Source organism: Hordeum vulgare, chromosome 4H (genome assembly GCF_904849725.1).
Source record: "Hordeum vulgare subsp. vulgare chromosome 4H, MorexV3_pseudomolecules_assembly, whole genome shotgun sequence".
Taxonomy (NCBI): Eukaryota; Viridiplantae; Streptophyta; class Magnoliopsida; order Poales; family Poaceae; genus Hordeum; species Hordeum vulgare.
Window position 1 is genome coordinate 524,941,058 of NC_058521.1, and position 72,089 is coordinate 525,013,146.

Below are 72,089 nucleotides of genomic sequence, written 5' to 3' on the forward strand. Positions count from 1 at the left end.
GAATATGTCATCTAGCTCATTCCTTTCCTGCATATGCATATCATTCTCGTGGTCCTCCATAAATTGCTGCAAAGGATCGTTAGGAGGAATAGCAATAGAAGGAATCTCTTCAATAATTTTATCATTACTAGGCAAATCAATACCATGAGTTTGCTTCAAGAATTTAGAAAAGTTAAATTCATATGGCTCACCATTAAATTCAACATATACTTTTCCTTTCCTGCAATCTATAAAAGCTCCAGAAGTTTTGAGAAAAGGCCTACCAAAGATAATAGGGCAAAAACTATCTTGCACTGAACCAAGTACTAGAAAGTCGGTAGGATATTTTACCTTTCCACATAGAACTTCAACATCTCGCACAATTCCAATAGGAGAGATAGTTTATTTGTTTGCAAGATGAATAGTAACATCAACGTCTTCAATTTCACATGGTAGAATCTCATTCATGATCTCTTGATAAAGTGAAAAAGGAATAGCACTAGCACTGGATTCCAAATCACATAGCCCATAATAATTATGATCTCCTATTTTAACAGATACAACTGGAGTACCTAAAACTGGGCCTTTATTCTTGGCTGTAATAAGGTTGGTAGAAACAGCACAAAAAATTATATTAGAATCCTCAATATTACTAGTAACAAGATCCTTGACTAATGCAACTTGAGGATCGACCTTAATCAGGTCCTCATGCTCATCACTCGTTCTTTCACTTTTATTCAGTATGCATATGACAAAAGAATGCTCCCTCATCCTGGTGGGAAAAGGGGGCTTTTCATATAAAACTGCAGGAAAGATAGGGTCAACAACATTGATATCAACAGGTAAATTCTTAAAAGGTTTATGGTGTTGATCCTTCCTCTTCTTAGAGGAGTCAATATGAGAGGCAAAGTCTTTGCAAAAATCAATTAGAAGCTGGGAATCAAGACCAATCTTAGCACAAAAGGTATTGAAGTAATCCGTTTCCACATAGCTCTCAATGTAATCATGCTCATAATTTATAACGGGTTCAATACCTTTATCAATCTCCCAGTCTTCACTGTTCTTCTGGATCCTTTCAATAATATCCCACTTAGCTTCCGTGCTTTTGTTGGAGAATGCCCCACTAGAGGAGGCATCAAGCATCTCTTTATCTTGATGAGAAAGCCTTGCATAAAAATTTGTAAGAATATTTTCCTTAGAGAGCTCATGACTGGGACATTTGAGCATTAGGGACTTCAATCTCCCCCAAGCTTGAGCTATGCTTTCTCCGTCACGAGACCAAAAGTTATAAATATAGTTCCTGTCTCGATGTATTTCATGAAGAGGATAAACTTCATTTTGTAGATGATTTTGGAGTATGTTGTTTGTATTTCATGAAGAGGATAAACTTCATTTTGTAGATGATTTTGGAGTTGCTTCCATTAACGCGGCCGCCCGTGGAGAGCTCCGTTTCGCCGACGAATAGCGCCCATCAGGGGTTTGGAGCTCGGCGCCCAAAATGTGTTTGACAAAACGCTTGCAAGGTATATATTGCTAAACTTCATTTTTTAGATGATTTTGGATTATGTTGTTTGTAGTGTTAAATTTTAGTTTGAATTCGAATTTGTAGATGAGTTCGTCCCACGATTCTTTCGATGAAGAATTTGATCTTGAATAGGAGGAGTACCTTGCAATGATCCTACCTATGCACATCAACAAAAAGCCGAAGCATGGTGGTTCGGTGTTTGGTCGTCAGAAATTGTGGAGGGAAAGGATCGGTGCCCACAACAAATTGATGAGGAACTATTTTGCAGAGATACCCACATACCCCGAGTCCTAATTTCAGCACTTTTTTAGGATGAGCATCGAGTTGTTCAAACACATTGCAGAGAGACTGGCGAGCCATGATCAGTTTTTTAGCAAAGGAGGAATGCCGCCGGAGAACTCGGGCATAACACCTTTCAAAAGGTGACTATCGCTTTGCGTATGTTGGCATATGGTATTCCGGCGGATCTAGTTGATGATCACTTGGCCATGGGTGAGCCAAGCCATCATGTGTGTCAAGCGCTTCGTGGTTGGACTCGTGCAAGTGTTTGGTCCTAAATATTTGAGAGCTCCCAATGTTGAAGACGCCACAAGGCTTTTGGAGATGAATAAAGCTTGCGGGTTCCCAAATATGCTTGGCTCAATAGATTGTATGCATTGGAGTTGTAAGAATTGTCCTAAGGTATGGCATGGACAATTCCATGACGAGAAAAAAGGTTCCACTATAATCCTTGAAGCAGTGGCCGATCACGAGACTTGGATTTGGCATGCTTTTTTCGGAATGCCAGGATGTTTGAACGACATCGATGTTGTTCAAGGGTCACCACTCATGAATAGTATTGCAAATGGCGAACTGCCACCGGTGCAGTTTGTAGCAAATGGTCATACATACAATTATGGCTACTATCTTGCGGATGAAATCTACCCAAGGTGGCAAACATTTGTGAAGCCGTTGAAAAAAACGCAAGGTAAGAAAAATCTTGATTTCCACAATGCTTAGGCGGCGGCAAGAAAAGATGTGAAGAGAGCTTTTGGGATCTTGCAAGCCCAATTTGCTATTGTGAGAGGACCGACTAGATTTTGGGATCAAAATATCTTTTGGTACATCATGAATGCTTGTGTGATCATGCATAACATGATCATCGAGAATGAGCGTGGGCAAGATTTGGACTATTCTCAGTATGAGTTGTTGGGATGTCCCGTGCGAGTGCGGAGGAGGGTCAAGAGGGTGTCCCGCTTTGTTGCCTCCTATCATGCCATTCGACGTGCCAAAACGCATGATGAACTTCGAAAGGATCTAGTTAAGGAGTGGTGGGCATGAAATGGGCAACAAAATGCATGATGTTGTATGTTTGTTGTGGTAAACATTTGTTGTATTGGTCATATACTATTGTTATATTGAAATTTAATTATTTGTTTGAGTTGTAATAATAATTGAACTATTTTTGACGAATTATTTTATGTTTGATTGATCTTATTTATTTCATATTGAATGCAAAATGTTGTTTCTGTTGGACACGTGCGCTCTATTTTGCCGCGTCTGCTCAAGTGGCGCTCTCGTATGCTAAAAATTTCCAACGCTTCGTGAAGCAACTGTGTAGTTCGACGCGCAAAAGGGCTATTTCGGTGTTGTAAAAAAAACTACGGGCCACGCGCGTAGCGCATCTGATGCTCAAGGTGACCCGTGCTCGCCACTACTATTCGTCATTGCCATGGACGTCCTATGTGTGATCATCGAGATGGCTACGCGTGAAGGGGTCCTATCCTCCTTTTTGGGTATCAGCGCGACGCAAAGACTGTCCATATATGCAGACGACATGGCCCTATTCATTCGGCCGACGATGACAGACCTGGAATGTATAAGGAACATGCTCAACACCTTTGGAAGAGCCTCGGGTCTGAGAATCAAGTAAAGGAAAACATCAGCCATTATTATCAGATGAGAGCAAGAGGGCATGGACCAAGTAACGAGCTCCCTAGATTGCCAATCGGGAAGTTTTCCTTGCAAGTATATAGGGTTGTCGCTTGCAATTAACCAGCTCACAAGATCGGACTGGCAACCACTCTTGGATCAAGTAAAAACTTTATTCCGGCGTGGTAACGTTGTCGTATTCAAAGACCGGGGAGACTCATGCTAGTTAAGAGTGTCATTGTTGCGAGACGAGTCCACCACTTGCTAGTATTGGAAGCCCCGATGTGGGTGTTTGAAGAGATAAACTCCTGGATGAGATCATTCTTCCTGGCAGGAAAGGAAAGGACCCATGGTGGTCAATGCTTGGTGGCATGAAAAACTATCTGCAAGCCAACAAAGTTCGGAGGACTTGGAGTGAAAAGCCTGCAACTACAAAGCCTTGCCCTACAGGTCAGATGGGAGTGTCTGAGGCGAACTGATACGGATCGACCATGTCATGGATTGGCAACTGCAATCGATGAGGTGGCCCAAGCGGTGTTCGACAACACAGTCAAAATCACAGCGGGAAGAGCAGACATGGTATTGTTCTGGAAGGACTGGTGGTTGCATGGATTCGTCGCGACTGGCATTGTGCCTCTCATCGCTGCGACTGTTGATACGCCAACAAGAAATAGAAGAACGGTGCAGCAAGCTATGCTAGACGATTGCTGGACCCTGGACATAAGCAGAGAGATATCATTCATGGCCCATACGCAGCTCATCATCCACCTCAGACATGCCATCATCATCATACCGCGTGACGCCAATGCCGAGGATGAATTCACCTGGCCTTGTGATGCATCTGGAAACTATTCGGCCAAATCCACCTATGACTAACTCAATCAAGGGCTCGTGAGATCCAACACGGCGAGTTGCATCTCGCGAAGTTGGGCGACGCTAAAATGCAAGATCTTTGTCTGGCTAGCAGTCCAACACCGAATATGGACGTCGGACCGTAGAGCTAGACATGGACTACAAGAAGCACCTTCGGCCTGTTACACGTGCTTGCAGGAGGAGGACAACGTGGACCACATCTTGGCTCAATGCGTCTACGCCAGAGAGACTTGGCACCTAGGCTTCGAGGCACTGCAGATTAATGAAGCGATCCCAAATACCACACAGAGCTTTAAGGAGTGGTGGCTAAAGACCAGACGCACCTTTCGGCAACCATACAAGCAAGGCTTCGACACAACGGTGATAATCACTACATGAATGCTTTGGAAGCAAAGAAACCCGAGGGTCTTCAACCGCAAAGAACAAGTCTGAATTCCTTCTAGCCTAGTGCATCAAATCCTCGAGGAGCTCAAGACTTGAAAGCTAGCAAGAGTGGGAGCCATAGGTGTGAGTAGATTTATAAGAGAGTAGCTTAAGTGTGTAACAAGAGTTGGTGACACTATTGCAGCATCTCGGTCGGTGACTTGCAATTATTGTTCTATCTTCTTCTATAAAAATATGGGGCGTGCTACGCATAAGCCGACGGATTTTTAAAAAATATCCGCCAGCTCGCGAGCCGTCAGATCAGTTGCATCGAGCGATAGAACAACTTCTTCACTTTTGCAACTTAGGCGCAGTTACAGTTTTTCTGCAACTACGGTTTTATTGCAGATTTTTTTGCAACAAAGATCTAATTGTAATTTCTTTTTGCAACTGAAGTTTCGTTGTAGATTTTCTTTTTTGTAATTGAGATTATGCTGCAGAAGTGTCGCGTTGTTATACTATCTAATTTTAAGGATTCAGATCCTGCAACAGAGCTATTGTTGCGATGAGAAATTACAACAACATGCTAGTTGCAAAAACTTCTGATGGTAATCATGAGGCACGTGGCGTATAAACAAGAGGGCGGATGCGAGCGTGCGATCCACCGGATGATTTATAACGTTTTTCTAAAAAATATGGTACCAGTTGGCGTATTTTTTTTATAAAAAAATTGGGCCTGTCCATTTTACGCTCGCGTCAGGCGTCTACTAGGAGGTCTCGCTCGTCCGCTTCCAGTGTACCGGATTCCGGTGTGTCCTTCTGCGCCGGAGAAACCTCCGTCGCGCAAACCCGATGGCCCCGCGCTTAACCCTCCTCCGCCGCCTCTCCACCCACGGCGACCCCAACCTCGCCGCCCTCCTCGCCGTCCTCCGCTCGCCGGAAGCCTCGTCCACGCCGCTCCCGCACGCCCTCTCCCGCGCCTTCCCGTCCCCGTCGGACGCGTTCCCCCTCCACACGCTCCCCGACCTCCTCCCGCGCCTCCCCTCCCCGCTCCTCTCCCTCCGGTTCCTCCTCTGGCGCCTGCCCCCCTCCCCGCCGCTCCCCTCCCCGCACACCCTCTCCTCGCTCGCCGCCTCGCTCCCGGACCTCCCCTCCGCCGTGCCCCTCCTCCTCTCCTCCTCCCCGCGCCCGCTGCCCCTCCCGCACTACGCCCTCCTCCTCGGCATCTCCGCTCATGCCGGCCTTTTCCCGGTCTCCCTCGCCGTCCTCCGCCACATGCGGTCCTCCGGCCTCGCGCCCGACGTGGCCTGCTTCCACTCCGCCCTCCGCGCCGCGCGCTGGCATGCCGATGTCTCCGCCGTTCTGGACATCATGTCCAGGTCCGGCGTCGACCCGACCGTCCCCCTGATCGTGACCGCGGTGCATAGGCTGGCATACAGGGGCGACTTCGAAGGCGCCCGCTGCCTGATCGACAAAATGCCTGAGTTTGGATGCGCGGCCAGTGTGGTCGTTTACACCGCGATGCTCGATGGGATGCTCGCTTTTGGTCAGGTGGATGCCGCAGTGGGGCTGCTGGAGGAGATGGAGGGTGGCAGGCTCGGTGCCGGGTGTGTGCCCAACGTGGTGTCCTACACATGTTTGGCGAAATGCCTGTGCCGAAAAGGGAGAATGGTGGAAGCTCTGAGCGTGCTGGACAGGATGGTGGCTAGAGGGGTGATGCCGAATCGTGTTTTTGTGCGGACGCTGATCGATGGGTTTTGCGCGGCCAGGGGGGCTGGCTTGCTTTCCAAGGCGTATGATGTGGTGGAGCGTTTGGTCGTTGACGGGACTTTGTCAAGCGGGCAGTGCTATAATGTTCTTCTGGTAGGCTTGTCTGTGGCTGGGATGACAGCGGAAGCTGAAGGCCTCGCGCAGAGGATGATGAAGACAGGGGTGCAGCTGAGCCCGCTCGCGGGAAGTGCAATGGCGAGGGAGCTGTGTCAGAGGAAAATGTGGTTGCATGCTTGCTGTTGGTTGAGACTGATGGATGAGAATGGGGTGCTCTGTGATTCTGATGTCTATGCTGGCGTGTTGCTGGGGCTGTGTCAAGAGGGGCATGTCCTTGAGGCCTCAGCGTTGGTGAGGAAGGTCATGGATAGGGGAATACGCATTGACGCTTCTTGCGCTGATTGTTTGGTGCAGTTACTGAAGCAACATGGTGACGAGGAGCTAGCATCACATGTGTTAGGATTGAGGAGATCCCCTGAAGTGATGTTGCTTTGAGCACTGTGTGGTTCTGTGCTCAATTCTTGTAGAAGATGGTTTGAAGAACAAGAACAGCGCAGAGAAAAAGCTACCATTCATTGGACGACCTGTTATTTTAACATTCTTGTGAGTAGATTGCACGATCTGCTATTGTCGCGGAAGAGAGACCCCCGTGTTTGTTAAAGCTATCACAATAACTCTAGATATCTGCAGAGAGGGAAGCAAATTATAGCAATTTGAATACCTGCATCAATTTTATGCACATGTGCAATTCAATAGTGCGTTATCTGTATATGATATTGTTTGTGCATATCCATGCAAATGCAACCTTCTCTATAAACTTGCTTTTTTTCCAAGGGAAATATACACCCGCTATTTGCATCGAGACATAGAGAACTTCTGAGAATACTGTCACTGCTGTGTTCACACCTGAAGATTTTGGTATACATTTATGCAATTAGGTTATTAAATGATAAATCATTGTATTATCTCTTATTCCAAAATTTCCCTGAAAATCCAATTCCATTTTTTTCATTCAATGGGGTTAGATGATCTAGTTCTTAAGATTATTACTTTACTCAAATGAAAAATTCCATAACAAATCTCTTGATTCGGAATTAGGGACTCATGTATCATCTGATGAATCCACTTTTTTTTTACACTTGTGTATCTCACTCTATCTTGGTTTTAAGTACTCCCTCCGTCCCAAAATAAGTGTCTTAAGCTTAGTACAACTTTGTACTAGAGCTAGAATAAAGTTGAGACAGTTATTTTGGGACAGAGGGAGTATTATCTAAAATAACTGATGAATTATGAATTTTCCATAACGTAGGTAAATGCTTTACCAACATATGTAGTGTAGTAAAAAAATTGGAATTTAACTCTTACATGCTTACTTTAACTAGTTATTCCGGTTTTCTACTGGATGCTTTAACTATAACCCCAACTCTATTTTTGGCTTGAACAAGATACGTCTTATTCGAATTGACACTATTCCCCAAAAGGCTTTCTTTTTGGAGGCAAGACTTCTACTCAGATAAGAGCTCATATACAAGCAACTGCAAAAGGATTATTGTCTTAACATTATTTTTTACTTTGTTAGCATGAGCATGCGACGAAGCTACAGATGGAGGCAATTTTATGAGGATTGGACTAATGGACACGCTTCTTGCCGCATAGATGCTTAAAAGGGACTCTAAGAATATGAAGTTACCGGGCGTTGTGTGCATCGCCCTGGCAACCTGCATCGAAGAGAACCAAGCATATATTGGTATGATTTCCCTTGTATAACATGTACATTATGTTCTAGTATAATTGGTACATGATATACTCTCTCCGTCTCATAATGTAAGAAATTTTTGACACTACATTATGGGATGGAGGGAGTATTTTCTAATTGGCAGCTTCAGTTGAGTACTACTGCAAGTTGTTGATGCCTGGTGGTCAGATCGCCTCGTACGGAGGTACCCTGTTGAATGATGCACTGTTGGTTGAAATAATTGTTCCAATTCTAGTAATTTCATCGTTTATTCATCGGATGGTTATAGCACAATGCTGTTATATCCTATCTAAACTCTTCTATGATGCATATGTTTTTCTATTTTCTGATCACATTGCAGTATGACTTAATTGGACATTTGATATATCCTAGCAGGCGCCGTTGGCCAGGCAATGAGATGCCTTGAATCTCCTGTGAACTGTCCTTGTTTAATCATGTGGGAGAAGTATATTTTTCGTCCCTCAACTCTTTCAAAAGTTTACAAATGATCCCTAAAGTCCAAGACCAGCAAACTGTAATCCCTCAACTTTCAAAACCGGATAAGCTTTGTCCCTGGTGCCGCTTCGGGTGGTTTCTTTGCTGACCGGGAGTGGTTTAGGGTTTAGGGTTTAGTGTCTAGAGACGGGTCTTGCCATTTGGTAATAGAGGTAATGTTAACCTCCTCGATCAAAGATTTGCATTTGTCTTATCTCTGGTTCAGAATATTGATGAGGCATACTGATCCCAACAAGGACGGGGAACAATCAACTGTTGCTCTTCCGTAACACATAAGGTTGAAGAACAACGACCTGCCTGCTTGCTGATGCTTAGATATGTTCCTTATTCTTTTGCGCGGCTGTGATCTCTTTCTCACTCCCTGATATTATGAATTTGACTATTTGTAATATATGTTCTGTTCATGCAGAGTCTCCGGTAGCTGGTGAACTTTGCTTCACAGGAATCTTCAACAGTTCAGCTGATTCCCGGTAATACAGCATAGCAGTCGTTTAGTATATCTTTTGTATGCACCATTCATTTGCACGGCGGTGTAGACATACTACTACAAAGAGGCAACGAATCAGGTTCCACGAAATTTTGGCACTGCACTGTCGACTTCAGGGACAACTGCCAGTAGGCTGTCTTTGTATCTTGGTTTGCTATCGAGGAACAATTAATGTTAGATGTCGCTGTATTGCTCTGGTTATATTTCTTCAGCCAATGGCCTTGTTGATAATTAGTGTCCGACTGGTATTTGTTACGACGACAAAAGATCCTCACATCAAATGAGTCTCAGTGTCTAGCTGTTGCCCCCATTATTGAGGATTGGGCACAAAAATAAAATGTTGAGGTTAACCGAAAATCCCGAAGAGCATCAATGCTTATTGTTCAACAACAATCGTTGCATATACCCTCCAGTTTGTAATATTATTTGTCTACATTACTTAGGGTCTATTAAAATTTCACGTTTCTCTAGCTTTTGGATCAACGCCCACCTATTCCCATTTTCCACCTCACTTAAAGTTTAAACGCATGTGGACCATATATAAGTTTCAGTAAGGTTTTAGTGACTAAAATTGCACATCTTGAAACGACTTGGTCCTAGGAGGAACTAGGAGCGCTGTTCGTCCATGCTTGAATTTCATGTTTGCTAGTAATATATACAACACTTCTTCTTCGGTACAACCCCCCTAAACATAAGGACGGCTGAGATTAAATGATACCCTTTCGTAACAAATGGCAGGATGGTCTTTTCCCCGTCCTGACGTACGTGCGTCAGCCCGACGGGCGTCAGCTGACGAACCGGCGACGTACCGGAGCCTCGGAATACGCGTCGTACCCGCGTCCACCCGTTGCGACGTGGCGTCTTCACGTCGGTCTGACCGCGGTTAATCCGTCGGTTCCCGAGATCGCGCCATTAATCCCGCGCTGCGTCGTCAGTTCGCGTCGGTTCCCGACGCCGTCGCCATTAATCCCGCGCTGCGTCGCCAGTTCGCGCCGGTTCCCGAAGCCGCGGCCATTAACCACAGCGTCAGCGCCCCGTCGCCAGCTCGTCTCGTCGGTTCGCGAAGACGCCATTAATCGCCGCGTCAGCGCCCCGTCGTCCGATGTCGTCGTTAGCCCGTTGGTTCGCCGGCTCCTGAGGCGATGCCATTAATGGCGGCCCCGTCGTCACGGCCCAGTCGCGTCGGTTTCTGACGTCGTCGCCGCTGGCCCGCTGGTTCGATGGCTCCCGAGGCGACGCGCATTCACTCCGGGGGAGTTACGCCGGCCAGCTGCCCCGTCGCCTCCCCTCCCGTCGCTGCGCTATATATACCCGTCGTCCCGCGGCTCGTCGGCACACCCATCGCTCCCCTGCTCTCCTTCTCTCCCCCGCTCTTCGTCGTCCCGCCATTGGTCCTGACGTTCTCTTCCTCCCTCCCCCGTTCTCCGTCGTCCCGACGATGGATCACGCCGGCGGCAGCAGCTCCGGCGGCGGCGGCGGCGCGTCGGAGAGCAACTGGCCCAAGAGCCTCGACAAGCCACTGACGCAGGAGCTTTACGGCTTCGGCCTCCTCGTCCCGCCGGGGTGCCGCCTTGCAAAACCGTGGAGGATTTGCAAGGACGGCTATCCGACGCTGGACAACTCCGCGACGCCGGAGCAACTCCGGGTCCATCCCGGCGGCCGTTACAACACCCGCGGCCGGCACGACTTTTGGGACGGAAAGAACTACAACGACGTCATCAGGCGTTACCGGCAGGCGGCAGGCGACGCCGGCGGCATCCCGCGTCGCCGTTGGGCGGCGATCCCCCACCCACCTCCGACGGCCCCGGTGGTGGCCCCGGCTGTCCCGGCGGAGTACGAAGTGTCGCCGGAACAGTTCGTCCTCCGCGAGGACGGCGACCCCGACGACTCGCCGGGGCTACTCGTCGCCATGCGGGCGTCTCAGGCGACGGCGGCAGCGGCCGCGGCAGCGAGGGAAGAGGCGGAGATCGCGGCGGCGATCCAGGCGACGGCGGCAGCGGCGACAGTGGGGGCAAACCCGTCACCCGTCGGCGATGATGACAACATCGACTCGGACGCCCTCGCCAACAGCTCCGACGACGACGGGGACGGCGACGACGCGGTGAACGGGCCCGTCGTCGTCTACCTGGACTCTGATTAGATTAGGATTTATTAGAATTTAGTAATGTTTAATTAAATTTTATTTTTAGTTTTTTAATTATGTTCGAATGTAATCGGGAACTATGAAATTTTATCTAAGTTTATTATGAACCTAAATTCAGTGTTTGCATTGTTATTATTATTATTATTTATTTGAAATATTTAAATTGTTTACATTAGTTAACTAAATATTTAAATTTTATCTAATATATAAATTTTACAAAAATGAAAAAAAAACTAAAAATAAATAACTTATAATTTTTCTTAAACGATATAAACATTCATGAAATTATATTAAATCTTTTTTCTTAAATAATATATAAATAACTTATAATTTTTCTTAAACGATATAAAACGTAAAATATTTGCCCAACTTTTGCCGGCACCGGAGAATGGACATGTAATGATTCCACGCAAAATGTCGACGAAATCGGAGACCAAACGCACATTGCGTCACGGCCGGCATCTGTTTTTGCCGGTTTTTGAATGAAAATTCATAAAAAAAGCAAGGATTATCAGGAAATTCTAAAATTTGACGTGCCGCCTTGTGAAGTTCATCGTGAAGCGTGAAAAAAAATGAAAATTTTACATGAAGGAGAGTTGCAAGATGGCGTTGTAGCACCCCTTCCGTTCATACCGACATCCATGGGTTGCACATGAAGTATATGGATGCATTCATGAAATTCACCCAACTTTTGTCGGCACCTGAGAATGCAAATGCAATGATGCCACGCAAAATTTTGACGAAATCGGAGACCAAACGCACGTTGCGTCACGTCCGGTATCTGTTTTTGGCGGTTTTTGAATGAAAATTAATAAAAAAAAGCACGGATGTCAGAAAATTCTAAAATTTGACGTGCCGGCTTGTGAAGTTCATCGTGAAGCGTGGAAAAAAATGAAAAAAATTCATGAAGCGGAGTTGCAAGATGGCGTTGTAGCACCCCTTCCGTCCATACCAACACCCATCGGTTGCACATGAAGTACATGGATGCATTCATGAAATTCACCCAACTTTTGCCGGCACCTGAGAATGCACATGCAATGATGCCACGCAAAATTTCGACGAAATCAGAGACCAAACGCACGTTGCGTCACGTCCGACATATGTTTTTGCCGGTTTTTGAATGGAAATTCATAAAAAAGGACGGATTGGTGGAAAATTCTAAAATTTGACGTGCCGCCTTGTGAAGTTCATCGTGAGGCGTGGAAAAAAATGAAAAAAAATTCATGAAGGGGAGTTGCAAGATGGCGTTGTAGCACCCCTTCCGTCCATACCGACACCCATGAGTTGCACATGAAGTACATGGATGCATTTATGAAATTCACTCAACTTTTGCCGGCACCTGAGAATGCACATGCAATGATGCCACACAAAATTTCGACGAAATCGGAGACCAAACACACGTTGCGTCACGTCCGGCATCTGTTTTTGCCGGTTTTTGAATGTAAATTCATAAAAAAGGACGGATTGGTGGAAAAATCTAAAATTTGATGTGCCGCCTTGTGAAGTTCATCGTGAGGCGTGGAAAAAAATGAAAAAAAATTCATGAAGGGGAGTTGCAAGATGGCGTTGTAGCACCCCTTCCGTCCATACCGACACCCATGGGTTGCACATGAAGCACATGGATGCATTCATGAAATTCACCCAACTTTTGCCGGCACCTGAGAATGCACATGCAATGATGTCACGCAAAATTTCGACGAAATCGGAGACCAAACGCACGTTGTGTCATGTCCGGCATCTGTTTTTGCCGGTTTTTGAATGGAAATTCATAAAAAAGCACGGATTGTCAGAAAATTCTAAAATTTGACGTGCCGCCTTGTGAAGTTCATCGTGCAGCATGGAAAAAAAATGAAAAAAAATTTCATGAAGGGGAGTTGCAAGATGGCGTTGTATCACCTCTTCCGTCCATACCGACACTCATGTGTTGCACATGAAGTACATGGATGCATTCATGAAATTCACCCAACTTTTGCCGGCACCTGAGAATGCACATGCAATGATGCCACGCAAAATTTCGACGAAATCGGAGACCAAACGCACGTTGCGTCACGTCCAGCATCTGTTTTTGCCGGTTTTGAATGGAAATTCATAAAATAAGGACGGATTGGTGGAAAATTCTAAAATTTGACGTGCCGCCTTGTGAAGTTCATCGTGAAGCGTGGAGAAAAATGAAAAAAATTCATGAAGGAGACTTGCAAATTCATATGGAAAGATTTCATGTAGGAGACTTGCAAATATTCATATGGAAAAAAAATGAAAAAATACACCCGACGTCGTCATATTGTTTTCCCACGACGGCGGGATTAGCGACGTTGCATAACCTAGCCACATCGACGTCGTCATATTGTTTTCCCACGACGGCGGGATTAGCGACGTTACATACCCTAGCCACATTGACGTCGTCATATTGTTTTCTCATCAAATGCTTTTGGTCTTCCATTTTTGGTCACCTCAGGAGCATTCTTACCCTGACCTCTAATATTCTGTTTAGGTGCCCCTTTGGTGGACACCTTCACTGGATCACGAATAAGAATATGATTCTGCTTAGGCTGAAATTTATCATTACTCACAAAGCTTTGTTGACTGAGTTCTTCATTATTCAAGATGTCCTTATTCGCTATAATTTCTTTCATTGCTGCCAGCATCTGGTCGAATAAGAATGGGTTATGACATGCGATATGAGCATCTTTTGCAGATACACTGGTCAACGTACTATATCTAGCTCTGGCCTCCTTACCCGTCCAACCCCATGAAAACAGATCGCTGGTGCGCTTCACGGGCAATCCAGATCTTGCTTTCTTCGTGAACCGTCGCAGGATACAACACTTAGGTATTGCAGGTAAGTTGAGTGCATTCAAAACATGAAGAATATGCTTGCAAGGAAGGCCTTTGCGAGTCATACTTCGACAACTGCACTTTATAGTTTCTGCAGAGTTACCTGATGCGTAGTCCACATTAAACTTATGATCCTTGTTATTTTTCCAAGCAACCACGAATCTGTGACTGTCTGCTCCTCTTAATCTATCAATTACCTCAAGCTGATGTACCTTTTTTAAATCTTCCTGCAAGATGTAAATGTTTGCCTTCGTGAATGTTTTGGCAGCAAACACCTCAATGGTCTTACACTCAGTCACTGCTACTGGTAGAGTCTGTGAGGCCACGCAATCGTCATGCGATTCATTCTCGCGCAGGCGCATGATGCAATTCTCATAGTGTACAATCATATCAACAATTGTCATACCGTAGTCCAGATGTAGGTGCACGCATGAGTTCAGGCTCTCGCTCCTGTGATTACTACGCATACCAAGAAATAACCCACCAGACAAATATGATGCAGCTCAAAGCTTCTTCTTCCTGTACATCCTATGGAGCCATCTTTTTGTTTTCTCCGTCTACCATTTCTGAACAAACGTGGCCCATCTCTCCTCGAAAACTGCATGTGTGGTGGCGTAGTACAAGAGTGACCTGAATTCCTTCAATGACTTGTGATGGAGGTGTTTCTGCATGTTTTTTTCAATATGCCATGAACATAGACGATGCCACACGTCAGGAAGCACCTTCCTGATAGCCCTTATCATCGCTGCATCTCCATCAGTAATTACAGACTGGGGCTTCTTCTGGCAGTGAGCTTTCAAAAACGTCTCTACCAGCCAAACATACATACCTTCAGTCTCATCTGAAACAATGGCGCATGCAAAAATCGTAGTGCAACGGTGATTGTTGAGACCAACAAAAGGGATAAATGGCATTCCATACCTATCCATCTTGTACGTACTGTCGAACACAGTGACATCACCATAGTCAAGATAATCCCGACGTGATTGCGAATCACACCAGAACAGGTTGTTCAGCCTACCTTCAGCGTCAACGGTATGCTCAAAGAAGAAATTCGGATCCCTGTCCTTTCTAGCCAACATGATTCCTATAGCAGTGTCAGCATCACCTTGGACAAGCAGTTTCATCTTCTCCCTGTAGCACATATTATACAATTTCCTCCTTCCAAACCCTGTCTTAGCGTACGAACCGTACCTGCTGATAAAGTTATCAAAAATGATATGCTTTCTTATCCCAGCTCCTGCCATAGCTAAAATCTCTGCTTTCTGGAAATCTTTGATTACATTGTGAGACCGGAGGAAAGGGACTTCGTCCGGTTTTGCAAGAACATGGTTGTGATCATCGAAGAAACCGCTAACATACCAAAGTCCACTCTTTATATCAAGCTTCACTTTTAAATGGGCTTCACAGAAACATCGACTCTCCGGTCTCAGTCTACGGGTCCGGCCTTCCATGGTTAAAAAATTTGCCTGTCGTTTTCCTGCGCTGGAACAGAGATACCTCCTCATGCGTAAAACTTTTTGGGAACCTTTTCCAAATCTTTTCAAGTCCCTCCTGATACTGAATCCACGATCTTTGGCGTACTGGTTATAGAACATGTATGCCTCTCCTTCTGACCTGAATGTCTTGGCCATGACTTCCCAATGCCTATCCAATGTCTCTTACTGATATTCATCATAGCCGATGTCAAGGTCAAAATCAAGATCGCCAAACATGCTCATCGTTCCCATTAGAACCATCAACACCCCCCTGCAAAATAAGACATGTCACCATGTTCGTCAGTCTTTTGATATGTTTTCAGTTTTCATGAGTAATTTGAACATGTAATTTAACTTACTTCGCTCATGTTTCCTTCATTAGATGCATTGTCATCATCCTCATCATCCTCATCATTATCATCATCCTCATCATTATCATCATCCTCATTATTGTCATCATCCTCATCATTGTCATCATGTAAGGTTCTCGTCTCAGCGTCACCATCGGTATTTCTCTGTGCAGATTCAAAAGTGTAAGTGGTAATACAATTTGTATGTTAGTAATAATACAACAACATATTTAAAACATACATGGGTTCCACTTTCAGCATAAGATTGATCATCGCTGTCATAATCGTCATTGTCATCATTAGCATGCACCTATTTAAATTCAATAGCAATTGTAAGTGTTAATGTAATAACTTATATTTTTATTATTTATAGTCAACGTACACAGCACTTATATTACCACTATATGATTCATCCTGACTCATATAGTTGTGTCCGAATGATTTATTTGCATTCAATGACGAAGATTCATCCTCACTACTAGAGTCATTGCCAGCATATCTGGTGTTGTCTTGATCTATTAATAAACCTTTCAATAGGTATTGTATCAATGTACAATGAAATCATGAAAAATTGTATGGATTAAATGAAAAAACTTACTGTCCGTCGTCGAAGGGTTGATCGACATCGTTCGACGTCGGTGCCACGTCGGTCACTGCAACCGCCGGCGTCGAAGCGGAGGGAGAGGGTCACGTCGCCGATGGAGACGTGTGCGGCGGCGGAGACGAGACGGTGGGGGTGTCCTGTCGGCGGTGGAGGCGACGTCTGCTGGACTTGCGGCGTCGACGGAGACGTGCGGGGGGGGGGGGGGGGAGCCACGTCGACGTCGGGGACGACGGTGGAGACGTCGCGGCGGCGGAGTCGGTCGTGATGAAGCTAGGTTTTTTTTTCAACCAAACCGCCGACGCGTGGGTGACGTGGCGTATGTACGATGGGCGGGCGGGCGTACGACGGGCAGGCGGACGGGACGACAGATACGGTACAGAACATGCAATGACCATATTGCCTTTATACGTTTAGTGGGGGTTGCACGGAAGAAGACCTCTGTATACAAAACCGAGGCTGCTGAAAATTAGCAGAATTGCCATGTTCTACTCCTCTCCGAACTGAGCTCCACGATGCATCCCTATCCCAGTGGGGCAACTGAAAGGCCGAAGCCATCAGCGTCACATGCTTTCAAGCTCTAGCGGTGGGCCTGACTGGCTGCAATTGGCTGACGCCGCAACCACTTGGGTGGGATTGTGGAAGGCCCTGCACTGCACACTATAAGTGAGCACAGGAAAAGAATGTGCGCCATTTGGAACATCCAACTGTATATGCGTTCGTGCATGTGCCTCAGGCGTTAGCAAATCCATACACTGTGCTGGCATACATCTCCCCTTTTTCCCAGTTGTTCTTGGCGCTTGCCCTCGTTTTCATTCGGTGAGCCGTCTCGTCTTCATGAGCTGTTAGATCCTGTGTAAACTCTTCTTATGCATATGTTTTTCTGTTTCCTAGATCTCATTGCAGTTGACTTAAATTGGGAATTTGATAGATCCTACCAGGTGCTGATGGCCAGGCAATGGGATGCCTTGAATCTCCTGTGAACTGTTCTTGTTTAATCATGCAATGAATCCCCATACAAACACGTGATAAACTGAGCTCATAGACAGTTACGTATTTCACTGGAGCCTTGTAACTGCATATGAGTAGTAAAAAAAACTTGCGATTTATCAACTACTCCCTCCGTTCCTAAATATAAGTCTTTCTAGAGGTTTCACTAGTGGACTACATACGGATGTATATAGACATACTTTAGAGTGTAGATTCACTCATTTTGCTCCGTATGTAGACCTCTAGTAAAATCTCTTAAAAGACTTATATTTAGGAACGGAGGGAGTAATATTAAGAAATTTTGATGGCCTAATCATTTTAGAAATTGACTTCCATGAATCCTGATTGATTTATCTGTGACCTGGTGAATATCACCAACCGTTCAAGCAGAGCAGTTAGCATCTTCGATTTATTTTTGGATACTTTATTTGTAAAGTAGTAAATTAAGCATTGTAAGAGTAGTGCTAGTCTTCGGGCAGTCTATAACAACTGGTGATTATTTTCCACTTGCATGGACCGTATAGACTGGTGTTAAGGTTTTTGAGCCTGAATTCAATCGGATCTTTCTTTATTCTTGCTTAGTCCCAAACACTTATTGAAATCATGTTCACTATGTGGTACTCTGTCTTATTCAGTATCAGTCCAGCTCTTCTGAATGCGAGCTAATGTTTATTGCAGGTAGTTCACTCACTTGCATTACACTGCAGTACTTTTGAAACGGAATTGCACTGCAGTATCACTGTTGGAAATTCTAAGTTTGTTCTCTTTTATGTTAACATTTGTTCCCCGTTTCTGTGCAGGACAATATACTCTTATAGTCTTATGCTGTCTCCTTCAGCGTCCTGTAAATACCATTCATTCAAAGTAGAAATCATTACTTCAAACTGGAGCAACTTGCTCCGAGCAAGGTTGTTGCTACGGACTGGCTGTTTCGTGCGGTTCTCAGCGCAGCCTTGCTCTCACTTCTGGATTATAAACACCTCCGCCTCCTTGCCTCAACTGTGATGGCAGCCCCTGCTTGCCTTTCTGAAGACGGCCTTGCCATTTGGTAATGAACACTTGTCTTATCTCTGGTTCAGAACATTGATAATGCATATTGATCCTAACAAGCACAGGGAACAACGATCTGCCTGCATGCAAGATCTGTTCCATTTTTTCTTTCTTGCGTGGCTTCGGTCTCTTCCTCACTCCCTGTCCCTGATGTTATGAACTGGACTAACATTTGTAATGTGTGGTCTGTTCATGCAGAGTCTCCAGTAGCTGGTCAACATTACTTCACGGTAATCTTCAGCAGTTCAGTTCAGCTGATTTCCAGTAGCACAGCACAGCAGTCGTTTAGCATATCTTCTGCACACCGTTTATTCACACGGCGCTGTTGTAGACATACGAAGAGGCAAGTAATCAGGTTCCACGAAATTTTGGCACTGCGCTGTCGACTTCAGGGACAACTGCCAGTAGGCTGTCTTTGCATCTTGGTTTGCTATCGAGGAACAATTACTCAATTAGTGTTAGATGTCGCTGTATTGCTCTAGTTATATTTCTTCAGCCAATGGCCGTGTTGATAATTAGTGTCCGACTGGTGTTTGTTATGATGACGGAAGATCCTCACATCAAATGAGTCCCAGTGTCTAGCTGTTGCCCCCATTATTGCGAATTTGCGCACAACAAATAAAATGTCAGGTTAACCGAAAATCATGAAATGCATCAATGCTTGTTGCTCAACGACAATCCTTGCGCATACCCTTCAGCTTATAAGATTATTTATCTAAATTACTTGGGATCTTTTGAAATCTCATATTTCCTAGCTTTTGAATCACCCCACCTATTCCCGTTTTCCACCTCACTGTAAACACATGTGGGCTAAAAGTTTCAGTAAGTTTTTACTCCCTCACATCCCACGACATAAGACGTTTTTGCAAGCTAAAACAACTTGCAAAAACATCTTATATTGTGGGACAGAGGGAGTAATTACCAAAATCGCTCATCTTCCGTTTTCAAAAAAAAAATTAAAAAAAATTGAACATCTTGAAACGACTTGGTCCTGCGAGGAACCAGAGACCAGACTGTGGTCCTAGGAACACCGTTCGTTCGTGCATGCTTGAATTTCATGTTCATCTCCTCTCCCAAGTCGGAACTGAGCTCCACGACGCATCCCTATCCCAGTGGGGGCAACTGAAAGGCCGAAGCCATCGGCGTCAGGTGCTTTCAAGCTCTAGCGGTGGGCTCTGGGCTGCCTGGCTGCATATCGGCCGACGCCCGGCGCAGCCACTTGGGTGGGAAGGGATTGTGGAAGGCCCTGAACTGCACTGCACTGCACGCTATAAATGAGCACAGGAAAAGAATGCGCGCCATTTGGAACATCCGACGGCAACGTTCGTGCATGTGCCGCTAGCAAATCCGTATACTGTGCTGGCATACATCCCCCCTTCTTCCCAGTTGCGCCTGGCGCTTGCCCTCGTTTTCATCCGGGGCGCCGTCTCGTCTCGTCTCGTCATCATGAGCCCCAGATTGGAGCATGGATGAGGTTGCACTTGCACGTCGGGGAAAACTGCAGCTGGTTATCCATCCACCTAACTACCTAAGCCTAAACCTGAGCCTGCCGCCGCAAGTTGATACGTACTCCCTCCGTAAACTAATATAAAAATATTTAAACACTACTTTAATAATTTAAATACTCTCATATTAGTTTATAGAGGAAGTACTAGGCAGAGACGCACAGGGTAAATTAACACATGCCCATGTCTCCCCAAAGGAAGGCGGTAGGAACTCACCCACGGCCGTGGAAAGTGAAAAAAATCAGAACTCTCCAAGAACCACCCCCTTGCCTCGTGCTCACTTTGCTATGTATTCCGTCACGTGTTACCTCAGCCTGGTTACTTCCGATCCCAGTTCCCAAGGTACCGTTTTTCATATTCCTCTGCAAGGGACGAAAGCAAGGCAAAAAAAAAGCTGGCTCAGATGGAGATGGTGCGATGGGAACGAGTGACAAGTTGGGCAGCTGCTTGCGCCTAAATTTAAACCGGCCCCCCGATGGAGATGGAGATGGAGATGGAGATGGGTCATGGTTATCTTATCATAAACGCTGCGTGCGTGCGTCATTTGCAGTTTAATCAGTTTATTATGCCGTGGAGAAAGAGACATGAGACTGACACCGGTCTGCCCAATAAAGAAGTGCAATTGATCGGCTAACACTTAGCTTTCTGGGCCCAACTATATGATACTCCCTCAGTTTCTAAATATAAAAACATTTAAAGATTTTATTATAGATTATATAGGGATGTATGTAGTCATATTTTAGTCATTCATTTTGTATCTAGTTTATAAAAAATAATTATATTTAGGAACGGAGGAAGTATGATCGAGTTGCTATCCCAGCAAAAATGCAATATAACTTTTTTAGGATGACATGGAACATATTGACGTTCATATCACGTGGGCAGAAATAAATTTGTGGACTGCCTTTCTTTTGCAAGAGATTAGTCCCAGTATGAACATAGGTTTTCAAAAGTATCCAGTAGTAGGTGTCCTGAACAAAATTGTGTTTTCTGCTTACTTCTATTTCTCGAGGGCATTTCCCGCCGATGTTCAAAATTAGTATGGTTGCGCCTCGGTCAACGATACTTCATCGACGGATATAAAGTTGGATAAAAATATTGAGAAAGGGTTAAAAAAAGTCCCTAATTTACATATCTGCATTTTCGCTTTGAAGAGTGTGAATCGGGTTTTCATAGTTTCAATCTTAGACACAAGTGTTCATATTTTTTCTGGATTTATTTCATGTTTATCTATGCTATGTGTAGAATGACAATTTTGTCATCTATAAGGTGTCTCTACTGACTTTATCAATTTTAAGATGGTTGTGTCTCTCAGTGGTGTTCATAGTGATATGATGTGTATATGTTCATGGGCCACAATATGCACACGTGTGTGAGAGCATGTGTATGTTGATGAAGTATCATTGATGTACTCCCTTCGTTTTTAATATAAACACTTTAGAGATTCTAATATAAATTGCATACAGAGTAAAATGAGTAAATCTACAATTTAAAATACATTTATATACACTTATATACAGTATGTGCTTAAATCTCTACAAAGGTTTATATTTAGAAACGAAGGAAGTATTTCTCAAAAAATGAGATTAAATAACTATAAATAGTGAATCTTATTTTGGAGGAGGAAGGCATGCCAAAAAGCACATACACATGCGCAAACTATTTTTGTTCATTTTGAAACTCATGTGGGGCTTACCGAAAAACATGGATCCGTTCTCTATATATCCTGGAAAGCCATAGTGGTCACCACAACATGGGTAATTCTCTAATTTTGTGAAAATGGGTCGAGTTCCTATATTTTCAATTGTTCCACATGACGTAGATAAAATGCACATTGATGGTTTTTCAACCCAAAGAGCAACGCACCCACCATACAAAATGAAGTACTCCTTCTGTACCCGTGTGCACAAGTCATCTTATGAAAACTAAATAATCTTAAAATATTTAGTTACAGTTCATTAAATTTTACCTTATTTCTTGTTTTCTTGACATGAATAAAGGAATCAACTAATAAAAGATGTGAGACGTATATGTTTTTAATGACACAGGACTATCTAGCACAACATGCAATGGTGAGTTCATTGCATGCAATGATATTAATTAGCAAATAGACATTAAGTTCTCTCGTTTTACCCTCCGTGGTCGCGGTGCACAATGCATTAAATACACATTAGTCCACTCGGGGACTAATGTCGGGCTGAGAGTGGATGGGGTGTTGTCGCTCTTCCTACCAGGGTTGTGTGCGGTGTGATGTGTGCGACTGTTAGTAAATTGTGACAGGGATGTCGGGGCGGCGGCCCGGCATGGCGGTCCGCATGGTTGCTCGTCGGCGGGCATCATTGCGGTGGTGGTGGCTCTCTTCTCGTGTTGTGTGGAAAATGGGAGGTGTTACGGCGGGTAGCTCGGATGTGCCCTATCTTTCGGATGGGTCACATCCTTATCTAGATCTAGGGACCTGACATCGTCGCGTTCCTCCTGGTGGCCTTGTGGTAGCAGGATGAGTTGTCGAGCGAAAGCTCCGTGCCTTGGCACCGACGATGCCGATACCCGTGGGTGTTGTGTTCTTCTTGAAGATGTCGTTGTGGCTCTTCTCTCCGTGTCACGGCTCCAGGTGAAGACCTTTGACCCATGTGGACTCGACAGCGGCAACGCTCTACGCCATTCTTCCTCTTGGGGGCGTTGCCGTGGAGCCTAGATGTGCTAGGTCGTAGTGTGGCGGTGTCTAGTTCATCTAATACTTGTTGTTGGCAGCATAGCCGCGTGCGTCCTATGTGTGCGGAATACCTTAGGATCATCTTTGTAAGAGGGCTACCTCATCATTTTGTATCGTTCGGCCATGTACTATTCGATGTTGCTTTATTTATAATGCGGGGCGAAAGCCTATTTCGAGAGTATCATATGTTAGTATCATAACATAGTTCATTTATTGTCATGCATGACATAGAGTAGCATACCATTTAATATGATACGGCATCATGATATGATACCCAACCCTCTATTTCTTCATTTAATTCTATAACATCTCGTTAAATTGCATAATTGGCATGCATGATACTACATATGATACTCCCATTGTAATAAGTCTAAGATGACTTATGCATCGATACGGAGTTTTGGTCTAAAAAGACTACATGCAGAACCGAATTGCTCGAAAAGACCCCATCTGGCTAAATTTGACATAAAAGACCCCCCGGACTGTGGCGGAAGGTGCACCAGCCGACACATGGCACCTGCACCGCTAACCCTAAAACCCCGTGCGCAGTGGCAATACTGTTCACCCATGATGAACAGTAATTTTGGAAAAAAATCAAAACAATAGCAGGAAAATATAAAAAAATCGAAAAATTTGCACCTAGTTAGAACACTCGATCATCTTTGCCGCCAATTATTTTTAGATTTTTCTGAAATTTTCTGCTAATTTTGAATTTTTTTTCAAAAATACCATTCATCCCCAAGTGGGGCCCTTTTTCTCAGCGAAAACCGTCCCTCGCGTGAATAGTGTTGTCGCCCCCGGTCGTGGCGGCAGGTGCCACGTGTCGGCTGGCGCACCTGCCGCCGCGACCCGGGCGTCTTTTCTCCCAATTTCATCCGAAAGGTTTTTTTTAGCAATTCCGTTGAGCAGATGGTCCTTTTGGACGAAAAATCATGAAAATATTGTTCACCCGAGATGAACAGTTGTTTCGAAAAAAATCAAAACAATGGCAGAATACATGGGAAAATCTGAAATTTTGCACCCAATTAGAACACTCGACAGTCTTTGCTGCCAAAAAAAATAATTCAGATTTTTTATTTTTTTTCAAAAATACTGTTCATCCCCTTGTGAAGCCCATTTTTCTGAGTGAAAACCATCCCACGCGTGAACAGTGTTGCCGCCCCCGGTCGTGGCGGCAGGTGCCATGTGTCAGCTTGCGCACCGAATGCCACGGCATGGGGGTCTTTTCTGTCAATTTCATGTAGAAGGGGTCTTTTTTTCGCAATTCCATTGAGGAGATGGTCCTTTTGGACAAAAAATCACCGATACTGAGGGAGTAAGGCTGGCCGTAGCGGTGGTATCTTAGCGAGTATCATGCATTTGTCACTTGCAAACATGTTGATGTGACACAGAATTAAGGAAAAGAGAGGGGGTTAAAGTAACGTAGATAGATACCGTATCATGTTAAATGATATGCTTTTTTGTATCATACATGATAACAAATAAGTTTATATGTGATACTATTCTATAATACTACTCCCTCCGTTCCAAAATTCTTGTCTTACATTTGTCTATATATAAATGTATCTAGTCACGTTTTATTAGTTGAATACATTCATTTTTAAACAAATATAAGACAAGAATTTTAGGACGGAGGGAGTATGTACTATGAAAATAGTACCATATGCATCAACTAGTACATTGTACTTCTCTATATCCGAGGATAGACATCATCTGACCAGGTATGCACCTTCTTGGAGAAAGGACAATTCTTGCATAAATGAGTAACATTCCCGAGCCATGCAAACAAAGGTGAACGAAATGGTAGATAGGAGTGCTTGGAGTCTCCAATTTTCAGTTTTAGACATTTAAAACGTTTATCTTACACAACTAGGGAACTTTTAATTTGCAAGATTTCAAAAATACAAGAATAGAAAAAAGATAGGACCGCAATGTCATGCCTTTTTGAATGATGTAGGAATTTGGTTTGCTTGTCTGCGTCAGAGGAAAAACAGAGGATTCTTTTCAACATATTTGAGCGGATGCTAAAATTTATATGTGATGTAGTACAAAGAAATCCTTAAGAAAAGTCAAACAAATCAAACCATCAACGTAGGAGAATTTCCTAAGGACTCTAATTTACTCCATCCGTTAAATAATATAAGTGTGTTTTTTATACTGGTATCAATAACATTTTTATATTATGAAATGGAGGGAGTACTGGTATGAAAATTTGTTCAATCAAAGAGGGCCTTAAATAAAAAAGATTGGAAGCAAGGAAAAAACTACACCTTTGTTTTCTTATGAAGTTGAAGAAATAGAGAGCTACGCATTAGCACATGACTGTAGCTAGGTTAGTGAGAGAGTTTTTTTCTTTTCTTTTTGCTATGCGTGATGATCTCCCGTTTGTGGGAGAGGCGTCGTCACAGCTGATGACATTCTACTTAAATTATGAGAACTCTTGTTTCGCGGGAATAAGAAAGGACGCATGGTAGGGATAAATATAGCCTAAACAGGCCGTAGTGGTTGCCGAAGACATGCATGAGGAAGCGCGAGAAAACGTCAAGGTTTGACGCCACGCAGTCATGTAATATCGCTTAATACGGAGTATTAATAGAATGTCCACACACCTTTCTTGCTGCAACTGGCCGGCGCCATCGCTATGCCCTTACATTTATACCAGATTATTAACGGGAGGAGCGTACGACGGCATTTGCACAGGAGACAAACAAGAACAAGAAGAAGAAAGAAAGAAGGAAACCCACAGCGACTCGTGAAGATCTTGAAAACAAAACGGAATCTATCGTTCGAGGTCTTGGCAACCCATTTTCACACTTTGTCCGGCACCAAAAATGTCCACACAAACAAACAAACAAACAGACGATCAGAAAGAAGGAAGGTAAACCAAACAAGCGCTCTCGACTCGCATCGCATGCGAAGCCACCGCAGGCAGCCAATGGAATTCCACGCAGCGCGACCCGGGTGGCCACCGCGACGCGAGAACGTTCTCCTCCTCTTCCTTCCGCCCCACTCCGCCTGCCTGCGGATCACGAAACCCCTCCCCGTCCACGTCGCCCACCACTTTCCCGGTTGGATCTTCACCGTGGGGCAGGCACGTTTTCTTAGCTCGATCCGCTCACCATCCCCTTCCACTTACCTCACTCCAGCTCCAGCTCCAGCTCCAGCCATCCACTGCGCTTATCATAATCACTAATCAGGCCCGTGGTATATTTAATCACTTATCATGATGGAAAACGGAAACGGATGGGACCGGAGCAGGGGGCCTAATATATCGGTCGGCATGACGATGATTACGGGCGGGAGACTGTTGTTGGGTTCCTGGCACGTGCATTTCGAGCTCGGCCTCCCAAAGGAGAAGGAAGGAAGGGGTGGTTTGAGGGTAAAGGACAAGATCGTATGCCGGCCGTCCGGCGGCCTAAATTGCGTGCCGGGCCCCAGCTAGATTGGCAGCGTGGCGGGCGGCTTTATTCCGCAAGTTGCAAGCGGGCAAACTAAACTAAACATGTGCGCCAACCGGAGTATATGGCATGTGTAAAACACAGTGTTCAGTGCATGGATATGCTAAAGTAGTGTTGAGATTTGTGCCTGTTAATTGTTGCAATAACCCCGAATTGGCATGTTCCAAACTGATTTTTTGGGAGGCAGCATGGTTTTGGAAAAACAGGGCACGGGATTTTGCTGTACACTGTGCGTCCTATTAATCGAATAGCATCATTTTCCTCCTCCATCTTCTCAATTGAAACCCTAAGAACTAGAACGACGACGTTGATCTACTTCCTTTGTGACGAGATCCCCCCTTCCCCCCTTGTTGCCTTTCGTCCACTGCTTTGGCGACGAGAGGTGCGAGCCAGATTGGTAGCACATACTAATATTAGTCTTTCATGCGTTTGTTGTTCTCACTCGTGTGCATTTCAGACCATTTTTTTGGTCGACCACCTATTCTACATTGCTCTAAGTCAAGCATGCTTAACTTTAAAGTTTTTACGTGTGGGTTTCCCAAAAAGAAGGAATTCCTTGTTGATATGAATAGTCTAACATCGCTATCAAGCCAGGCTCTTACATGTAGAGTGAGGTTTTTAACTAGATTGATCTCGAGTCATCTATGAGGAGGTGATGGCGTCTACGTCGGTATGAAATAAGTCCTCTTTGTCTCGTCCTTGTTGTGATGGTGCCTGTTGGCATTGTTGCGAGACGTGTGAAGGGTTGTGTGTTTCTAGGTCTTGTTCTTAAGGTTGATTTTTTTTTGCTTTTGCGGATATGTCTCGACGGCGTTGTCCCGTGGAGGGATGAAGCACTCTTAGTTCTCTCGCTACAATTCCGATTGATGAAGGTTGGTCAACTTCGGTCTCATTGGCGAGCCTGTAAGGTTTATGATCTTGTCCCCATCTCGTGAGACCTAGGGTGTTATAAGGCCCTCTCTGGTGGTGTTTATTTCTCTAGGGCAGCGATTTGATGTGCAGACCTTGGTCTACATCAATGACCTTTCATGCATTTCTTCTATAAATTTTAAGTTTCAACAAGTTCGCTCAACTAGACACATGCCATGACACGACAACGAGCTTCCTCGCAATGCACCATTGGTGGATGCACCAAAAAAGAAGACTTCGGTGCCCACATAGATCTAAATGTATTTTTCAATTTTTGTAAGTGTTTTTAGGTTTTGTGCTATTTAATATATAGATTTGTTTACCTTTTCTCTAAAAAATCTTAATAATTAAATAATGTCATCCCACGCGGAAAAACTTTTTGTCAATCGTAGGCCTATGTCCTATTTAACTATAGTCCGTTTACCTTTGTCAGTCAGATTCACGCATTTATAGTCCATTTCAACACGTGAGAAAAATCTTTTGTATGACCTAACCCTTCACTTCTTGGTTTCGAAGTGACACAAAACATGCTCCTCCTACCACGGTTCGTGTATTGTGATGTTGACGGTTGGTGGTATATCGGTCCTTGGATGCCACGGGGCGGCCCTGGATGACTGTTTGCAGGTTGGCTCTAGCGGACATCTGGTGGCGATGGTGGCTACGTCTCTTTGTTGTTCGGGGAGTGAGGGGTTTAGCGGCGGGTGGCCCGGGCCCGTTCTTTACCGCTAGCAGTGAAGATATCCAGATCCGATGTGCGTCATAGCTGTCCTCGGTACCCCGTAGTGGCATGGATGAGTTGTCAAGGAAAAGCTCCGCACCTCGCACCAATGGTGATGTTGCCCATGGGTGTCACTCTCCTCTTGAGGATGTAGTTGTGGTTCTTGTAGAAGACCATTGTCCATTCTCCTCTTGAGGGTGATATCATGGAGCTAGGTGTCCTAGGGTGTGCCTTGGCTTGTATTTAGGCCGTTGTGTGCTTTCTTTCGGTAACTTAGTCATGTGCGTTTATGTTGTTTATTTATACCCGGATTCGTGTTGCATTAGGAATACCTCATCACTTTTCATCGTTCGATCGTATACTTGGATTATGCATATAGCTATTAATAAGGGATTGGTGCTTCTGCTCGTCCGTCCTACAATTATCCCTGAAGTTGCCACGAATTACCCACTATGTCATTCATAAATAAAAAAAAGATTCATTTTTTAATTCACATATCGCTGCACGTACGTGACAATGTTTATTACACATCGGCATATTAGTGTGATTCAAGCAACCAAGTGGCTCGAGCCTCACCATTTGACCGGAGACACCCGGGTTCAATCCCCGCATATCACTTTTTTCTTTATTTTTTCTTTTATCATGCATATTAAAATAATTTTCAAAATGTTCATAGCTTTCAAAATCTAACCTTAAATCATATATGAAAATTCATCAAAAAATGTGCAGATTTTAAATATGCTATTATCTTGCATGTTAATCATTTATAAAATGAGGTTTAAGATACAATCTTAACTAATACTCTTTTTGATCAAAATAAGTGTCTCAACTTTATACTAACTTTAGTACAAAGTTGTACTAAGCTCGAGCTACTTATTAAGCCATGGTAGAATAGACAAGGTTGCTTCTTCGTGGACCCTTCTTGGGTGGAGCCCTCTATGGACTCGCGCAACCGTTACCCTCCGTGGGTTGAAGTCTCCATCAACGTGGACGTACGATAGCACTACCTATCAGAACCACGCAACTCGTGTATTCATTGTGTTTGATCTTCCTGCTCTACCATCCTTTTATGTTTCTTGCAAACTTATGCTATTTACTTTCCGCTGCTCAACCTATAGATATGCATGCGTAACTTCGGATGCTACTTGTGCAAAATCCGCCTAATTCACAAGCAAATCAAAAATTCTTCATATATCTTGTTAAGTGTCTATTCACCCCCCCCCCCCCTTCTAGACGACACGTATCCATCCCACACATCTTCCTCCTGATGCATGTCCATGGAAACATACCTAACCCCACAAAGAAACTTCATAAAGACCATACATTAGTATACAAAGCGTAATGGACAATGCTTGTCATACCATGAGATCACTTGATTCCATTCGATATATCTTTTAAGCTTTGTGTGTTGATCAACTTGAATCCATTTTTTGTTCTAAGTCTTGATCAACCTTGTATCATATCTTCTCTCTTCATAAAGATGATATCTTGAAGATAAACATGAATGCTCACACAATCTTCTTCTTCAAGACATGCTTGGAACATGCTCAATTCTCACATGGCCAATCTTTGAATAACTCCTGGAATAACAACTAGGTCAACACATAATCTCCTTCTTATAACCTTGAACCAACACATGGTCTTCAAGCAAAGCATATGGACAAACCCTAAAGCATAACTGAAAGCGACCATTAGTTCATAGAGGTTGTCATCAATTATCAAAACCAAACATGGGGGCACCATGCTCTTTCGAAGAGCTTGATTAAACACACGGAAATATTTGAAGCCAGCTCTTCCCTTATTTTTGGCTGCTGTAATTTTCTCCATGTCTTCGAGTGCGCTTTATGTTGAAAATTAGATGAACCCCGATAATACTTTTTACTAGACTAGTTAGATCATCACAAACTAAAAAGGGAAGTTTAAACGCACCCATACACAAGTTGTAATCGCTTGCGCGACACATTTGATCAAAACTTCTCTATCTAGTTGAGCAAAGTGTCCATCACGCAACTCTCTAAGCCTCGCTAATCAATTTTGCTTCCAAGTTTTGAAAACGCTTTAGACATTCGGCCCTCTCGAGTAGGGTGGCCAAGATACCTCTCCTTAAAACATGAACTTGTCACGCTGAGACCATCCCTAACCAGCTCCTCGTGGATGGTCATACAAGCATCAATACACAAGATCGACCATTAAATTAATTGAGGGATTGACGAGTCATTGACGCATACAGATCAAGAGCATCTCTAACACATCGAGCTTGTACAAGGGAAGTCTCAAAGAACAAAAATGTATCATATGCAAATAAGAGATGTGAAATCTAAGGGGCATGACTTTGCACAGTCTTTGTTATATATTTAGAGTAATATTATTTGTACATGTGAAATCTATGGACCTTGACTTTGCATGGTCTTTAATGGGTGACTTTAACCACTAATTTATAACAAAGTACATAGATTGAACATGTATAAACGATATCAATGTATTTGTCTTGCAAAACAATTTATTTCATATGTGTGTATAGTAATTTAACAAACATAGAATACGTGAAAACCATAGTCAAAATTATGCAACGGAGACAAAAAAAATCAACAGACGCCTTATATTTTGGGAAGGAGGGAGTATAAGTATTCACTTTTCCTTACTAATTGTGTGCAGATTAGTTGTACATAGAACCAGGTGTGTGAACATTCCCAGTGTGCAAGATTGGAGGTGAAGCCCTCGGTGATCTTTTTCCCTATGCACTATGTTCATATTGTTATTTTTTGCGGGAAAGGACTCCATTTAGTTCGTATGTACTCCGTAATGATCTAAATCCTTTTATATATTTTTTCACAAAGGCAGTACATCCTCATTTTTTTTACTTTTCAATGATTTTGAGAAATGTAAGCGGCCTCATTTGGAAGTCTAACCTTTTTAGGGGCATCTAATACTACAAGGCTAATTACCGGCACATTTCCACACTAAAAATATCCAAGCCACACACTACAAGGGACGTTGGAATCGCGGACACCAAAATGCCATGCACCTGGTTCTCAAAACAAAAACAAAAATAAAAAACGACATGCACCATTGGTGCAAGATGATAGGCCGCAGAGGAAGGAAGGAAGGAAGGGCGGACGCACGGGAGAAAGAAATTGAGATCCAACCGAAATCACTCTCACCCCAGCTGAAATCGCTCACGGCTCACCCTCCGGTGCCTCCACCCGAACTCCGCTCGCTTCCACTCACCCGCCACCCGTCGCCGTCCCCCTCCATATATACCACCAGCACGCCACGGAGCACTCCGCCTACTCTCTATCATTAGCCACCAGCTGCCGGCCTCCGGAGCTCACCTCGCCCGCCCACCCACCACCACCTCGACTCAGGACTCACCACCCATCCCGTCTCCCATGGCTCTGGTCCGGCAGCGCCGGCAGCTACCCCACCTCACCCTCCCGCTCGACCACTTCGCCCTGCGCGCGCCGCCGCCGCCGCCGCCCGCCGCCGCGCCGTGCGAGGGCCTCCCCCGCCTCTCCGACTACGAGAGGATCTCCCAGCTCGGCCAGGGCAACGGCGGCACCGTCTTCAGGGCGCGCCACCGCCGCACCTCGCAGCACTTCGCGCTCAAGCTCTTCGCCGCGGGGGACGGGGACCCCTCCGCGGCCCGCGAGGCCGAGATACTCATGCTCGCCTCCGGCGCGCCGCACGTCGTGCGCCTCCACGCCGTCATCCCGTCGCCCGCGGCGGCGCAGCCGGCCGCGCTGGCGCTGGAGCTCGTGTCGGGCGGCTCCCTCGCGGGCCTCCTCCGCGCGCTCGGCCGGCCCATGGGGGAGCGCCCCATCGCCGCCGTGGCGCGGCAGGCGCTGCTGGGGCTGGAGGCCCTGCACGCGCTCCGCGTCGTGCACCGCGACCTCAAGCCCGCCAACCTGCTCGTCGGCCCCGGCGGCGAGGTCAAGATCGCCGACTTCGGCGCCGGCAAGGTGCTGCGGCGGCGGCTCGACCCCTGCGCGTCCTACGTCGGCACGGCCGCCTACATGTCCCCGGAGCGGTTCGACCCGGAGACCTACGCCGGCGACTACGACCCGTACGCGGCGGACGTGTGGAGCCTCGGGATGGCGATCCTGGAGCTGTACCTGGGACACTTCCCGCTCCTCCCCGCGGGGCAGCGCCCGGACTGGGCCGCGCTCATGTGCGCCATATGCTTCGGCGAGGCGCCCGAGGCCCCCGCCGCGGCGTCGGACGAGTTCCGGGACTTCGTGGCGCGGTGCCTCGAGAAGAAGGCCGGCCGGCGCGCGTCCGTGGCGGAGCTGCTCGAGCACCCGTTCATTGCCGAGCGCGACGCCGAGGAGGCGCAGCGCTGCCTCGCCGCGCTCGTGGCGGAGGCCGCGGAGCTGGGCGACCAGTAGCCAAACTGGTTAATTATTAGGAGGAGAGTTAGGAGTCCATCCATCCGTCCAAGCTGATGACGTGTACATAAATCTAGGCCACGGGGAGAAATAAGCTGTCCCATGTGGCGTTTCCCTTTTTTTCTTCCCATCCTTTTGCCGTATCCAAGAGGATTCCTTCGTTCTTTCACGTAAATTGCGACAGACAGTTTTGAGAATTGATACTACCTTCTTCATCACAATCAGAAGCTACTCTACTCTACATGTTAGTGCGAAAATCTGATCGATCTGTGATGGTTAAGGAAATTTCACGTGCTATAAACCTATAAGGCTCAGTTCCTATAACACAGCGAGCAGACACACGAGAACAGATGCATTACACAACAGGATATTGACACAGCTATTGTGTGAGTCTATAGGGATGAGTGCACGATCAACTATTGTGTGAGTCTATAGGGATGAGTGCACGATCGTATAATCGCATACGTGAGTGATTTTGATTGTACTCGTTTAAAAAAAAAAAGACAGAGCACTTTTACTAGGACCACAAAGTTCTTCCTGCTTCTTGTCCCGCAGTTAAGTACAATAATCGCAAACTCGAAAAAAAAATACAATAATCGCAAATACAACCTATTGACGGTGTTATCTCTTCTTAGCTAGGGGTACCAGATTTGCCATTTTCAATGACGGTGCCTGATGTGGCAGAAAGGCCATTTACTAATTTCTAATCTTGATGAACGATGATCTTTTTTTCTTTATGAAGCGATGAACATGACACGGGCTAGCATACGTATGACGGTGCCAGTGGAAAGGGCTTAAAGAAAGGCCAATGCTTGGGGTTTCTGGATTCTTGTGGTGCCCCAAGTCTGGCGAATATGCCAATTCAGTTTTCTGGAGTATGATACAGAGAACTGTTGAGGATGGCCCGAAATCAGTGCGCTAGCCGATCACGGATTAGCTATCAATCAGTGGCACAGATTAGACAAGCAGGTGTCAGCTTAAAGCATTACTCCTGAACTTGGTTGTGGTGATAACGTAGTCCTAACGATCGAAAGGACGATCGGTTTTCAGTTAGATAAGATCGACAGCACACTGTTGTGCACGGAGTGCTTGCATTTCCGTCAGGCAACGCGCGCAGCCAATCAGTACAGAGTACCCCCCCTAGCCGCTGCATGATACAGGTATTTCTCCAAGTACAGACGTAGCGCCTGCGCACGCGCGCGGCCGGATAAGTAGATCCCAAGCACGGCCGCAGACGATGCGGAAAAACGGAGGACGGGCCCGCCTGTTTCCGTCCGTCTTCCAACGTCCTCCACCGCTCACGGTCTCTCGCTGTCGTGCTCGATCTAGACGCGACCGCGGAAGACTTCCGATGTTCATATCCTCGCTGCAGAATCTCTCCGTTTTGTCAATGCGGATGGAGAGAGCAGTACAGACAGGCAGACCGGTCGCATCAGCATTCAGCAACAAGGAGTTTTCATTTTTGTGCGGGATGGATCGCCCGGACGGAATCATCGGAGATGGTTCGCAGATGAAGAAATCGCGGCGCGCCAGCTGGGGTCGGAGGATCTTGCGTGTTGCCTTGCTGCGCCGATCGAGAGCCATGGGACAAGCGGTGCTGTGTTGCCGGTGTCAGGCATGGTGTCACAGCCTCATAGTACGTGTGTTTTCGGCACCCGATCTTGAGATGAAAAGTCACGCGTGCAGCAGACTAGGCGACCACGTTTGCCCAGTTGCATGTGGATTTGCTGCAATGACAAAAAACGAAAACAGAAGGAAAAAATATAAGTGCGCATCCAGGGAATCGAACCCTGGTCAGTACCGTGGGAGGGTACTATGATACCACTACACCAGATGCGCTTTGGTGTTCGCGGTACTCCTCAAAACGTTCTTAACCGATGTAAGAAAAGAGATGAACCTCGTGCTTAGGATAAAAGGAAATGCATTTTCGACATGACGACAAGCTCTATAGATTATTCATGTCTGGGAGCAAATACGATTCTTATGTTAACAATGCTCGTTGTTTATCTAACACAATATGCGTGTGCATTACTGCACGGCTCTTTCGATAAGCTTCGGTATCAAGAAAGTCCCCCACTCCCTCTAGAAAAATATGACATGTATTGGTCGGAGGAAAGCAAAAGCACGGTGTCTTCAAAATCACGTTATGCAAATTCGGTGTTTTCCATACTTAGACATCCTTTGTCGAAGGCAGCACATCATACTAAGCTTCCTTTTTCGCACTCTTTTTTCTTTTTTTGTGCGGGTATCTTTTATTTTTACATGTAGTTTTTAACTGTTGCTCTTCTGCTCGCTGCCTGGAGCTCGCCGGCCGGGAGCACGAGCTCGCCTCACCGCCTCTATTTTTTAGTGCGTTCATTGAACTGCTACGCGTTGTTCGCTTCTTGGTATATTTTTGTGCGTCTGTTGGATTGAATCGACCACGACATGCTAAAATTACTAAAATGGCGCTGTAAAAATATTTTAGCACGTTATTTTTTATCGCGTGTTGGAAATGGTCTAAGTAGGTCTTGACACGTGCATTAAGGGGGGATTTGGCTGGGTAAAATTTCGGATGCGTCTTAAGCGGTTTTATGGCAATGCGATCGTTGATAGATTGTTGTTTATATTCTCTCTCTTCTCAACAAATGTTCTTTCCTATCTCTAAATGACTTCCGTAAAATAAAGTCCCATGGATAGACTTCTACCGTGCACCGTCAGAAGAAGGAAGTGCATCGAACTGTTTCACATCATCCAATCACAGGGCTCGTGCACAATCGATTTGCGATTTCTGCCGGTTAACCAGTTCAAAGTACTGCCTCTTGGACGATGCATAAACCAAATTTCATCAAAAGGTTTCGTAACTGCTCCGCAAAAAAAAAAAAGAGTGTAGGGTGATTTTTTAAATACTCATTTACTCCTTCCGTTCTTAAATATAAATTTTTTTAAGGATTATATTAATGACTACATACGAAGCAAAATGAATGAATCTACATTCTAAAGTATGTCTATATAAATCCGTATGTAGTCCGCTAATAAAACATTTAAAAAGACTTATATTTAAGAACGAAGGGAGTAGTCGGCAAACCAGAGAGCATAGACTAGTCACTCACGTAGTTATTTTTTTAGGAATGCCGTTGGCGTAGCTTTTTTTAAGAATTAAACCAGGTTTTATTCATCAAATTTTACATATTATGGGATACAAAAGGGATCATGATGTTTGACCAACCAGGCGAGTCGTCCTGGATCCAAAGAATGAAAAACCTTAGCTAACCTATCGGCATGCAATTAAAACTTCTTTCTTTGAGAAATGAAATTTTTGTGGGAAGCACGGTGTCCCCCAGAATTCCGAGGATTTGTTTTAGGATAGTACTCTGCGTCAGCGCGCCGTCCAAATTTGGTACGGTCAACTGCGAGGCGTTCGATTTGCAAGCGTGAATGACCGAGATTGCTCTGACCAAGTCATCGTCCTTCTTCCGCTTGCGTGCGCAAAACAGAAAAAGGGATCTCGCGCGAGTCAGCCTCCTCGTGCTCGTCCTTGGCCGCCGCTTCGCAGCTCACCGAGGACACTCGCCTTCGCACCTCGCCAGGGACTCTCACTGTCGGAGCTCGCCGGTATGTAGCTCCGTCGGACCCGTCGAGAGAAAGATGTTCCAAGCTCCGCCGGGCCGGTGTGTCTTCCTTGGATGCAGCACCGCCGAGAAGGTCCCATCATCGTTGCAGCCCGCCGCCATAGCTCACCATGCCCCCGTCACGGCACAACCGTGCAACTCCGTCTCCGCTGCTCGCCATTGTTAGCTAGTTGTTATCTGTTTGAACCTTTTTTAGAAGCGTGTTGTAGACTTTCTCGATGTCGGTTACAGATTTTTGCGGCTGCGTGGTGGCCGACCTTCCGCTACCTCGTATCCAGTTGAAGCTTTTCTCAAAGGTGGTTGTAGCTTTCTTGGTTGATGGATGTAACGTTTTTCAGCAATGGTTGTAGCTCTAAACAAAATGCTTTGCATCTCTGAAAAACACATGCTCCAGCAAAAAATCCAACGGTTGGTTGAAGCAACCTGCTCGCTGGTTGTATCAAAAATTGTACTGATCCTATCGAGGAAAAAAAATCCATCGCCATCATGGACAAACACCGCCATGGGTGGAGGTAGCAAAATTTGTCTTTGGTTCCAGCAAAATCATAGCAGGGTTGTAACCGAAAATGACCAAAAAAGGCAATGTCATGAAGATGGATGTAGCACAAATCCACACAAATTCGGAGAACAACAGTAGTAGCGAAAAACAAAACGGTTCTAGCAAAATGGTTTGTCGGTTTGAGCAAAAATCAATTTGGTACCAGATTTTGGGTGGTGGGTGGTAGCAAATACGTGGGCTGGTTCGAGGAAAAAACATGGTTGTAACAAATCCTGCTTCGGGCGGCCATGGCGACAAGCGTTGGTTGCTGCTCGGTAACGTTGGTGGATGGGCGTCTGCTCGTCGGAGCAGTACGGGCAGGTGCTCGCCGGAGCAGCGCGGACAGGTGGATGGTGGCTGCTCATTGGAGGAGCACGGGTAGGTGCTCGTCATAGCATCACATGCAGGTGGATGATAGCCGCTCGCGGAACAGTACATGCAGGTGGAGGAGGGCGAAGGGATAAGAAAGAAATGACTGGCGATGCAGAGGGGATAAGGGCGAAGCGCTTCGTGTGGAGGGGATAAGGAAGACAGACTTAAGCAGAAATGGATGGGCGTGTTGCGAGCGTGAAAGCGACCAACCAAAGTTTCGACCGACGCGCCAACGTAAAACGTTTACCTACCTTTGTTTCTATGAAGGCCCAAAAATGACAACCCATCGATGTGAGCCCAACAAGGTAGTACCCCACTCACATCACTTCCTCCGTCCGTTTTTGTTGCACTAATCTTGCCAAATTTTATATGTCACGTATGACCGGCCGGTGTGTGGACGTTCATCCTGTTCGCCCGCACGCCCACTATCTCCCGGGTTGCTTTTGCAGTGCCATGCCTGCGTGTGGTGTGTCGACGGTTGCACCCGCACGCCGCGCACTTTTCCTCAACTACTACATGGTAACTACATGTGCATAGTTGTTGTTCAATCCGCATGGCAACTACCATGAAAACTGACGGCAACTGCCAGCAAAATGGAATGGCAACTGCCATCAAATTGGGATGGCAACTGCTTTTCATTCCATCTCCTTCGACTGCTCGGTGTGCATGACAACTACTCTCCCTGCATGGCAACTACCGAATATGTGAGGACAGCGCGGTGCCAAGCCACGATCGTGCGGGGAACCGGCCCAATCACTTGAATGGCAACTGCCAGCAAGTGGGATGACAACTGCTTTTTCATTCCATATGACAACTACCGAACGTGAAAGAGAGTAACGGTGACAAGCCAGGGTCGTGCGGGGCGACCGACCTAGCCACCGGTTGTGCGGGCTGCGGGTTGAAACGTCCGAATGTGGGCGTGCGGGCTGGTCTGGATGGATGCAACACAGATATCGTGACCCCAAAAAATTATTTCCTCTCCTCTCGCTCAAAATAATAATAATAAAACAGTTCCGCGAGGCGCCGCCACACGGGCACACGGCCGCAGCCAGCGCCGCCCCCCTCCCAGGCGTCCATCTCAATCTCCTTGCCGTATCGCCCCCACGCTCCGCTGTCCTACCCCCTGTGGGCTGTCCCCGAGACACCGACGCCAGCTAGCCCGCTCCCATCACGGCGCCGGCCGGCGGCACGGTCCCTTCCCTTCGCCGGCTCGCCTCCAACCTGCAGGGCATCCGCACCCCGCACCATTGCTGCCTTCTCCGCGGCGCTAAACCGGCGCTGCCGACCTACAAGGTACAGTTGACCTTCCTGCAGCCTCCTCCGCCTCCTCCCCGTGACCGTCGCATATCACGCAGCCGTCGCGAGGAGGTGCGCCCCGTCCCTCCTTCCCTGTAGAAGCTCCAGCAGGAGGAGTAAGATGGCGGCGTCGGCGGCGAGGAAGAACGCAGGGGTGCTCGCGCTCTTCGACGTTGACGGCACCCTCACCGCCCCCCGCAAGGAGGTGACGCTGGAGATGCTCGAGTTCATGAAGCGCCTGCGCGTGGTGAGGCCGAATGCGACCCTGTCGTTCCCTCGTTTCATTTTCTCTATCTGTAGGATTCTCAGGCGAGATTGCTCACTGTATGTCTGGTTGTGGCTCTTTGGTTTTCTTCTGGGAACAGAATGTGACCGTCGGCGTGGTGGGGGGATCCGATCTGGTCAAGATCTCCGAGCAGCTCGGCAAATCAGGTATCCTACCGTCTTGGATTCAGAGCTACTCGTTTCTCCATTGTCTGTTCGTGTTGTCTGTAACTGTAAGCAATTGCAGCAATATCGTTTGATATTTGTTCTCTCTTCTGCAGTTATCACCGACTACGACTACGTCTTCTCCGAGAACGGCCTGGTCGCGCACAAGGACGGCAAGCTCATTGGGACTCATGTAAGTGCCTACACCGCATAATGCGCGCTGTTTTAGCACGAGTGTACAGGGTTTACTGAGATGTTATATAAAGATCCACAACTGAATATAGACCGCTGTTCTTCACTCTGAAGAGCTTGAAAACTTATCTTGGAGATGACCAGCTTAAGGTGAGTCTTTGTCGCGTGGCGTTCTTTCTTGTAATGCCCTTGCCAATGAGTTTTGAGGCCTTGGTATTGATGTTATGTGTTCTTTGCAGGAATTCATTAACTTCACTCTTCATTACATTGCGGATTTGGATATCCCAATTAAAAGGTCAGTGCAGAATCATGTTCGAGAATTCCCTCAGGCGCCAGCCCTTTACTAACCGAGTAAATGTTTGCTCAGGGGCACATTCATAGAATTCAGGAGTGGAATGATCAATGTGTCCCCTATCTGGAGGAACTGTAGTCAAGAAGAACGTGATGATTTTGAGAAGTATGATAAGGTTCAGATTGTCTTATAAGAACAAGTAGTTAATTATAATCAGAAAGGGCAAATAGCTATTAGAGAAACATGAAACTGAATCGGCTTGTTTTGTTTAGGTACATAACGTTCGGCCTAAAATGGTGTCAGTGCTTCGTAAAAAGTTCGCACACCTGAACCTGACTTTTTCTATTGGGGGGCAGATCAGTTTTGATGTGAGTGTTCTAAACTCTTAAATATCCGCTAGAAACAATCAGTTTGATATTTACCACTGCATTACTGAATTCAGGTATTCCCACAAGGCTGGGACAAAACCTACTGCTTGAGATATCTCGAAGAATTCAAAGAAATTCATTTCTTTGGGGACAAAACCTACAAGGTAAGAGATGTATACTTTTGTTGTGCTGTGCTTCCAAGTAAAGAGATCTCCTGTTCTTTTTGTGAAGTACCTTTGTGCACACAAGATGATGTTTGATAAACTTTTCAAGCCACTGTTAACGACATCCCATTTAATTACTACAAACTTAGCTGTACTACCACAAACTGGAACTGACATTCTTTTTCCCTTTCATTATATTTAATAGGGTGGCAATGACCATGAGATATTTGAGTCTGACAGAACAGTTGGTCATACAGGTATGCTGGTTGTATGTTAAAAGCTATTCTTCTAATGGCTATGAAATCAAGGAGACCTTTATGTATAGGACAATCCCTGAATGAGCAATTTTGCATGATAAGAAAGATCACAGCTTAATAGGAGATTTTTCGAAGAGCTGGTTAATAAACAGTAGAGGCAGAGAGAACATCTTTGAAAAACTTTATATCTCAGATATGAATCTAATGAGTTGTACTGCATAGAGCATGCAAATAGACAACGAAATCATTAGTTGCTAACTGATTTCATTTTTGGCATTGTGCTCAAGCATGAGGGCAGCATCATTAATATCCAACTTCTCTGAATTGTTGATGATCGAGCTGTAGTGGCTGTCAGCAACTACCTTTTCACCATCATATTTAGTATTATTTAATCATCTGGAGTGGTACCTTTTCAAGTCATATTCGTCCCTGAAGAGTGCACCTCAGGGTGTAATGGAGTACCGAGCCGAGTAAACAATAGGGTTAATTGGATTCATTCCACTGCAATTTTCGCGAGTTGGAAAAATGCCATTACAAAAACCAAAGTTGGAAATATGCCACTACAACTTTCACATACCTCTACATATGCCATTTTCAACAATACCTAGCCATATACTACCCTTGTATACTTGTAAGTACCCTTATACGGCAGCGGCAGGTGGCGCGTGCGGGGCTGGACCTCGAGTTGATCCCGCCAGCCGTCGACATGGCGCTGCCCGTCCGCGCTCCGTGGTCGGCCTCACGCTCCCTGCCCGTGTCCCCGACCTGCCCGAGCTCCAGCCGCATCTCTGCCCCATTGATGCTACGACGCGACGAGGTTACCGCCTCTGCCCGACGCGTTCGCAGTCCACGACGAGCTCGCCACCGTGCTGCACTCCGCCGCTTGGGACGAGCTTGCTCACCATGCTGCATCTTCCTCTTGGCTGCGCCAAAGTCCCCGGCTCTGTTGCATTCTCCGCCTGTCGAAGCTTGCGCGCCTGTGTTGTTTCCAGCCGGCGGCAGAATCGATCAGCCAAGGTGCCTGTGTACATGCGTGTGAGCCAATGAATGCCAAGATCAATCTGTGTATGTGCGCATCTTCTGTGGTGCTAGCTGTGTCCAGGTTCCGTCAGGTGCATAAGGTTAGCTTGCTAGCTGTGTACGTCGGAAGTACTCGACGGCATGGAGCTGGGCCAACAGAAATCGTATTTTCCAATGCAATAGTTCGGTGGGCACATGGATAGTATGGTCAGTAATGAAATACACATTGAAATACAAGGCTTTAATGAGCCGTTATTCTGTTAAGTGAAGAAAATGGCATATATTATAGAGGGAGAAAGTTGTAATGGCATATTTCCAACTTCGGTTTTTGTAACGGCATTTTCCAACTCGTGAAAATTGCACTGGCATGAATCCAATTAACCCTAAACAATAAGGCATCAATACCCCTTAAGAAACATTGCACAACTCCCATTGTGATTTAGTTGCGATACATTACTCTGTTACTCCACGTGTTAGTGGGAAGCTGCTGTCTGGCTCAGTTTTTTAGTCGAGTCCAAGTGTCCAGCCCATGATTTATTTATCGGGATTTGGTGCTGACTGACCATTTACATGTGCAGTTACAAGCCCCGACGACACAGTGCAGCAGTGCAGATCTATCTTCCTGTCAAAGTGATCGCCAAACTATCGTCCAAATTTAATTTGGGTTCTCCACACCCCCTCGAACGCTCACCGTTTTTGAATAATTCCTCAGTAGATATATCTCCCTTTCAACTCCTACATTTTTTGCATCCCTCCCCGTTGGGAGCAGTTTATCATCATTGTTGTTGTAAACAAAACTGTACTGGTGTACGTTCACAAACATTGGATTTTGTTGCGCATTCGGAGCAAATGTACGAGGGCATGTTTGTATGCGTGCATTTGGCGCAATTGTATGAGAGCATATTTGTCCCGTGAGGGAGCCCGTGTCTCTGTTATTTGTTTTTATGGAAGAAAAAGAGTTTGTGCTTGAAAGGAAGTTGGTGAGTGAGAGTTTTTGTGTACCTAGCAGGTTCATGGATTTTTGTTAGTGTTTGTTCTGTTTGTTACCTACTCCCTCGATCAATAATATAAGACTGGTTGTAATGGAGAGTATCATGTATTAGTATCACGCTATGATACTATAATCCATAATACATAGTATCATATGTTATATGATAACATAGTTCATTTATTATTATGCATGACACATAATAACACAACATTTAATATGATATAATATTATAATATGATACTCAACCTTTTTTCTTCATTTAATTTGATGTCACCTTATCAGAATTGACTACTCCCTCCGTTCTTAAATATAAGTCTTTTAAGCGATTTTAGTAGGAGTCTACGTACGAAGCAAAATGAATGAATCTACATTTTATAGTATGTCTATATACATCCGTATGTAGTCCGTTGGTGAAACCTTTAAAAAGACTTATATTTAGAAAGGGAGGAAGTAGTTAACATGCATAATATTACCTATGATATTTTCATTAAGATCGAGCAAGCCACTAAAACCAAAGTTCCATGTGTTATCATCACCAACTTTGTCTTCCCCCCAATGGTCGACGTGTGTTGACTGAAAGAGAAATGACCATTCTCCTTGCTCCGTTTATTAGGCCGGTCGTAATGGTAGTATCATGCATGCCAACTAGGCAATTTTGATGAGGTGTCATAGAATTAAATGAAGAAAGAGAGGCTTGATTATCATATTATGATACCGTATCATATTAAATGTTGTGCTACTATGTGTCATGCATGGCAATAAATGATATATCATATGATACTAACATATGATACTATGCATTACGGGTGTAGTATCATACACTAGTATCATATGCATGATACTACTATATGATACTCCCCATTACAACCAGCCTTATCACATGCCAAACACCCACCAATTAAATTTGCCGCCTCTCGATTTTCTGGGACTGGTGTAGGAGCGAGTCCGGCGCGCCGTGGCTCGAAGTTCCCCGTGATAGATCCCGTGGATCTTAGGCTAGATGTGTTCGGGATGGTGTAGTAGATTATTACCTTGTGATGAACTTGATGAGCTCCCTCCAGAGACCGTCGTGAGGTGATGACGACGGTGGGGAAGGAGAGAGAGATGTGGTAGCGGCGGCGGTGGACTTCCCATCGCTTCAGTGCATGCCTCTAGATCGGATTAGGGTTTGAGAGTGGGAACCAGTGGTGGCGGCGAACCTCGTAACCCGTGCCATGGTCCCCACCTCCTCTATATATAGCACTTCGCGACAGGGGCCCACCAGCCTTGCTTGGGCTGGACGCCCCCGATCAGGGCGTGAGTCAAGGTCCAATGGGCCGTTGGGCCCATTGGAAAGAGATCAATCTAACATTCTCCTCCTTGATCTCATCATATACTTTTAACTTTACCCATTTTGTAACAGATCAATGCATAGGGCATGTTTCATCGTCACGACTCAATTGCCGATGGAATCAGACAGCCACAATGTACCTCTCTATTTTGAGACAGATTCTTTAACCTTGGGCCCTTTATTGTTCGGAAATATTAGACTATACCATAAAACCATGTCGACTGTGTGTTCTCCGAACACACTGGGCGGTAAGCCTTTGATAAGCAGATCTGCAAACACTTGTTTGTTGCTTTTATATTTCAAGCATTTTTTCCATAATTCCGGACTTTCTCCTTCACAACACGTAATTCTTTGTTAGTGTGTTTGGCATCAACACTTGACTCGTTCTGACAGGAGCGAAATATCTTAAAATGGTTATCGTTGTTGTCAACCATTATCAACTCCGGGTACAGGTAGCCTTAACCATTTTGCGTGTCCCTCAGCCTCATATCAAGCTATAACATATCATTGCATCACATTGATGACAATCGTTTTACTCATTTGAAGATTTTCCACACAAAACTCCGAGTATGAAAGTTAGCGACAATTGTGAATTTCGCTATACATTTCACAAGTCCTATCTTTGTACTCACAATCTTTTGAGAGCAATTATTTCTTTTAGCATGAGGCCGATATCTTTGACTCCATTCCATTGATTTATCTATGGAGTGGACATTGCCAAAACAACTCGGATATATACGTGAACTGTGTCAGGGTAACATCTTGTGCTTCCAACAACTGAAGCATATGGTACCATATTGGTTTACAATCTTTTCTTATTAAATTTTGAAACACCATAGTTTCCAGCTCCATTACCCTTGACTATAAGAACAGGCGTAGGTTTTCTCGTATGCATACTTTAGAAATCTTTCTTAGCATTTCATGCGACATTCCTAATACCCCTTTTATTCTTTTGAACTCTCAGGACAAGAACTTCTTCTCTCCTCCTGCACTAGAATTGACATCACCACTAGCAAGTAGGACGTCATCCACATGCACAGGAATTGGGAAACGAATTTCCCATTCTATAACTTTGCATGAATGCAATTGTCCTCTCATTTTCTTTGCACAAAATCTTCCGATTTAAGTCATGTTTTACACCTTTACATGTTTCCTTTGGAGTCACATTTGCCTTGTAGACCCTTCATAAAGTCTATGTTATTGAAATTCAAATGATGGAATTTCACTAACATAGACTTTATAGTAGTCACAAGTATCTGATTTTCACATTCCTAGAGACCATCAAAATCTCAGGTACTGGCACTTCTTTCATATGGGGTTGTCGTTGCTCCGTCATTGCCAAGAGGCATTAATTCTATAGTCACCCATTTCCAAAAGGCAATAGGTTTTACAGGGACCTGTATCACAAGATCCCTTATAGAGCTAACAACATGTGTTGTATAGGTCATACAACATGATCCCCCAGATTACTCCATCTTCACTGAAGAAATGGCGTATCTTTAAACTTTCTTCTTTATGGCACTTTAAGCACCACTGTTGTATTCCTTAGTCTGCATTCGGAACTATAAAAGATCCGAAAATACAACTGTTTCTTTTCTTTAGGGGTATCATAATGACGGTATTCAGATGACTGTCGTACTCCCCTTGACAATCACATTCTTCATTAATGGATCACTTTAGATGCATAATGTGCATCACATCATCTAAAGTACAGAGGAGTCATGAAATACACTACAATGTATTTCATGTCTCTTTCTCCCCCTCGAAATATGGCAAGAACTTTTCTGCCACAATTTCGAAACCCATTCATAGCTCTTGTGAAATGAGGAAACTTCGATTATCTAGCTCATTCATCTTATCACTTCATGTAAAATGAAGTTATAAGTTAACTGGTATGGGAGTACTTTTTCCTCATTTCATTTCAGAAACTCAATAGAGTTCTTTATCATTGTCTCTTTTGCGCATATCATTCTTGTCTTTAGGTTCGTCTGTTACTTTTATCCTTTCTGGATTTAGTGATTGCATAATGACCGTTACACATAAGGTGTACGGTCGATACTAGGAAAGCTTCATAGCTACTCCATACTTTTCTGCCATAGTGGGACACATTAACCGGACATGAGTCATCATAACTTTCTCCTGTCATACAGGATAAGGCCTTTGCCAAAATTTCTCCCGCCATACACGGATTGTTGACATAATACAATGTCAACTTTACCCGGTTACGCAAACATTTTTCCCAGACTTTTCCCGCCATGCGGGTAATTCCCTTTAAGGGACATAAATGCCATAATTGGTTCTTTTGACTGCATCAAATTCAGAAATAAATCTGAATTATCTTTGACACACATGTTTGATCCGACGTTGGTCAAATTCAACATGCATGTTGCTTGTTTCATTTCAATCATGTTGATTGAAAAAAGGAGACTTCATCATAGAGAGTATATAAAAGACATTCGTCAATCAAGACTCTCAATGATTTATCTCTTTTCTTTTCTTGAATTAATATCCAAGAGTTATTTTCTTGTGAAGCCATTCTTTAGAGAGAATTTATTCCCTCAAGTTATGACCTTTCTTTTCCATCTTTCGGGTCACTAGTACCCAAAACATTCGCTTTCATGAGTGAAAGCTTGAATAACTTTTAGTCTGAGAAAACTTAGCCAATAAACAATGGTAATGAGCATAAAAATAACCCTACGTTGGTCTGATTAAAATCATGCACATTAAACCTTTTAAAACTTTCTGGAATATTCTAAATCACCGTGGTGGCAGAATTAGAATAAAACATCATCCTTCTACATTAATTCCATATCACCGTTGGGCAGAAATGGAAATAATGCATATAACTCATAAACAATGTGATGATAGTATTCTTATTGAACAACTTTGCTAAGAAATAATCATCATCATCATTAACCATATGCGTTTCTTTATCTGTGCTCCAAAAATTGATCACTTTGATACAAAATTTATCAGAGATTTAAGCTTTAAACATAGGATGACTCATACAATTATAGTATTGTTATCATCAACGTTGGTCAGAAAATAACAATACCATATTTAACTTTAAAACAATCATCATTCTATTGTCATAGCGGAAACTGTTTGAATCTTATTTCACCCACAAGGAAAAAACTTTGCTAATAACAGTTCTTCCAATTAAATTTTCCCGTTGGTTCTAATTTAATTGGAGGATTAAACATTTACTTTGCAGCGGAAAAACGTGAATATGAAAATTCATATACCTTTATAGAAAAATATTCTGTTAAAATTGAAAATTCATGAACTTTATAATCTCTTTTATAAAATCCATGATTTTTTCTTTTTTTGAAAATCTTTTTATTTATTTATTCTCAGAACCATTTATTTTTCTTTTCAGAAAAAACAACATTGCTTTTACAGAAACTTCGAACATTTTTCTTTGCTATTTTCTAAACATATTTTCGTAGGAAAAAATGCCTAGAAAAAACTTTTATATCTGCCTAAAATAGACAGAAAATAAATTTGCTTAAAAACAAAAGAAGGTGACAGTCTTGGGCCAATGCCAGCGCCCGGCCTGGCGCGGCTCTTTCTCTCCTTTCGGCCCAAGAGCCCGGCTGGGCTAGGGTTTCTCTCAAGGGAGATCAGGAGCCGTTGGATGCGATCTGACGGTAGGCCTGCGCTTTCGGTGGATCAAAACCAGCAGCAACCACCGGGGAAAAACCCTAACCAGCATACTCCCCCCAGCCCGCCGCTCTCTGTCCCTGCTAGTGCGCGTCGCCCACCTTGCTCGCTCTACTCTCGCGAGGCAACAGTTGTCGGCTCTCCCACCGGTGAGCTCTAGGGCTGGCCGCCGGCAAGGGCAACCTAGGGCCACCGCACCGTGCGCACTGCCCTTCCTTCTCCTGCCGCTGGGGCTCTCTGTCACTCGTGGCCGCTTTCTTGGTCTCTCTAAAGACCGTGGCTACGTCGGCCACCGACCGACGATGAGCACGGGCGAGCTTCCACGAGCCCTTTCCCTTTCCCCCTCTTGGCCTCTTCTTTCTTTCACTTGTCCAGAGAGAGAAAGAGAGACACGAAATGGCCTCCTCCGCCCCTCTTGCCGATGCGTGCGAGCTCCCGAGGGAGAGCGCGCCGCCGTCAAGGGTTGCGTTGGGGGCCCTTTTCTTATCTGTGGTAGATCAAGAGTGAGGCTCTCCCCCTCGCGCCCCTTGTAGGAGAGGACGCCAGCCGCTGGCGCAAGGGCTGAGCCCTTCTGGCCGCGCGCGCCGCGCCTCTCTCCTTCCCTCGTTTCCTGTCTGTGACAGGAATGGATATGGGCGCGATGCGTCGTCCTCTGCCCTTTGCCGCGCCCCTGCCGACCCCTTCGCCGGTCGCGCGTTCCCCTCGGCGTGAGCGCGCCGCCGTCGAATGGATCGGTTGTGGTGCTCTTTGCCCCCCGAAGGAGTTGAACTTTCTGCTTTTGCTTTGCATCCTAACTTTCTGCTTTTTTTTTCTTTTTCGGATCGGATCCGATTCACTTCTTAGTTTTCATGCTGGATCTAGATCCATACTTTGCCTCCACAGAGGTAGGTTCTTCTTTCCCACACCTCGGCATACCGATGCGTGTGGGGATCGAGAGGAACAGGCGCGACCTTGCGGCGGCGCTACTTTGCCGATGAGGCCGTAGCCATCCTCGGTGCCTTGCCCTTTCTTGGGTTCATATCGGGGAGGGGAATACTTTCTTGTACATATTTAAACCGAGAACACATCAAAAGCCTCGTGGCTCTGATACCATTGATAGATCCCGAGGATCTTAGGCCAGATGTGTTCGGGATGGTGTAGTAGATTATTACCTTGTGATGAACTCGATGAGCTCCCTCCAGAGACCGTCGTGAGGTGATGACGACGGTGGGGAAGGAGAGAGAGATGCGGTAGCGGCGGCGGTGGACTTCCCATCGCTTCAGTGCATCCCTCTAGATCGGATTAGGGTTTGAGAGTGAAAACCAGTGATGGTGGCGAACCTCGTAACCCGTGCCATGATCCCTACCTTCTCTATATATAACACTACGCGACAGGGACCCACCAGCCTTGCTTGGGCTGGACGCCCTCGATCAGGGCGTGAGTCAAGATCCAATAGAGCGTTGGGCCCATTAAAAAAGAGATCAATCTAACACCCCGTCCTTGTCGTACCGGAGCCTAAACGCCGTCGCGTAAAACAGACGCGATTCTTCATGCCCGCTGCCCTTCTCTGCCCGATACTCGACGAGGCAGTACGTACCGCGCCCGATACGCGCAAGCGTGGTACCCATGGTCCTACGCCTGTCCTCACACACAATCTTCTCCTTGACGGTCTTCCACGACGGCGGCGGTCGTTGTCCGTCACCGCCGCGCGCAGGCACCACGTCGCAGCAGCACACGGTCCCCGACTCGAGCTCGTCGGGGCCTCGGCGGAGCCCCACCCACGCGTCCAGCTCGCCGTCGTAGCAAGCGTGTCCCTGGAAAGGCAGCTTCCAGTCGCCTTGGTGCTTCCACTCTCGAGTCTCCGTGTCGAACGAGTAGGTTATGGCATAGTACATGGAGAAGAAGATGGTGCGGCCGTCTGGGTGCGCGGCGGTGCAGACGACCTGCCACATATTGCACGGCCCGCCCAGCCCGGCGTTCCAGGCCCAGCGTCGTCCCTTCCCGGCGTCGGCGGCGAGCACCCCGAACCGGAAGTACGCCGGGTCGTCCGACGTTAGAGTGCCCACGACGTATAGACTGTCGCCGGCGGGCACGAACCTGTAGAGTCGCTGGAGCTCGGCGGGGACGCAAGGGCCCACGGCGACGCCTCCTGTCGCCGTGTCGAACATGAGGACGCGGGTGGTGGCCTTGTTCTCTCGGTAGTCCATGGCGATGATCCGGCTGCCGAGGGCGGCGAAACGTGGGTGACGGCAGCGGCTGTGGGAGCACTCCAGGCGGAAGACCGGCGGGCCGGGAAGACGACGAGTCTGCGAGTCCAAGTCGGCGCTAGGGTCACCGTCGAAGTCGGCCACGTCCACCTTGTATATACTGTACCCGTCGGTCCAGTCATCCACGACAAAGTATAGATAGTGCCGCGGGGGGCCGCCCTCCTCGTCGGCGGACCTTCGCCGCTTCGACATGGCTTGGCCACTCGCAGCTATGGTTGGAGCTGATGAAGCGGTGGATCGCTGGCTGGTATGACACTACGACTTGAGGGGATTATCGGGCAATGCTCACATTATATGGACGGAGGTATGGCGAAACCGTAAATGACTATATCTCCTTGACGGTTTCAGATCTGCACAGCATCCTAGTCAGAATCAGAAAATAAATAAATCGAGAAACACTTCCCATCTACACCGCTACAAATCAACTGATTAATTTTACGAAGAAATCAGTCGGGTAGCCAGCCGTCTAATTCATCCCATGTAACCATTGAATGGATCAACACGACTACACCCATCTCCTCTCTTCACACCAATCTGCTCCACCGGTTTCACGCTAGAAGCATCGTCACCCAACTTATAGTCGCCGCCACACAACATCACCAGAAACTGTTGCAGCGACGCCGCTTGCCACAACGCTCGCGCCCGCTTTGATGCAGCGTCGCCGACAGCGACGACCCTGCTTCACTGCAACGTCGCCGGCAGCGGCGCCCTGCTTCACTGCAGCATCGCCGGGCTCACTTGTCACGTCGTCGGAAGCGACGACCGCTGCATTGTAGCATCGTCAGAAGCGACGACCACTTCATTGCAGCGACGCCGGCGCAACGGCCGCTTCATTGCAGCGTCGCCGTCCTTGACTTATCGCATCGCTGTCGCCGGTAGCAGCGCCCGCTTCAGTGCAGCGTGGCCGACAGCAGCGCCTCATCATGACAACATCATCGCCCTCGACTTGTGGTGCCGCCGGCAGCAACGCCCATTTTCATGGCAGCATCACCGGCCTCGACTTGTCGCACAACCGGCAGCAGCACCACCGCGACAAGAGAGATGGAGATGCTCCCCACGACGCTGGAGACGTTACATCAGCACGCTCTGCAACACCGGGAGCTCCCCAGCACCACTGCGTTCTACAACACCGGCGGCAGCAAGGGTCGGCGCAGGGAGATGGAGGTCGATGCGGATGTTGCAGATCGCCGACGCAAGGAGCTGTAAGTCGGTGCTAGTGCTACAGATCATTGCTGCTAGAGTGATGCACTGCCTGGTGCTGCAAGCCGCTCCAAGGGGTGCTCCGACGAGGAGCAAAAGCAAAGCGGAGCTGGGTTGTTGGCTTGTTGCGCGGATAGAGGTAGGAGAAGAAAAGAGAAAAGGGGATCTCGCTGGAAGCTCGATGGAAGAAAGAAACGAGCGGCTAGCGTTGATGAAGGCAGATGTCGCAGTGCGTGGGCCTGGAAGGACGCGTGGCATGCGGGCGAGAAGGCTTATTTCCTTCAAAAATCATCCAGTTGTTTTTTAACTTTTCCTTTCTCTTTTCTTCTCCTACCTCTATCCGCGCAACAACCCAGCTCCGCTTTTGCTTTTGCACCTCGTGTACATGCGTGTACACTCTTCTAGGAAAGGGCACGGTACGTACAAATTAAGTATCGATATAGTTGACTAGAGGGGATAATTAATAGGCAACTATCAATTTTTAGCTTTTTTTTAATAAATTAAGTATAGCAATAAATAAGTTGTCTAGATATGCAACTAGGTGAGCAACTTATATGATGCTAACAACAACAATAACAAGCAAGTAACAAATACAATGTAAAGGTAAGAAGTAACCATAAGTGAAACCGATGAAGATGAGGATGTGTTACCGAAGTTCCTTCCCTTTAAGTGGAAGTACGTCTCCGTTGGAGCAATGTGGAGGCACAATGCTTCCCAAGATGCCACTAAGGTCACTGTATTCTCCTCACGTCCTCACACAATGCGACATGCCGTAATTCCACTAATGGTGCACTTGAAGGCGGCGACCGAACCTTTACAAACAAGGTTGGGGCAATATCCACAACTTAACTGGAGGTTCCCAACGAAACCACGAAGCTTCACCACAATGAAATTTGACTTCGAGGTGACCTCAGCCGTCTAGGGTGCTCAAATACTCAAGAGTAACAAGATTCACAAGGGATTAGTGGGGGGATCAAATTTCTCTTGATGGAAGGGTAGATCAAGGCCCTCTCAAGCAAACCCTGGAGTATCAACAAGTTTTGTTGGCTAGGGAGAGAGATCGGGCGAAAATGGAGCTTGGAGCAACAATGGAGCTTAGCATTGGGAAAGGTAAGGTTCTTGGGGAAGAAGACCTCCTTTATATAGTGGGGGAACCAACTGTTACCCACTCACACAGCCTGCACATGAGTGATACTACCGCTCCAGGGAGTGGTACTACCACCCATCAGAGGTAGTACCGCTCCTGGGGAGCGGTACTACCGCTATGGCTCCAGAGTAGCATAGCAAGAGGGATGCAGAGGGAGGTAGTACTACCAGGGCAGTACTACCGTTGCCAAGAGCGGTACTATCGCCCATAAGGGGTAGTACATGTTGGGGAACGTCGCATGGGAAACAAAAAATTTCCTACGCGCACGAAGACCTATCATGGTGATGTCCATCTACGAGAGGGGATTTCCGATCTACGTACCCTTGTAGATCGCACAGCAGAAGCGTTAGTGAACGCGGTTGATGTAGTGGAATGTCCTCACGTCCCTCGATCCGCCCCGCAAACCGTCCCACGAACCGTCCCCCGATCCGTCCCACGATCTAGTGCCGAACGGACGGCACCTCCGCGTTCAGCACACGTACAACTCGACGATGATCTCGGCCTTCTTGATCCAACAAGAGAGACGGAGAGGTAGATGAGTTCTCCGGCGGTGTGACGACGCTCTGGAGGTTGGTGGTGATCTAATCTCAGCAGGGCTCCGCCCGAGCTCCGCAGCAACGCGATCTAGAGGTAAAACCGTGGAGGTATGTGGTCGGGCTGCCTTGGCAAAAAGTTGTCTCAAATCAACCCTAATTGCTCCATATATATAGGAGGAGGGGAGGGGAGGCTTGCCTTGAGGTTGCGCCACCAAGGGAGGAGGAGTCCTCCTCCAATCCTAGTCCAACTAGGATTGGAAAGTGGAGTCCTTCTCTCTTTTCCCACCTTTCCTTTTTTTTGCTTTCTCTTCTTTTGGTTTTTCTTTCTCTTGTGCAAGACAGCCTTGGGCTGACCCCACCTACTTGGTGCGCCACCCCCAAGGTCCTTGAGCCCTCCCGGGTGGGTGGCCCCCTCCCGGTAAAGATCCGGAACCCATTCGTCATTCCCGGTACATTACCTGTAATGCCCGAAAACCTTCCGGTAACCAAATGAAGTCATCCTATATATCAATCTTTGTTTCCGGACCATTCCGGAAACCCTCGTGACGTCCATGATCTCATCCGGGACTCCGAACAACATTCGGTAACCAACCATATAACTCAAATACGCATAAAACAACGTCGAACCTTAAGTGTGCAGACCCTGCGGGTTCGAGAACTATGTAGACATGACCCGAGTGACTCCTCGGTCAATATACAATAGCGGGACCTGGATGCCCATATTGGATCCCACATATTCTACGGAGATCTTATCGTTTGAACCTCAGTGCCAAGGATTCATATAATCCCGTATGTCATTCCCTTTGTCCTTCGGTATGTTACTTGCCCGAGATTCGATCGTTAGTATCCGCATACCTATTTCAATCTCGTTTACCGGCAAGTCTCTTTACTCGTTCCGTAATACAAGATCCCGCAACTTACACTAAGTCACATTGCTTGCAAGGCTTGTGTGTGATGTTGTATTACCGAGTGGGCCCCGAGATACCTCTCCGTCACACGGAGTGACAAATCCCAGTCTCGATCCATACTAACTCAACAAACACCTTCAGATATACCTGTAGAGCATCTTTATAGTCACCCAGTTACGTTGCGACGTTTGATACACACAAAGCATTCCTCCGGTGTCAGTGAGTTATATGATCTCATGGTCATAGGAGCAAATACTTGACACGCAGAAAACAGTAGCAACAAAATGACACGGTCAACATGCTACGTCTATTAGTTTGGGTCTAGTCCATCACATGATTCTCCTAATGATGTGATCCCGTTATCAAGTGACAACACTTGCCTATGGTCAGGAAACCTTGACCATCTCTGATCAACGAGCTAGTCAACTAGAGGCTTACTAGGGACAGTGTTTTGTCTATGTATCCACACATGCACCGTGTTTCCAATCAATACAATTATAGCATGGATAATAAACGATTATCATGAACAAAGAAATATAATAATAACTAATTATTATTGACTCTAGGGCATATTTCCAACAGTCTCCCACTTGCACTAGAGTCAATAATCTAGTTCACATCACCATGTGATTTCAACGAATCCAACACCCATATAGTTCTGGGGTCTGATCACGTCTTGCTCGTGAGAGAGGTTTTAGTCAACGGTTCTGAAACTTTCAGATCCGTGCGTTCTTTACAAATCTTTATGTCATCTTATAGATGTTGCTACTACGTGCTATTCGGAAATGCTCCAAATATCTACTCTACTATACGAATCCGTTTCACTACTCGTAGTTATTCGGATTAGTGTCAAAGCTTGCATCGACGTAACCCTTTACGACGAACTCTTTAACCACCTCCATAATCGAGAAAAATCCTTAGTCTATTTAGTTACTAAGGATAACTTTTGACCGCTGATCAGTGATTCAATCCTGGATCACTCTGTGTACCTCTTAACAGACTTGCTGCAAGGCTCACATCAGGTGCGGTACTCAGCATGGCATACTTTAGAGTCTACGGCTAAGGCATAGAAGACGACCTTCGTCTATTCTCTTTATTCTGCCGTGGTCGGGTTTTGAGTCTTACTCAAATTCACACCTTACAACGCAACCAAGAACTCCTTCTTTGCTGATCTATTTTGAACTCCTTCAAAAACTTGTCAAGGCATGCACCTTGTTGAAACTTCTAATAAGCTCTTTCGATCTATCTCCATAGATCTTTGATGCTCAACGTTCAAGTAGCGCAATCCAGGTATTCCTTTGAAAACTCCTTTCAAACAACCTTGTATGCTTTACAGAAATTCTACATTACTTCTGATCCACAATATGTCAACCACATATACTTATCAGAAATTCTATAGTGCTCCCACTCACTTCTTTGGAAATACAAGTTTCTCATAAACCTTGTACAAACCCAAAATCTTTGATCATCTCATCAAAGTGTATATTCCAACTCCGAGATGCTTGCACCAGTCCATTGAAGGATCGCCGGAGCTTGCATACTTGCTAGTATCTTTAGGATCGACAAAACCTCCTGGTTGTATCACATACAATGTTTGCTCAAGGAAACCGTCGAGGAAACAATGTTTTGACATCCTATGTGCAATATTTCATAAATAATGCATCAACTACTAACATAATTCTAACAGACTTTTAGCATCGCTACGAGTGAGAAAGTCTCATCATAGTCAACTGTTTGATCTTGTCGGAAACATCTTTGCGACAAGTCGAGCTTTTCTTAATAGTGACTTATCACCATCATCGTCTGTCTTCCTTTTAAAGATCCATCTTTACTCAATAGTCCTACGACCATCAAGTAGTTCTTCCAAAGTCTACACTTTGTTTTCATACATGGATCCTCTCTCGGATTTCATGGCCTCCAGCCATTTGTCGAAATCCGGGCCCACCATTGCTTTCTCCATAACTCGTAGGTTCACTGTTGCTCAACAACATGACCTCCAAGACAGGGTTATCGTACCACTCTGCAGTAGTACGTGACCTTGTCAACCTACGAGGCTTGTAGTAACTTGATCCGATGCTCGGTGATCACCATCATCAGCTTTCACTTCAATTGGTGTAGGCGCCACAGGAACAATTTCCTGCGCCCTGCTACACACTGGTTGAAGTGATGGTTCAATAACCTCATCAAGTTCTACCACCCTCCCACTCAATTCTTTCGAGAGAAACCTTTCCTCGAGAAAGGATCCGTTTCTAGAAACAAACACTTTGCTTTCGGATCTGAGATAGGAGATGTACCCAACTGTTTTGGATATCCTATGAAGATGCATTTATCCGCTTTGGGTTTGAGCTTATTCGACTCAAACTTTTTCACACAAGTGTTGAAGGCCCAAACTTTCAAGAAACGATAGTTTAGATTTCTCTAAACCTCAATCTATACCGTGTCATCTCAACGGAAATACGCGGTGCCCTATTTAAAGTGAATGCGGTTGTCTCTAATGCATAACCCATAAACGATAGTGGTAATTCGATAAGAGACATCATAGCATGCACCATACCAAATAGTGCGTGGCTATGATGTTCAGACACATCATCACACTATGATGTTCCAGGTGGCATGAACTGCGAAACAATTTCCACATTATCTTAACTGCGTACCAAAACTCGTAACTCAGATATTCATTTCTATGATCATATCGTAGACAGTTTATCCTCTTGCTACGACGAACTTCACTCTGAAACAGAATTGAACTTTCCAATATTTCAGACTTGTGATTCATTAAGTAAATACTCTTGTATCCACTCAAATCGTCATTGAAGTAAGAACATAATGATATCCACTGCGTGCCTCAGCACCCATTGGACTGCATACATCAAAATGTATCACTTCCAACAAGTTACTATCTTGTTTCATCTCAATGAAAACAAGGCCTTGCTCATGTGGTATGATTTGCATGTCACTAGTGATTCAAAATCAAGTGAGTATAAAGATCCATCAGCATGGAGCCTCTTCATGCAATTTATACCAACATGACTCAAGCGGCAGTGCCACAAGTAAGTGGTACTATCATCATTACCTCGTATCTTTTGGCACCAATATCATGAACGTGTGTAACACTAGATCGATATTCAATAAACCATTGAAGGTGATTATTCAAGCAAATAGAGTAACCATTATTCTCTTTAAATGAATAATCGTATTGCAATAAACACGACCCAATCATGTTCATGCTTAACGCAAGCACCAAATAACAATTATTCAGGTTTAACACCAATCCCGATGGTAGAGGGAGTGTGCGACGTTTGATCATATCAACCTTGGAAACACTTCCAACACGTATCGTCACCTCGCCTTTAGCTAGTCTCCGTTTATGCCGTAGCTTTCATTTCGTGTTACTAATCACTTAGCAACCGAACCGGTATCCAATACCCTCGTGCTACTAGGAGTACTAGTAAAGTACACATCAACATAATGTATATCAAATATACTTCTTTTGACTTTTGCCAGCCTTCTTATCTACCAAGTATCTAGAGTTGCTCCGCCTCAGTGACCGTTCCCCTCATAACAGAAGCACTTAGTCCCGGGCTTGGGTTTAATCTAGGGTCTCTTCATTAGTGCAACAACTGCTTTTCCGTTTCACGAAGTATCCCTTCTAGCCCTTGCCTTTCTCAAAACTTAGTGGTTTTACTAACCATCAACTATTGATGCTCCTTCTTGATTTCTACTTTCGCAGTGTCAAACATCGCGAATCGCTCAAGGATCATTGTATCTATCCTTGATATGTTATAGTTCATCACGAAGCTCTCACAACTTGGTGGCAGTGACTTTGGAGAACCATCACTATCTCATCTGGAAGATTAACTCCCACTTGATTCAAGCGATTGTCGTACTCAGACAATCTGAGCACACGCTCAATGATTGAGCTTTTCTCCTTTACTTTGTGGACAAAGAGTCTTGTCGGAGGTCTCGTACCTCTTAACAAGGGCGCAAGCATGAAATTATAATTTCATCTCTTTAGAACATCACTTATGTTCCGTGACGTTTCAAAACGTCTTCGACGCCTTGCTTCTAAGCCATTAAGTATTTTGCACTGAACTATCGTGTAGTCATCAGAAACGTGTATGTCGGATGTTCACAGCATCCACAGACGACGCTCGAGGTGCAGCACACCGAGTGGTGCATTAAGGACATAAGCCTTCTGCGCAGCAACGAGGACAATCCTCTGTAAAGTTTGCTACTATCAACTTTTCAACTAAATTTTCTCTAGGAACATATAAAAACAGTAGAGCTATAGCGCAAGCTACATCGTAATTCGCAAAGACCATTAGACTATGTTCATGACAATTAGTTCAATTAATCATATTACTTAAGAACTCCCACTCAAAAAGTACATCTCTCTAGTCATTTGAGTGGTACATGATCCAAATCCACTATCTCAAGTCCGATCATCACGTGAGTCGAGAATAGTTTCAGTGGTAAGCATCTCTATGCTAATCATATCAACTATATGATTCATGCTCGACCTTTCGGTCTCATGTGTTCTGAGGCCATGTCTGCACATGCTAGGCTCGTCAAGCTTAACCCGAGTGTTCCGCGTGTGCAACTGTTTTGCACCCGTTGTATGTGAACGTTGAGTCTATCACACCCGATCATCACGTGGTGTCTCGAAACGAAGAACTGTCGCAGCGGTGCACAGTCGGGGAGAACACAATTTTGTCTTGAAATTTTAGTGAGAGATCACCTCATAATGCTACCGTCGTTCTAAGCAAAATAAGGTGCATAAAGGATTAACATCACATGCAATTCATAAGTGACATGATATGGCCATCATCATGTGCTTCTTGATCTCCATCACCAAAGCACCGGCACGATCTTCTTGTCACCGGTGTCACACCATGATCTCCATCATCATGATCTCCATCAACGTGTCGCCATCGGGGTTGTCATGCTACTGATGCTATTACTACTAAAGCTACGTCCTAGCAATATAGTAAACGCATCTGCAAGCACAAACGTTAGTTTAAAGACAACCCTATGGCTCCTGCCGGTTGCCGTACCATCGACGTGCAAGTCGATATTAACTACTACAACATGATCATCTCATACATCTAATATATCACATCACATCGTTGGCCATATCACATCACAAGCATACCCTGCAAAAACAAGTTAGACGTCCTCTAATTGTTGTTGCATGTTTTACGTGGTGACCATGGGTATCTAGTAGGATCGCATCTTACTTACGCAAACACCACAAGGGAGATATATGAATTGCTATTTAACCTCATCCAAGGACCTCCTCGGTCAAATCCGATTCAACTAAAGTTGGAGAAACCGACACTCGCCGGTCATCTTTGAGCAACGGAGTTACTCGTAGCGATGAAACCAGTCTCTCGTAAGCGTACGAGTAATGTCGGTCCGAGCCGCTTCGATCCAACAATACCGCGGAATCAAGAAAAGACTAAGGACGGCAGCAAAACACACATCACCTCCCACAAAAACTTTTGTGTTCTACTCGAGATTACATCTACGCATGAACCTAGCTCATGATGCCACTGTTGGGGAACGTCGCATGGGAAACAAAAATTTTCCTACGGGCACGAAGACCTATCATGGTGATGTCCATCTACGAGAGGGGATTTCCGATCTACGTACCCTTGTAGATCGCACAACAGAAGCGTTAGTGAACGCGGTTGATGTAGTGGAACGTCCTCACGTCCCTCGATCCACCCCGCGAACCGTCCCACGAACCGTCCCGCGATCCGTCCCACGATCTAGTGCCGAACGGACGGCTCCTCCGCGTTCAGCACACGTACAGCTCGACGATGATCTCGGCCTTCTTGATCCAGTAAGAGAGACGGAGAGGTGGATGAGTTCTCCGGCAGCGTGACGGCGCTCCGGAGGTTGGTGGTTGTCTAATCTCAGCAGGGCTCCGCCCGAGCTCCGCAGAAACACGATCTAGAGGTAAAACCGTGGAGTTATGTGGTCGGGCTGCCTTGGCAAAAAGTTGTCTCAAATCAACCCTAATTGCTCCATATATATAGGAGGAGGGGAGGGGAGGCTTGCCTTGAGGCTCAAGGAGCCCCAAGGGCTGCGCCCCCAAGGGAGGAGGAGTCCTCCTCCAATCCTAGTCCAACTAGGATTGGAAGGTGGAGTCCTTCTCTCTTTTCCCACCTTTCCTTTTTTTGCTTTCTCTTCTATTGGTTTTTCTTTCTCTTGTGCAAGACAGCCTTGGACTGACCCCACCTACTTGTTGCGCCACCCCCAAGGTCCTTGGGCCCTCCCGGGTGTGTGGCCCCCCCTCCCGATAAAGATCCGGAACCCATTCGTCATTCCCGGTACATTCCCGGTAATGCCCGAAAACCTTCCGGTAAACAAATGAAGTCATCCTATATATCAATCTTCATTTCTGGACCATTCTGAAAACCCTCGTGACGTCCGTGATCTCATCCGGGACTCCGAACAACAAACGGTAACCAACCATATAACTCAAATACGCATAAAACAACGTCGAACCTTAAGTGTGCAGACCGAGCGGGTTCGAGAACTATGTAGACATGACCCGAGTGACTCCTCGGTCAATATCCAATAGCGGGACCTGGATGCCCATATTGGATCCCACATATTCTACGAAGATCTTATCGTTTGAACCTCAGTGCCAAGGATTCATATAATCCCGTATGTCATTCCCTTTGTCCTTCGGTATGTTACTTGCCCGAGATTCGATCGTCAGTATCCGCATACCTATTTCAATCTCGTTTACCGTCAAGTCTCTTTACTTGTTCCGCAATACAAGATCCCGCAACTTACACTAAGTCACATTGCTTGCAAGGCTTGTGTGTGATGTTGTATTACCGAGTGGGCCCCGAGATACCTCTCCGTCACACGGAGTGACAAATCCCAGTCTCGATCCATACTAACTCAACGAACACCTTCGGATATACCTGTAGAGCATCTTTATAGTCACCCAGTTACGTTGCGATGTTTGATACACACAAAGCATTCCTCCGGTGTCAGTGAGTTATATGATCTCATGGTCATAGGAACAAATACTTGACACACAGAAAAGAGTAGCAACAAAATGACACGATCAACATGCTACGTCTATTTGTTTGGGTCTAGTCCATCACATGATTCTCCTAATGATGTGATCCCGTTATCAAGTGACAACACTTGCCTATGGTCAGGAAACCTTGACCATCTCTGATCAACGAGCTAGTCAACTAGACGCTTACTAGGGACAGTGTTTTGTCTATGTATCCACACATGCACTGTGTTTCCAATCAATACAATTATAGCATGGATAATAAACGATTATCATGAACAAAGAAATATAATAATAACTAATTATTATTGCCTCTAGGGCATATTTCCAACAGTACCGCCTCCTACAACCGCTCCAAATATTCCGAGAGTCTAGCCTAAGAAAAATAGGATAGAACCGACACGATAGTAATAAGTGGTACTACCACTCAGAACTATCAGTCAAAAACCGCTCAGTCCGACACGAAAAGTGTCGAGACCACGAGGTAGTGGCACTGGCCCGGGCACTTCTGCCCGAGAGCGGCACTACCGCTGACCAGGGCGGAACTACCGCGGATAAGAGGTAGTACCGCTCCTCGGAGCGTTACTATCGCTTGTGTCTTTTCAGGCAAGAAAAGAGGCAAGGTTGGGGCTCCATCGAGGCGGGTAAGAAACATGAGTACGATAAAATGGACGTGATGATTCCACCCAAACTTTTCCAACGTGGACCCCCACTTAATAGTACGACTTTTCCTATGACTCAAGTCCACCAATAGTGAGACGCAAGAAAGAAAATCATCTTCACTTTAATCCACCGAGGGGCATGAATCGTCTTGTGCCATATGATGAAATACCTGAAAGGCTTAGTGCACATGATTAGTCCGCAACTACATTTTCATCAATCACTAAAACCACCAGGGTAGAAATATGCCCTTACAATCTCCCCCTTTTTGGTGGATTGATGACAACATGAGATTTGCATAGATAATGTAATAGGATAGAAAGCAAACCCCAATATCTACAAAATATAGATGGGATCCCCCCCTAGATGTGTGCACTATTTTGAGTATGCTTTTGGAATGCAAAGTGCACACACTAGGATCAACACTCCCCATATATTTTATAGACATGCACTACTTGCATTAAGAGAATATGAAATCAATATAGATGCAAGAAGTGAAATGTGAGCACTAATGATAGGGCACAAGATAAGCTTCTCACAAACTAATACATAAGATAATCTAAAGGTAGCATATGTCTCACATCACATGACGCGGTCTCACAAGAGGCTCACACACATAAAACAAGCAAAACAAACGATAGAAGAGTTCACGAGGGAATAAAACCAGGAATGGAAAACACACTAGTGACTCGCAAATCCCTAAACTCCCTCCTTTGGCATCAAGACACCAAAAGGGCAGAGAGAACTGAAAGGAACCAGGGTGGCAGCAACTCCGGTGCTTGTCTTCAATACTCTCCAAACTCTCAACTGTGATGAAGTGAGCGAGGCAACTATGAATCGTAATTCCACTAGCAGTTGCGGGAGATCCATGTATCCTCATCACTGAGTTTGTCCTCCGAACCACTCTGAATCTCTATGCCCAAGTGTGTGGACATAACCTTATGACGGCTGATAGCCGCCTTCTTGGCAGCATGAGCCCTGTGACCATTTGCGTGCAAACAGAACAACTCCTTCATCTTCTCCTTGAGCTTCCTAGCCCAAGATGGCTGAGAGGAAGGGGACGCGACACTGGGGGCAGCGCCACCCTCGACCACATAGTACTCATCATTATACGTGGCCATTCTTCGAGCAGGGTCGAGTTTAGGGCCGGGCCAAGAAAAGCCCGATGCTGAAAACCCAGGCCCGACCCTCGGGCCTGAATATTGGGCCCAAGCCCGAAAAGCCCGACTAGGCCCGACCGGCTTGACCCAACCGTGCCTTAAATTCGATATTGTTCAAGCTCGAGCCTAGCCCGACCTGACCACTAGGCTTAAATTCCAGACCCGAGCCTAGCCCGATGGCAAGTTTAGGCCCGGCCGGGCCCAGGATTTTCTTTTCGGGTTGGGTCGGCCTTCCGGGCCGGGCCGTCCGGGCCGGGCTACCCATGGCCAGGTATACTCATCATCCTGGCCAGGTATACTCATCACTAGTACAACTGAGGCAGAAGGATAAGTGTACTATGAGTGTCCCACTTATCCTTCTGCCTCAGCTGTACTACTTTATGTGGGACCAACTCACGACATTCAAACAAAACTTCAAGAAATGACTTTGCCCATGTTTCCTCAATCAAGTGCACCGGGTAAGGCCATAGATAGGACAGTTACGCTCCGAAACAGCAAAAAGGAGCTCAGACCTCATCATATGTGATACATCCAACACCTCCACATTAACCTTGTACCTATGAGACTTAGAGAATAGCAACATATCCACCAAGTATGAGTGTACCTCATCCATATTCCCAACACGGGGAAAGAGTGTGTGCCGGAAGATGCGGTGCATAATATCCAGAAATGGTACCAGCATCGAGGTAGACTTTCAAGTGGTGGAGGAGATCTTCTCAGTACTGTAACGATAGAGCTGGCTCTTGTGAGTTGAAGTAGTCTCCCTGTATGAGCCAAATCCAAGTGGGTTATGGAGCCTGTCGTGGGTATAAGTTTGACAGTAGAAGTATGGGGTACGAAAGTATATGGGCAGAGCCTTAGCTACGACGAGGATGTATGAGTTCAGGCCCCTCTACGTTGGAGGTAAAAGCCCTACGTCTCAGTGCTCTTGTGAGCTTTGTGTCGAGTGTATTGTGGGATTACAGCAAGTGCCAACCCCTGTACCAGTGGTGAAGGGCGGCTTATATAGAGTGCGCTGCCCTTCTTAATGGCCCGGTGGACAGGGGTGGAGTAGTGGCGAGTAAACACTGGCGTTACAGGTAACGTAAGCTTTAAATGCTAGTTATGGTGTATGAAAATGTACGACCATTGCCCTCCTGGGAGGTTACGATGTACAGAGTGGATTCCAGTCGGTACGTTAGATATGCTCTGAGTGGATCGTCGCCGACTGGACGATGGGGGCGTCCTTAGTTCATTCGGAACTGTCTAAGGGCCTTGTCCTCTATGAAGGGTAGTCCTTGGGTAGGACCTATAGGGCAGACCTATGACCCTACCTTGGGACTATAACCCCATCATTAGTCCTCGAATGGATCGGGGTTGGAACGATGAAGTGACGCCCGGAGTTTGGAGCCGACTGGTATTGAGGTGATCTTAGCGTTGTTTGCCTCGATCCATTTTATCTTTGCAGCTAGTGATCCGAGTGAATATGCAAGCGAAACGAACCGTGAGGGACCAATTGCTTCCGCGGAATCTTTCGACGTGACCAGTCATACCGACAGCACCGGATTTTCCGGGATCCTCAAATTTCGGTTGCCGCGCGCTCAGCGGGGATGACGACATCCCTATTGAGTAGATTTTGCCTCCTCGATTACCGCTCCGCAATCTTCTCCACTTATCTTGCAGCAGCCGGTTGGGAAGAAAAGATCTTGGGCCCACCTGTAGGTGACTCAGTCGGAGGCCTATTAAAGCCTTCCCGGCGGACCTTCCTGTTGTGCTGCTTGATGGGGTTATAGTCCCAGGGTAGGGCCATAGGCCTGCCCTATAGGTCCTACCCAAGGACTACCCTTCATAGAGGGCAAGGCCCTTAAACAGTTCCGACTGAACTAAGGACCCCCCCATCGTCGAGTCGGTGACGAGCATTCGGAGCGTATTTATCGCACGGACTGAATTCCACTCTGTACATCATAACCTCCCAGGAGGGCAACGGTCATACGTTTTCATACACCATTATTAGCATTTAAGGCATACGTTACCTGTAACGTAGGCATTTATTCGCCACTATTCCACCCCTGTCCATCGGGCCGTTGTGGAGGGCAACACACTCTATATAAGCCGCTCTTCCCCACTGGTGCATGGGTTGGCATTTACTGTAATCCTATATTCCACTCGACACAAAGCTCCCAAGAGCACTGAGACGTAGGGCTTTTACCTCCACCGTAGAGGGGCCTGAACTCATACAACCTCGCCGTAGCTAAGGCTCTGCCCATCCTTTCGTACCCTACACATCTACTGTCAGACTTATACCCACGACAGTTGGCGCCCACCATGGGGCAGGCGTCTAAGCGACTTCCGGCGAGTTTGCAACTTCACCTTTTCATCATGTCGTCCGACAGAGATTTATGCATGGGTCATGAGATCCTCTTCGGCGCACTCTCCTTCATCGTCGATGATTCGGCATGGCTTCGGGATGCGTCTCTCAACGTCGAGGCGCTCCCCAGTCGCGGGGCTACGCACTTCCGTGCCGGTGCCCGCGGCGTCCTTCTTCTCCAGCAATCGGCCCCGGTGTCGATCTTCGCCCCCGTCACGCGCCACAACAAGCGGTCCCACCATCTGCGGCTTCAGCGTTGGGTGCGACACGCCCAGGCGAGACAGAGCGCGTCTTCTCAAGTGGCGGTCCTCGAGTCGGTTGTGGTCGCGCCGCCGTCCCAGTGCTTGGACTCAGTTCCGACTGAGTTACCTTCCGAGTACGTGGGTTGCAGGCCTGCAGCCGAAGTTCTCATGGCCAATTCCCATGAAAGTCCCCACCGGACTGGTCGGAACGAGCACGAGGTCGGCGAATCATCCGTCGCTCGCCGTCAACACCACCGTTCTGCCAGTCGACGCACTTGTCAGAGCAACGTCGAGGTGTTCCGCACACCCGTCCTCAACCTGGTTGCCGCTGCCAAGATAGCCGATTCCCTCCAACCGACTGATTCAGAGGCTGGTAGAGGGATCGAGCAGATTCGTGCCCTGTTGCACACGGCGCAGCAGTAGAATTCGGCGGTCTCCCAGTCACACAACAGGATCCACAAGAGTTCTGTTCACGCGAACACGCATCGGTCGGTTTTCAGCCCCGACTCTCATCAGCGACGCAGAGGAGGCATCCGTTCCATGAATCCTGAAGATCGTCGCCGTTCACGCACCCCTCCGCGGGGTGGGCCTTACGGGCCCCGGCATCACGATGATCCAAGGCCCGACGCAAGAGGGTACATCGCCCAGAGGAAGGTCGACAGGAGTCGAGCCCACCGCGATGGTCACGATAGAGACCGTCCGAGTGGAAGCAGGACCATCATCTCTGGCCCCGAGTGCTTCAGTCGGGCCATCCGTTCAGCTGACATCCCTCCCAACTTCCGACTGGCGACGGGGATCAGCAAGTTCACAGGAGAATCCAAGCCAAAAACATGGCTGGACGACTACCGAGTGGCGGTCCAGATCGGTGGCGGAGATGACCAGGTCGCCATGAAATATCTCCCCCTGATGCTCGACGGCTTGGCTGAACCAATTGGCTCCATCAAGCATCTACAGCTGGGCAGATCTGTCCCGAGTCTTCATCAGGACCTTCGAGGGCACGTGCAAACGCCCTGCTGGTCTCGTGGAGCTCTAGCACTGTGTCCAGAAGCAGAATGAGCCCCTGCGCGATTTCATCCAGCGTTGGACGACCCTCTACCACACGGTGGAGAACGTCACAGAACATCAAGCAGTCTGTGCCTTCAAGGCAGGCGTGCGGTACAGAGATCTGTACCTGAAGTTCGGTTGGACAGGCGACATCTCCATGAGCAAGATGATGGAGATAGCCGCACGCTATGCAAATGGCGAAGAAGAGGACCGCATACGTAGCGGCAAGCATAAGGCAGTCGCCGACGGAGATGAGAACATCAATCGGAAGCAAAAGCAGAAAGCTCCGTCCGCTCCGCAGGCAGAGGCAGCAGCCGTTACCAATGCCAAGTTCAAGGGCAAGGGGAAGGCTGAGTATACCCCCAAGAAGAAGCGGTTCGGGAACTCCATCCTGGATCAGCCATATCCAATCCACACGGAGATGGACGAAGAAGGCAACGCCATATTCCCGAAGCACACCACTCGGCAATGTCGCCTTCTGATCCAAGGGTTCGGCGAAGGGCAGCCGAGTGAAAAGGACAACGAGCAGGATGATGAGGACAAGGAGGATCCGTTCCCCCAAGTCCATGCAACATTGATGATTTTTGCTGACGTGGAAAGCAAGAGTCGACTGAAGCTGGTGAACAGGGAGGTGAACATGGCAACCCCAACCAACCCCACGTTCCTCAAATGGTCTCAGACTGCGATCACCTTTGATCAGTCGGATCATCCAGCACACGTGCCCACCCCATGGAGGCAAGCTCTAGTCGTCGACCCGGTGGTGGAAGGAGTCCGACTGCGCAAAGTCCTCATGGACGGCGGCAGCGGTTTGAACATCATGTACGCCGACACTCTCAAGGGGATGGGCATTCCTATGTCCAAACTTAGCGAGAGCAGCATGCAGTTCCATGGAGTCGTCCCAGGACGAAAGGCCAAGTCACTCGGCCAGATCGCGTTGGACGTCGTTTTCGGTTCCGACAAGAACTTCCGTAAGGAAAAGCTGACATTCGAGGTGGTGGACTTCCGGAGTGCATACCATGCAATTCTGGGTCGTCCGGCGTATGCACGTTTCATGGCCCGTCCATGTTACGTGTATTTGAAGCTGAAGATGCCGGGTCCCAAAGGTGTGATCACAGTCATGGGCAATCGGCAGCGGGCCGAGGAGTGTCTGCAGCAGGGGTCGAGGATTGCCGATCAGTAGATGGCTATCCTCGAGCTGGATGAGTACAAGAAGACAGCCGACCTCGCTGACTTGATGCATTCGAAGAAGCGAGCTTCGGAGTCCGCATTCCAGTCGGCGGGCAACACGAAGAAAATCAGCATCCACCCGACGGACGACACTGCCGCCCCGACAAACATCTCCACCACCCTTGATCCAAAATAGGAAGCCGAGCTCATCCAATTCCTCTGTGAGAACTGGGACATTTTCGCATGGAAGCCCGCTGACATGCTAGGTGTACCTAGGGAGTTGGCTGAGCACCGACTGCATGTGGATCCTGCTGCTCGGCCCATCCAAGAACGCCTGCGTCGGTCCGCCGTGCACAAAAGGAAGGCAATCAGAGAGGAGGTGGCTAAACTTTTGGCAGCCAACTTCATTCGCGAGGTACACCACTCCGAGTGGCTCGCCAATGTTGTCATGGTGCCCAAGAAGGACAAGTCTCTCCGTATGTGCATCGACTTCAAGCATCTCAATAAGGTCTGCCCAAAAGATCATTTCCCGCTCCCCCGCATTGATCAAATTGTTGATTCGACTACGGGCTGCGAGCGTTTATCATTCCTTGATGCCTATTCGGGCTATCATCAGATCCGCCTGTATGGTCCGGGTGAATTAAAAACAACCTTCATCACCCCATTCGGGTGTTTCTGCTACATCACTATGCCATTCGGTTTGAAGAATGCAGGAGCAACTTTTATGCGCATGATCCAAAAATGCCTCCTTAACCAGATCGGTCGAAATGTGGAGGCATATATGGACGATATCGTAGTCAAGTCACGCAAAGGTTCCGACCTGCTGACTGACTTGGCAGAAACATTCGCCAACCTTCGTAGGTACGATATCTAGCTCAACCCTGCCAAGTGTTCATTCAGTGTTCCCAGCGGAAAGTTACTCGGTTTATTCGTTTCCGAACAAGGGATCGATGTCAACCCCGAAAAGATCGGGACCATCGTCCGAATGGAGCGGCCGGTCAGAATACATGATGTTCAAAGGCTCACAGGTTGCCTAGAGGCTTTGAGCAGGTTTATCGCTTGACTCGGCGAGAAGGCGTTACCTGTGTACCGACTCATGAAGAAATCAGATACTTTCGAGTGGACAGACGAAGCCCAAATTGCATTCGACGAACTCAAAGCCCTGCTTTCCACTCAGCCGGTTCTTACTGCCCCGCTCAGTAAAGAACCCCTTCTTCTGTACATCGCGGCTACAAATCAAGTCGTCAGCACTGTTCTCACAGTCGAACGCGAAGAAGAAGGCAAAGCGTACAAGGTTCAACGGCCAGTATATTATGTCTCCGAAGTCCTGACTCCTTCCAAGCAGAGGTATCCCCATTATCAAAAGCTTATTTACGGGATCTACATGACTGCGAAGAAGGTGGCTCATTATTTCCAATACCACTCGGCGTCTGTCATTTCTGATGCTCCGTCATCGGAAATCGTCCACAATCGAGACGCATCAGGCCGAGTGGCGAAGTGGGCTATGGAGATGTTATACTGCGACATCAAGTTCGAAGCCAAGAAGGCTATAAAGTCTCAAGCTCTGGCTGACTTCATAGCAGAATGGGTAGAACAACAGCAACCGACTCACATCTACTCGGCTCATTGGACTATGTTCTTCGATGGGTCCAAGATGTTGAATGGCTCTGGCGCTGGCGTAGTGATCATATCGCCAAAAGGTGATAAACTTAAGTATGTGTTGCAGATACATTTCGATTCTTCCAACAATGAGGCAGAGTATGAAGCTCTCCTTTATGGATTGCGCATGGCCATCACACTCGGTGTCCGTCGCCTGATGGTCTATGGCGATTCAGATTTGGTGGTTAATCAAGTGATGAAGGAGTGGGATGTGAGGAACCCCACCATGACTACATACTGCAACACAGTAAGGAAGCTCGAGAAGAAGTTTGAAGGTCTGGAACTCCACCATGTTCCGCGACTGAAAAACCAAGCAGCTGATGAGTTGGCAAAACTCGGATCCACTCGGAGACCGGTCCCGAGTGATGTCTGCCTCGAGCACCTACATCTCCCTTTGGTGAAAGAAGATCCTTTTACAAAGGAACCGGTACAACCGAAGAGTTCAACAGATCCGATTGAAGTCGAGGTCCCTGCTATGGTTGATTTGATTATGGAGATTCTTGCCGTTGTCCCCAAATGGTCTGTGCCGTTCATTGCGTACATCCTGAGGCAAGAATTACCAGAAGACAAAGTCCAAGCTAGGAAGATCGTCCGCAGGTCGAAGTCCTTCACCGTCATTGGTGGCCAGTTGTACAAGGAAAGTGTTTCAGGCGTCCTTCAGCGATGCATCTCCCCTGAGGAGGGACAATTAATCCTGGAAGAAATTCACTCGGGAACCTGCAGCCTCATGCCTCCTCAAGAGCAATCGTCGCCAAAGCATTCAGAGCTGGCTTCTTCTGGTTGCACGCAAATGAAATGGCAAAGGATATGGTCGACCGATGCGAAGGCTGTTAGTTCTATTCAAACAAGTCCCACAAGCCAACATCTGCGCTGAAGACAATCCCTCTTGTTTGGCCGTTCACAGTGTGGGGATTAGATACAGTCGGTCCATTCAGAACAAGCCAAGGGGGATTCACTCATCTGTTGGTAGCAGTCGACAAGTTCACCAAGTGGATTGAAGCCAAGCCCATCAAGAAGCTCGACGCCCTTACGGCCATCAAGTTTGTCAGAGACATCATCGCCAGATTCGGGGTTCCGCACAGCATAATCACTGACAATGGCACAAACTTTGACTCGGACAGATTCAAAGGTTTTTGCACAAGCCAAGGTATCCGAGTGGATTTTGCATCTATGGCGCACCCCAAACAAACGGGCAAGCAGAGCGGGCGAATGGACTTATTCTTCAAGGGTTGAAGCCTCGACTCCTGCGAGAAGTTGGACATGCCGCCGGCGGATGGGTCACCGAGCTGCCTTCGGTGTTGTGGGGCCTCCGCACAACTCCGAATAGATCTACAGGGCGATCCCCGTTCTTCCTCGTTTATGAAGCCGAGGCAGTCCTTCCGAGTGACTTGCTTCACAACTCTCCATGAGTCAAACTCTTCTCCGAAGCCGAAGCAGAGCAATCCAGGCAAGACGGAGTGGATCTACTAGAAGAAGAGCGCGAGATGCCACTGACTCGCTCAACAATTTATCAACAAGATCTGCGGCGATTTCACGCGCGACACGTCAGGAGTCGCACATTCCAAGCAGGCGACCTGGTGCTCCGAGTGGACCAGCAGAGGCCTCACAAGTTGGCTCCCGCCTGGGAAGGACCCTTCATCATCTCTAAGGTGCTGAACAACGGAGCGTACCGACTCTACAACCTCGACAAAGAAACGGACGAGCCGCGAGCATGGAACGTAGATCTCCTGAAGCGCTTCTACACGTGACCGCCGACGGGGGCAATGTAAAGAACAAGTATCATTGAAGTAATACAAAGCAGATTGATTTCTTGCAGGTTCAAAATTCTTCCGCGTTCGCAGACTCTAGTCTAAAAAACTCGCTCCGAGTGTGCAGTAACAGCTGCACTCGGGGACTTAGCTGCGACCCAGAATCGCCTAAGTACAAACTCGCTCCGAGCGTGCATTAACAACCGCACTCGGGGACTTAGCTGCGACCCAAAATCGCCTAAGTACAAACTCACTCCGAGTGCGCACCAAAAGCCGCACTCGGGGACTTAGCTACGACCCAGAATCGCCTAAGTACAAACTCGCTCCGAGTGCGCACCAAAAGCCGCACTCGAGGACTTAGCTGCGACCCAGAATCGCCTAAGTACAAACTCGCTCCAAGTGTGCACTAAAAGCCGCACTCGGAGACTTAGCTGCGACTCAGAATCGCCTAAGTACAAACTCGCTCCGAGTGCGCAGCAAAAGCCGCACTCGGGGACTTAGCTGCGACCCAGAATCGCCTAAGTACAAACTCGCTCCGAGTGCGCACCAAAAGCCGCACTCAGGGACTTAGCTGCGATCCAGAATTGCCTAAGTACAAACTCGCTCCGAGTGCGCACCAAAAGCCGCACTCGGAGACTTAGCTGCGACCCAGAATCGCCTAAGTACAAACTCGCTTCGAGTGCACACCAAAAGCCACACTCGAGGACTTAGCTGCGACCCAGAATCGCCTAAGTACAAACTCGCTCCGAGTGTGCACCAAAAGCCGCACTCGGGGACTTAGCTGCGATCCAGAATCGCCTAAGTACAAACTCGCTCCGAGTGCGCACCAAAAGCCGCACTCGAGGACTTAGCTGCGACCCAGAATCGCCTAAGTACAAACTCGCTCCGAGTGCGCACCAAAAGCCGCACTCGGGGACTTAGCCGCGATCCAGAATCGCCTAAGTACAAACTCGCTCCGAGTGCGCACCAACAGCCGCACTCGGGGACTTAGCTGCGATCCAGAATCGCCTAAGTACAAACTTGCTCTGAGTGTGCACTAACAACCGCACTCGGGGACTTAGCTGCGATTCAGAATCGCCTAAGTACAAAACTCGCTCCGAGTGCGCACAAAAAGCCGCACTCGGAGACTTAGTTGCGATCCAGAATCGCCTAAGTAAAAAGCTTCCTTCGAGCGTATCCTCGAGATCCACTCGGAGGATTAGCAGACCCTCGTTGACGCTCATGTGGATGTGAAGACAACTGACAATTACATGAGTATCAACTCACTTCGAGTGCGCACGAAAAGTCACACTCGGGGACTTAGCTGCGATCCAGAATCGCGTAAGTAAAAAGCTTCCTTCGAGTGTATCCTCGAGATCCACTCGGAGGATTAGCAGACCCTCATTGAGGCTCATGTGGATGTGAAGATAACTGACAACTACATGAGTATCAACTCACTCCGAGTGCGCACGAGATGCCGCACTCGGGGACTTAGCTGCGATCCAGAATCACCTAAGTAAAAAGCTTCCTTTGAGTGTATCCTCGAGATCCACTCGGAGGCTTAGCAGACCCTGATTGAGGCTCATGTGGATGTGAAGACAACTGACAATTACATGCTCCGCATGTTTGCCATTGGCTTCACCAAGAAACGCCAAACAAAAACCACGAGCCAAAATCATGTCAAAAAAAAACTTGGCGAAAGAAGAGCAAAATATTCGATTCGAATTCAAAGTTGGATCGGCTCGGTGTGGATCAAGCTTATCCACACTGAACCACAAATGTGCCGGCCAACATTAGTGGCCATACAGATAACACTCGACATTCCGAGGCAAAAGTGCGTTCATCATAAAGTTTTTCAAGCGTCACGAGGACTGGCAGGCTCCACAAAGGTGTCAAGGTCGATCCCGTCTGCGATACGAGTGGCTGTGTCGATGAAGGTCTCCATGAAATCTTTGAACCGAAGCTTCTTGGTGTTGGCGACCTGCAACGCCTTCAGCTTTTCTTCACGAGCTTCTTTGCAGTGCACTCGGACCAGAGATAGCGCCACGTCCTCACCACAACGAGCAGCAGACTTCTTCCATGCATGCACTCGGTTCGGGACGTCCTCCAGCCGAGTCATCAACCCTTCTATTTCTTGCCGGGAATCGCCTTCGGGCCAAAACTCCTTGTCGATCCGGCCGATGACTTCTC

The 72,089-nt window shown here is 46.7% G+C and overlaps 3 protein-coding genes and 1 non-coding gene across 4 annotated transcripts; 3 read left to right on the forward strand and 1 right to left on the reverse strand.

Annotated features, from left to right (window-relative positions):
- The first annotated feature begins 5,410 nt into the window (after positions 1-5,410).
- Positions 5,411-7,282, forward strand: LOC123449263 (pentatricopeptide repeat-containing protein At5g47360-like). Its single transcript, XM_045126410.1, has one exon. The coding sequence runs from the start codon at positions 5,504-5,506 to the stop codon at positions 6,911-6,913; it is 1,410 nt and encodes a 469-aa protein (XP_044982345.1). The 5' UTR covers positions 5,411-5,503; the 3' UTR covers positions 6,914-7,282.
- Positions 7,283-31,132: 23,850 nt separating this feature from the next.
- LOC123446764 (mitogen-activated protein kinase kinase 9-like) lies at positions 31,133-32,509 on the forward strand. The gene has a single exon (XM_045123308.1). The coding sequence runs from the start codon at positions 31,296-31,298 to the stop codon at positions 32,289-32,291; it is 996 nt and encodes a 331-aa protein (XP_044979243.1). The 5' UTR covers positions 31,133-31,295; the 3' UTR covers positions 32,292-32,509.
- Positions 32,510-34,059: 1,550 nt separating this feature from the next.
- TRNAG-CCC lies at positions 34,060-34,130 on the reverse strand. Its single transcript has one exon. It is a non-coding gene; the product is annotated as a tRNA-Gly (tRNA).
- A 3,752-nt stretch (positions 34,131-37,882) lies between these two features.
- Positions 37,883-41,745, forward strand: LOC123449264 (phosphomannomutase-like). Its single transcript, XM_045126411.1, has 11 exons — positions 37,883-38,105; positions 38,168-38,355; positions 38,474-38,540; positions 38,654-38,730; positions 38,844-38,879; positions 38,969-39,024; positions 39,097-39,196; positions 39,294-39,389; positions 39,464-39,553; positions 39,759-39,810; positions 41,409-41,745. Exons 2-11 carry the CDS (start codon positions 38,230-38,232, stop codon positions 41,462-41,464), a joined length of 756 nt encoding a protein of 251 aa, XP_044982346.1. The 5' UTR covers positions 37,883-38,105; positions 38,168-38,229; the 3' UTR covers positions 41,465-41,745.
- The last annotated feature ends 30,344 nt before the right edge of the window (positions 41,746-72,089 follow it).

What these genes read in the sequence shown, in the direction of transcription:
- LOC123449263 (XM_045126410.1), top strand. Translation starts at nt 5,504, where the DNA reads ATGGCCCCGCGCTTAACCCTCCTCCGCCGCCTCTCCACCCACGGCGAC.
- LOC123446764 (XM_045123308.1), top strand. Translation starts at nt 31,296, where the DNA reads ATGGCTCTGGTCCGGCAGCGCCGGCAGCTACCCCACCTCACCCTCCCG.
- LOC123449264 (XM_045126411.1), top strand. Translation starts at nt 38,230, where the DNA reads ATGGCGGCGTCGGCGGCGAGGAAGAACGCAGGGGTGCTCGCGCTCTTC. An exon ending in TCATGAAGCGCCTGCGCGTG is followed by an intron (nt 38,356 to 38,473) that starts GTGAGGCCGAAT and finishes TTCTGGGAACAG; the next exon opens with AATGTGACCGTCGGCGTGGT. An exon ending in CAGAACAGTTGGTCATACAG is followed by an intron (nt 39,811 to 41,408) that starts GTATGCTGGTTG and finishes TTACATGTGCAG; the next exon opens with TTACAAGCCCCGACGACACA.